At 43.2% G+C, this 72,089-nt stretch overlaps 2 non-coding genes across 2 annotated transcripts; one reads left to right on the top strand and one right to left on the bottom strand.

The window, feature by feature from the left end:
• The first annotated feature begins 43,333 nt into the window (after positions 1 to 43,333).
• On the top strand, positions 43,334 to 43,468 carry LOC114814092. The gene has a single exon (XR_003761834.1). It is a non-coding gene; the product is annotated as a small nucleolar RNA SNORA7 (small nucleolar RNA).
• Positions 43,469 to 44,317: 849 nt separating this feature from the next.
• Positions 44,318 to 44,455, bottom strand: LOC114813969. The gene has a single exon (XR_003761713.1). It is a non-coding gene; the product is annotated as a small nucleolar RNA SNORA7 (small nucleolar RNA).
• Between the last annotated feature and the right edge of the window lie 27,634 nt (positions 44,456 to 72,089).

Here is a 72,089-nt window from a genome sequence, read left to right on the forward strand (position 1 = left end):
GCAGGCAAGGGGCACAGCCAGAATTAGAACCTGTGTCTTTCTCCTCCCAGGTCCATGCTCTTCCCACTAGGCTGCATTGTTTCTCAGCTATCAGAACTACCTCTGTTCTGTTCTGTTCTGTTTGTTTAGTACTACCCTGGCCTGGCAACACATATTTCCCTCTCCCCTAGACTTTGTGCCCTGGATAGCCACTCCACTTGTAGAGTTGTTACAGCCTACTTTTAAGAATAATTATTATCATTATTAATAATAATGGTACTTGTTTAGTGCTTACGATATGCCAAGCACTGTTCTAAGCACTGGGGCAGATACAGGTTAATCAGGGTGAACAAAGTCCCTGTCCCACTTGGGCTCAAACTCTTATCCCCATTTTCCAGATGAGATAACTGAGGCACAGAGAAGTGAAATGACTTGCCCAAGGTCACAGCGCAGACTTGTGGCAGTGCTAGGATTCGAACCCGGGTCCTTCTGACTTCCAGATCCATGCTCTATCCACTAAGCCACGCTGCTTCTTAGACTCGGTAACTTTAGTGAAACAGAAACAGCCCAGTGAGCTGGAATCCCCACCTCTGGGCCAAGTCACGATGTTCCTGTTCTTTTTTTCTGAGAGCAGTTGGTATCTGAGGGGTCTTCATGTCACTTAGTTGCTAGGGCAGCTGGATGCCTGGCAGTTGGGTGACAGGAGCCCGCCCTGGGGAGAGTTATGGAGCTAAGGAATCACCCCAGCACACAGCTCAGCTCCACTTATGATGCCCAAGACACCTCCTCGCCTGCTAGCCGATCCACAGTGAAGCGGGTCCCTGGGGGAGAAAAACTGCAGGGCGGTCATACTCTTCAGTGAGAGAGATCTAGTGCAGCCTGCTCCGCTCAAAGCAGAGGGTGGAGCCACCTCACTCCCTCAAATGCCAATGGCCAAATGTTTCCTGCTGGAGAAAGCAAATTCCTACCATGGAGAAATCTAAGAGCTGGTTACAACCTATGGCACTTCATTTATTCATTCATTCATTCATTCAATCATATTTACTGAGCATTTAGTGTGTGCAGAGAACTGTACTAAGTGCTTGGGAGACTACAATATAACAATAAACAGAAACTTATTCTGTGGCTGGCATAAATGGCAAATCCAAGTCCAGAAACTACTCTATCAGCTTGTCACCACAACTTGAATGGGGGACAGCTATTAGTTTTGCAATTCACACTAAAGGTTGCACCTGTTCTATAAGAAAATAGTCAGAAGATCAAATAAACCCCAAATTAGCAGGATTACTCATCAGCGTCTACCGTCTGGGGAGATACTGAGGCATATCATAGTGTAACTCTGGAACCAGGTTCCAAAAGCTAAAAGCTAATCTGAATAGCGGGCCCGGTTTACATTCATCCGAATTACCTAAAACCCTAAAATCCAAAATCAGACTACCTACACCCACTCCCACTCCTGGACTCCACCAACTCTCGAGAACCCCTGCATTCTGTATTTCGTTCCCTTCTCTTTTCTGAATCCGTGCTTACCAAAGTCTCCAATGACCTCCTTTTGGCTGAGTCTAAACGGCTCCCACTCTTCTCTGACTGTATCTAATCTGATCATATTGTATCTACCCCAGTTGTCTCTCTTATGACTTGACACCTTATTATGGCAGGAGAGTTTGCGTACGTTGATGAACCTTAGAGCTATGCCATATAGCACTACCCGTAATGGAAAGATCTAAGCTGAAGCATCAGACAAAGTCGATTCACCTGTGCTGGGCAGCAGCGGCATGGGAAAGAGTCAAAGGCGGATGATCAGATGCTCAAACACTGATCAAAGGCAACGACAAAGACTAAAGTTTTTACTGTTGGATGAAGGCAATGGTAAACCACTTCCACATCTTTACCGAGAAAAATCTGCAGATACACATATCAGAACCACTTTATGACAAAAGATGGGATGTTCTGAAGAGAGGGTGTCCATGGAGTCGCTATGGGTCAGACATGACTTGACGGCATTTGAAGAAGACCCCACCTCTTGGCACATTAACCAGTGCTTAACGGGTACAGATCCAAGTGCGTAGGCAGTGCAGAAGGGAGAGGGAGTAGGGTTTAGGCAGGGAAGACATCTTGGAGGAGATGTGATATTAGTATCCATGAGAAGCAGCATGGCCTAGTGGAGAGAGCACTGGTCTGGGAGTCAGAAGGACCTAGGTTTTAATCCCAGTTCCACCATTTGTCTGCTGTATGACCTTAGGCATGTCATTTCACTTTTCTGTGCCTCAATTGCCTCATCTGTAAAACGGGGATTAAGACTGTGAGCCCCACGGGGACTGGGTTGTATCTACCCAGTGATTAGAACATTACTTGACACATAGTAAGCGCATGAGAAATGCCATCATTATTATCATTAGTAAAGGCTGTGAAGGTGGAGAGAGTGGTGGTCTGTTTTATATGAATACTGTATCTAGATCTTGACTTTATTGCTTAAACGTGTGTTTCTGCCTAGAAATCCCTCCCTGTTCAAATTCACCAGATGTCTCCACTTACCACCTACAAGCAGCGTGGCTCAGTAGAAAGAGCACGGGCTTGGAGTCAGAGGTCATGGGTTATAATCCGCCCCTTGTCAGCTGTGTGACTTAGAGCAAGTCACTTAACTTCTCTGTGCCTCAGTTACCTCATCTGTAAAATGGGGATTAAAACTGTGAGTCCCATGTGGAGCAACCGGATCACCTTGTATCCCCCTTAGTGCTTAGAACAGTGCTTTGCACATAGTAAGCGCTTAACAAATACCATCATTATTATTATTATTACAAAGTCCTCCTGAAAATCCATCTTCTCCAAAAGGATTCAGCTAATACCATGAACCTCTGGATGCATCACCCCACCAGTCACCCTTGACCTTTATATGTCAGTTTTTTAATCTATTTAATTTTTATCCAACTTTTGGAGAAGGTGGGGTGGGGGGGCTTCACCTCTGCTATTAGCTGTATCTATGTTTCTCCTCTTGTTCCCACTGTATTCGCACAATTTGTTTTTAATTCCCCCACTAGAGTATAAACTCCTTGTAGGTAGGTGTTGTACTGATTATGCCTATTATAGCCTCCTGAGCACCCAATACAGTGCTCTACACTCAATATGTACCCCATACTGACAAATTAATAGGTTGGGGGGTGAGAAGGGTCTTAAAAATGTACTTGTTTTAGAGTTTGAAATATTCTTATATTGATTAGTATTTGGGAGACTTATGTCCCTTTATCAGGCAGCGGCTCCTGGGAAAACAATGTCTCCACTTTATGCTTCTACCTTCTTGTAGATTCAATTCTTGTGGATTTCAATAGTGTTAAAGTTAAGTGAGAGCTAGGGTGAGGGTTGCTTCTATGGAGACAAATTAATTGAGCCCTGGGATCCCTGAGAAATAGTGTGACCTAGTGGAAAGAGGTTGGCCCTCAGAGTCCAGGAGATGTGGATTCTAATCCCAGTGCCACCACTTGCTGGCTGTGTGACCATGGGAAAGTCACTTAACTTCTCTGGTCCTCAGTATCCTCATGTGCAAAATAAGGATTTGATACCTGTTCTCCCTCCCCCTCAATCTGTGGGCCTCATTTGGGAATGGACTGTGTCTGACCTGATTATCTTTTCTCTTCTGCAGTGTTTAGCATAATACTTGGCACATAGTAAGTCCTGAACAGTTAAAACTAGAGAGATTTAGGACCGGAAGAAGTTGCATTTTCTCTTTTTCATTTTGATACATCTGCATGGTATTTTATGATAATAATAATAATTGTGGTATTTCATTTAATAGTAGTATTTATTGAGTGCTTACTATGTGCAGAGCACTGTACTAAGTGCTTGGAATGCACAATTTGGCAACAGATAGAGACAATCCCTGCCAAATGACGGGCTCACAGGTATTTGTTAAGTGCTTACTATGTACCAGACACTGCATTAAGCACTGAGGTAAATACAAGCAAAGCGGGTTGGACACAGTGTCTGTCCCACATGGGGACAGTCTTAATTCCCATTTTACAGATGAGGGAAGTAAAATGACTTGCCCAAGATCACACAGCAGAGAAGTGGCAGTGTCTGCATTAGAACCCTGGTCCTTCTGATTCCCAGGCCTGTGCTCTATCCACTAGGCCATGCTCTGTTTCATAATCCTCAGAGTCACCTCCCACCAATTTCTCCTTTCATCCGATCTGGCAGCGGGGCCTCTCAAGTCACATCCTTTGGTCCAGGGAAACAGGAATCACGTTTTGATCCCTCGTACCCAGGATTAGGGGAAATCCAGAGAAGGAGCACATGGTTGATTATGCACATAGTTGACTATGCACATGTGTGGTGAGATAGGAGGTGGTCCCACTTCCCCGGCCTTGCCTCAGCCGCTCGGGAATAATAATAATAATAATGTTGGTATTTGTTAAGCGCTTACTATGTGCAGAGCACTGTTCTAAGCACTGGGGTAGACATAGGGGAATCAGGTTGTCCCACGTGGGGCTCACAGTTAATCCCCATTTTACAGATGAGGTAACTGAGGCACAGAGAAGTGACGTGACTCGCCCACAGTCACACAGCTGACAAGTGGCAGAGCCGGGAGTCGAACTCATGACCTCTGACTCCGAAGCCCAGGCTCTTTTCCACTGAGCCACGCTGCTTCCCTCCTTGAGCCTCCGGCCTCAATCCCCTAAGAAACTGAGCAACAGGCCTGTGCCAAGGAGGCTGTGCCAGGGAGACTGTACCTCTTGGTTAGGATGGGGGAGCAGGAAGCAGCACAGCCAAGTGGAACAAGCACGGGCCTGGGAGTCAGAGGACCTGAGTTCTAATCCTGACTCCGCCACACGCCTGCTGGGTGACCTCAAGTCATTCTCTGTGCCTCAGTTCCCTCAACTGTAAAACTGGGGATTTCATACTTGTGATCCTTCCCGCATAGACTATGAGCCCCATGTGGGATCTGATAATTTTGTTTCTACCCCAGAGTTCAGTATGTTGGTTGGCACATAGTTATGCCCTTAACAAATACCACGATTATGATTAAGCTCAAAACTGATTCATTTGGAATGCAATCTCTGGGTTGAAAGTTTAGAAGCAGAAAAGCAGCACAGGGGGACTCACAGCAGGGATCTGGACAAGGAGAGAATAGTGTGTGTGTGTAGTGGGGAGGGTGGGGCAGGGAGGAGGGGTTGGGAGCCCAAACTGGAGAATTGCCTGGCATAGATTTTAGGCTTGAAAGAATAAGGAAACCTAACAAATTTCCAAGGTGAGGAAATCAAACAGCTTTTCAGATGTGTATATAGAAGAATATACATCACCGGGTTCTAAAGATTAAAGCAATAACATAGAGTTTGAATGTAAGTTAAATAGTGAGGAAGCTTTGAAAAGAGATGTCCGAGTGAAGCAGCATGGCCGAGTGGATAGAGCTCTGGTCTGGGAGCCAGAAGGACCTAGGTTCTAATCTCGGATAGGCCTCTTGTCTGCTGTGCAGCCTTGGACAAGTCACTTCACTTCTCTGTGCCTCAGTTATCTCATCTGTAAAATGGGGATTTAGACTGTGAGCCCTGTGTGGGACAGGGACGGTGTCCAACCCGATTTGCTTGTAGCCACCCCAGCGCTTGTACAGTGCCCAGCACATAGTAAGCGCTTAACAGATACCATAATAATTATTATCATATTCCCTGCCCACAAAGAGTTTGCAGTCTAGACGGGGAGACAGAAAACAGAATAAATTATGGATTTACACTTAAGTGCTGTGGAGTTGAGGGCGGGTGAATAAAGGGTACAAATCCAAGTGCAAGGGCAATATGGAAGGGAGACGGAGGAGGAGAGATGAGGGCTCAGTTTCCTTCTCTATAAAATGGGGCTAAGATAGAGTGTAAGTCTTTTGTGAGAAAGGCACCGATCTCATAACCTTATATCTACCCCATTGCTTAGCGCATAGTAAGCTCTTAATAGATGCCATAATTAATTGAAGAAAGACACTCACAATAGACTTTCCTCCAGGTAAGTTTTCTTTTACACTCTCATTCCTAAAACCTGAGAAGCATAAAATGAAACAAAGCAGCCAGTGAGAGCTGGATTCATGATAACAGAGCAGCTAAAATGGTGGTGGAGCTAAGGGGCCTCACTAAAAGAGAACACGTCTTGCCTACACTGAGACATAATTGAACAGGAGTGCTTGATCGTGTTGTTCTACATAGGGCCACTTGTTGAGCAACTGTAGAATATTTTGCTCATAATGAGACCTTATTTAGTTTGGTTGCAATAAGCTTCCCAGCTTCTAATTACGGTGTTTAGAAGACAATGGAGACGGCTTAAAATAATCAGAACCGCTAAAACGAGGAAGATTTCTGCGACCAATACAAAGAAAAATTTTGGCCCTCTGTGTATAGTGTACATTTAACCTGTCACCAAACACTGAGCATTTTACAGGTAAAATGTAAAGGGATGCATTCAAGAAACATCAAACAAGTGATAAGGTTTTTCATTTTGCATTTGAAGTGAGCTACTGAAGTTGAATACTAGTTTATAAATTAAAGTTTTACCCTATTGAAACCACTTGCAATTTGCTTCTAGGAGCGGGCAAGTCATTATGATGCAAAGCTAAGGTTCCTGGAACATAATGTGATTCAGTCTTGCTTTCTTGTTGCTACTGCCATGTCCAATTCAGCTGAAAATGAGAATTATAGTGAGAGCATTTCCTGGTCTTTGACCCTTCATGTAGGCTTTTTAAAAAGCACAGTTGATGCAGAACACTCCCTTCATTCTCCTATAGTTCAGTTTGGACATATTAGCGGGGTAGAAATACTTAACTGCATTGAGAAGTGTTTAAAAATATTTCTTCTCAGTTTCAAAACAGTGGGCACTTACCTTCAGATTTCTTTCCCAATCCCCGAAGGACCGGCCAACAAAGCTAGAGATATTTCAGGGGTAAAAGCAGTGGGAAATGAGAAGTAGCATGGCCTAGTGTAAAGAGCATGGACCTGAAAGTCAGAGGTCATGGGTTCTAAACTTGGCTCCTCCACTTGTCTGCTTGTGTGACCTTGGGCAAGTCACTTCTCTGTGCCTCAGTTACCTCATCTGTACAATGGGGATTGAGACTGTCCAACCCTATTTGCTTGTATATACCCCAGCACTTAGTACAGTGACGGGCACAGAGTAAGCGCTTAAATATCGTAATCCAACCCGATTTGCTTGTATCTATCCCTGCACTTAGTACAGTGACTGGCACAAAGTAAGTGCTTAACAAATACAATAATAATAATAATTATTATTATTGGCACATTATTGGCACTTAACAAATATAATAATAATAATAATAATAATAAATAGAGTCTCTGTGGTGCTGATGGCCCTCTGAACCCAGGGCAGACATACGTAGAGTTCACTGCGTACAGGAAAGCATCTCTGATCATTCTGGGTCAGCAGAGTGGCTGCCACTCTGCCATTCCCCATCTGCAATTTATTTTAATATTTATCTCCCCTCTAGACTATAAGTTCCTTAAGGGCAGGGAACATGTCTGCTAACTCTGTTGCAGTGTACAACCCCATATGCTTAGTTCAGTGCTCTGCACATAGTAACTACTCAATAAGTGCCACTGCTTGATAGTAAGCACTTAATAAATACAATTGATTGATTCCTCTACATCTGAAAAATGGGGATTGGATATCTGTGCACCCTCGTATTTAAACTGTGATTACCATGTGGGACCTGATTAGCTTGTATCTACCCTAGTGCTTAGTACAGTGCCTAGCACCTAATAAGGACTCAACAAATACTACAATTATTATTATTATTGATGATTGTCACCGACATATCCCCATGGAAGCATAGGTATTTCTAAAGATATGCTGCTTTATGATTGGGATAAATTTAAAGAAAAAATATATTTAAATCCACAAAGGGAAAGAGAACATTGACTTTTCTCTTCATGGGACTCAGCTTTCAGAGTGTATGTTTGTATGTGTGCGTGTGTGTAGCCTATTGGTTTCATTGGGGTTGGTGCCTAGGCAACTCAGGCAGTTTGGCCTTTGGAGCCTTGTTAATGGAAAGAGAAAAGGGTGCATCTTAAAAGTCCAGTAGCAAAAACACTCAGATACAATGGTGGCTCGGACACTGGACGTTGTTGGGCAGGGACTGTCTCTATCTGTTCCCGAATTGTACATTCCAAGCACTTAGTACAGTGCTCTGCACACAGTAAGCGCTCAATAAATACCATTGAGTGAATGAACTCAGGATCTTAATCTCAACCAGTGATGGAGGATGATAAATGCACTAGACATATCTCATATCATCCAACTGCTCACAATACAATACGCCGACCCCACAATACAACACTTACTGTGCACACGCCCACATTTCAATGTTTTTGTTGAAGGAGGGTGTGATTGGCTAAATATTCAGAAAGCCACTGAATGGATGCCTGTTTTAAGCCAGTATGCCAAACGATAATAATGATGATGATATTTACTACATGCCAGGCATTTAGCCTAAATTGCAGATTGAAGTTTCCATCTGCGGGGCAGCTTGTGACTCTCAAATCTTCTTTTGATGCAAGAACGAGCTTCATGGACCCTCGGATGAAATAACTGGGGTAAATCAAGAAGGCAAATTGAGCAAACGGGCATTCACAGAGAGGGCTGGAGCGGTCTGTGATTGGTGGAAATGATGACTGCCACCCAGAAAGAGGAACTGTAAAGTGAAGAAAAACACTCTCCCCTCAACATCCAGGTTGATGTGGTCTAGCTTGTTCACTGCTGTGCCTTCGTCAGTCAGTCAGTGGTATTTATTGAGTCCTTAGCTTGTTGTGGGCAGGGAATGTGTCTGTTATTATATGTACTCTCCCAAGCACTTAGAATAGTGCTCTGCCCACAGTAAGCAATCAATAAATACAATTGACTGACTGATTGTCGACAGAGCATTATACTTGGGAGAGTACAGTACAATAGAATTAGCAGATATGTTTCCTGCCCATAACAAGTTTACAGTCTAGAGATGAGTTTACAGTCTAGGGATTTGTTCAGTCCTCCATGGAATCCTGGTCCTGTCCCAAAGCAAATCCAGCTCCCACAAAAGAATCACCTAGATCTTAGTCTGTCTTCTCTAAAGGCCTGGAGGACGGCCAGCTATAACTTCAGCAATGGTAAACGGAGGCAAGAGAAGAGAAATCCACTCCTCCTGCTGAACAATGGTGTCTCTAGAAGCCTTCCCTGAATCGAAGCTCAAACAAAAAACTGGGCGCCTTGAAGCAATTGAGGAATTTATGTCTCCAGTTCAGGGGGTCAAGTTACAGGTCAATATAACCCACTATTCTGACACTTTTTTCCCCTCAGTTTCCTCTGTCACCACTTCTCTTTGTGCTGCTAAACAGAGAGACAAACTGAAGTCAAGAATAAGTCAAGAAGCTCTGAAGTGCGGGAGCACTAATGCTTAGAGAATTGCTAATTTCCCTCCTGTCCTCTGCTCCCTGCCCGCTCTGACACTACTCTGAGTAAAAGCAAAAAAGGAAAAAAACAAGTGGGACAGAAGCAAAACAAGCACCTGGGAGGAGGACAGAGCAGCTAGTGAAATAGAAGGGTGAGAGGTGCGTCAGAAAGAAAACAGGGGAAGGGAAAACTAAGAGAGGAGCCACATGTCAGAAAAAAAAAATAAAACAACAACAACAAAAAACAAAAAACAAGAGATGAGAGACATGAAGCAAGAAGAAAAGGAAGTGCATCAGTAATAGTGCTTTGCGGATAGCACTTTCCAGCCATTATTCAGGCAGTGCTTATCGTCATTCTTAATGAAGGTCGGGATAATTACCCGTGTTTACACATAAGGAAACAAGGCCACAGAGCAGATCTCAGCTTTCACTCTACAAATCAGTGGCAGCACTAATTAGCATACCCGTCCTAAGAGTGACACCTACACCCTTTTCTCTTCCCTCCAAAATGTAATGAATGGAGGAGAGAATAGATCTGGTTTAAAAAAGAAAAAAGGAAATCCAGGGTCCTTTCTTGAGGAGGGAAAGCGGAAAGAACACTTGACAACTCGGGGTGGTCTCGAGAAAAGAATCAAACTCTGGCCTACTCTTGCATAGATTAAAATCGTAAACATTTTTGGTGGGAGGAATGCACGACTGCTGGCTTTTGATGGCATCTGGGTTTTAATCGCGGCCAGATCACTTGCCTGCTGTGGTCTTAGACAAGCCAATTAACTTCCGTGGACTCAGTTTCCTCATCTGTAAAATGGGGATCTAATACCTTCTCTTCTCTCTTAGGCTGTGAGACTCATGCTGGGCAGTGACTGTGCCTAATCTGACCTGACTGAATGGTACCTAACCCAGCGTTCAACACAGAGCTTGGCATATAGTAAGTGTTTAACATGATGTGGGCAGGGAATGTATCTGTTTATTGTTGTATTGTACTCTCCCAAGCACTTAGTACAGTGTTCTGCCCACAGTAAGCCCTCAATAAATATGATGGAATGAATGAGTATGATTATTATTTTCTGAAGAGATTCTGCACCTGTCCCGCTCCCTCCAGCCATATTGCACTGCGGAGTCTAATCTTTGAGCCAGAAATCCAGAGAGTTACCTGGGATGCCAAGTGCATTTCACCACAGAAGGTTTTCTTAAATTATATAAATTGCTAAAGGATGGACCAGGCTGGGATATTTTAGAATGATGAAGAGCACAGAGACAACATCACTGCCTATGCATCTGTCCTGATTGCTTTCCCATGTGTAAAATGATAACAATAATAATCATGCTATTTATTGAGTGCTTCCAATGGGCCAAGCACTGTGCTAAGTGCCAGGGTGCATACAACCCAATCAGATCAGACAGAGTTGCTGCTCCAAATGGGGTTTCAGACTAAGAGGGAAGGCAAAAGGGTATCGAATTGCCATTTTGTAGATGAGGAAACTGTTGCGAAGTGAGGTGACTTACCCAAGGTCACACAGCAAGCTAAAGGAGAGACCATTGGTGCTCCCCTATGCACCCCTGTTAAGTAGCGGGCCTGCTTGGCATTTCAGCAGGTGGTCCTGAGACGTCTGATCTGCATCCATAACTACTTTCTAAACTTCGCAAGTTCCTAGAACTGCTAGTATCCTGAAGTTCCGCTCCTGCAGTCAGAGGCCTCTATTTTCCTTATCATACTTAAGGTCACATCTCCTCCCAAGAAGCCTTCCCCGATTAAGCCCTCTTCTCCCCGGCCTGCCCTTCCTTTCACACCATCTATGCACTTGGATATAAGACCTTTGGACATACAATGTCCACCTCTTCCCCAGCCCCACAGCACTTACGAATATATCTTTAAATTATATGTTACTTTTGTATTTATATTAATGTCTGGCTCCCCCTCTAGATTGTACACTCATTATGGGCAGGGAATGTGTCTGCTAATTCTGTTGTTCTGTACTCTCCCAAGTGCTTAGTATGGTGCTCTGCACATAGTAAGTGCTCAATAAGTACCATTGATTGATTGATGGAACTTTATATCATCCTTGTCTATGTTTTTATTGTTTCATCTTTCCTTATATATCTGTGACTGACATGCTCTTCTCTCCTTAAACTTAACTTGCAAGCCCCTTGGGACCAGGGATCATCCATAATTTTCATCTATATATTTTTTCCACACAGTCCAATGCTTTGCACATGCTTAATATCATTATTACTACCTTACTATCTCAGAGAGTTTTAATGTTGGTATTTGTTAAGCGCTTACTATGTGCCGAGCACTGTTCTAAGCGCTGGGGTAGACACAGGGGAATCAGGTTGTCCCACGTGAGGCTCACAGTCTTAATCCCCATTTTACAGATGAGGGAACTGAGGCCCAGAGAAGTTAAGTGACTTGCCCACAGTCACACAGCTGACAAGTGGCAGAGCTGGGATTCGAACTCATGAGCCCTGACTCCAAAGCCCGTGCTCTTTCCAATGAGCCACGCTGCTTCCCTATTGTTTATTGTTATTGTTTGTATTAGCAACAATACAAAAACTCTCTGCTTGAAAATCAAAGATTTGGAAAAGTAACATCTGTCCTTGGCTGCAAGAAGAGGAGAAACTAAGTCTCCAAGGCTATTTTTCAAATTCTCGAAAACGAATCTGGAAAGCTTTACTTAAAAAAAAGTAGGTGGAGCTGGAGAATGGAAACCTTACTTGATAGTGGTCCTCCAGGTTGGTCACTAGGTCACGATGCAGACGTTCACTCCAGTCAGGGAAAGAGGTGCTGTCTTTGCTCCCCCTTTCTGCTTCCACCATCCCCCCCTTTTACTCTTGTAAGCTCCTTGAGGGCAGGGATCATGTCTACTAATTTTTTTGCTCTCTCTCAAGTGCTTAATTCAGTGGTCTGCACACAGCAGGACCCGATCAACATTGCTTTGATTGATTCTCAGGGGGAGAAGCAGCGTGGCTCAGTGGAAAGAGCACGGGCTTTGGAGTCAGGGCTCATGAGTTCGAATCCCAGCTCTGCCACTTGTCAGCTGTGTGACTGTGGGCAAGTCACTTAACTTCTCTGGGCCTCAGTTCCCTCATCTGTAAAATGGGGATTAAGACTGTGAGCCCCACGTGGGACAACCTGATTCCCCTGTGTCTACCCCAGCGCTTAGAACAGTGCTCGGCACATAGTAAGCGCTTAACAAATACCAACATTATTAAGACTGCCAGCTGGTTAGTTGTCAGTAATCCACCCCAAAGGCAGACAGCTGGCAATTTCTGGATTGGGTCTACGCTAACAAACTGTTTGGGTGTTTCAGGTATTTCAAGCCTCCTAAAATACACTGTCTATGGATGGGAATTTTTTTTTCTGCAAATATCTGAGAAAATGAGAACTATGTATATTTGTCCTTCTCCGACCTTGGGAAGTGAAGCTTGGGTTCATTTACATTTAAATCTCTCCCAAGTTGAGACTGGACAGTTTGTCACCTGTACAACTTGGTGCAGTCTTGGTGATCTTCAAAAGGCTGACCAGCCTGAAGCCGGACTAAAACATCCTAAATAACCCCTTAAATCTATCAATAGAGAAGTAGCATTGGCCTAATGGCAAGAGCACAGGCTTGGGAGTCAGAGGTCATGGGTTCTAATCCCGGCTTTGCTGCTTGTCAGCTGTGTGACTTTGGGCAAGTCACTTCACTTCTCTGGGCTTCACTTACCTCATCTGTAAAATGGGGATTGAGATTGTGAGCCTGACATGGGACAACCTGATCACCTTGTATCTACCCCAGGGCTTAGAAGAGTGCTTGGCACATAGTAAGTGCTTAACAAATATCATAATTATTATTATCAGTGGTATTTACTGAGTGCTTAGGGGATGTGTAGAGCACTGCCTAAGTAGCTGGGAGAAAGTACAACAGAACTCTCAGCCCACAAGGAGTTTATAATCTAAAGGAGGAGGCAGACATTAAAATATATTACAGATAAGGATACATACACAAATCCTGTGGGGCTGGGGTGGAAATCTATCAATCACATTTATTGAACGCTTATAGTGTAAACTTGGGAGAATACAATATAACCTGTCCAAGTTCAGACGTCTTTTATCTCACAAATCTAGGCAACTGGGGAAGATGTCTTGGATGGCATTTTGAACAGTCTTGACATTCCAACTTTCCCAGTATCAGATATGCAATGTAAAGTTCAAGACAGTATAAGACATTGCATTTTCTCAATCTACGGTATGCATTGAGCACTTATTTTGTGCAGAGCACTATACTAAACACTTGGAGAGTACAACAGAGTTGACAGACACTTTTCCTCCCTATTGGGTGTTTATAGTCTAGAAGGGGAGACAGATATTAAAATAAATTACTGATATGTACCCAGGTGCTGTGGAACAGAGGGTGGAGAGTGAAAAAGGGTACAAATCCAAGGGCAAGGGTGATGCAGAAAGGAGACAGAGTAGGGGTTTAGTCGGAGTAGTCAAGTGCTTAAGGGTTGAACCCCTGAACCTAGAAAGGTATCAGTACTGGTAGCCTAACCTCCCCGGACATGAATGCGGGTAGTGTCTGATCCTGCCCGGTGCCTGAACTTCTGCTTCGTGACTTCATTTCTAATGGGGCCCAGTAACCTGTGAGAAATGAACTTCAATTGCTTTCTCTTTGGAGTGCTAAAAAGTTACTCTTGTGTCTGTGGAGGGCCCGGGGGCACCTCATGTCAAGGACCAACAGGTCAGTCTGACTGAAATAGCGGCGTTTGAAATGAACACTTGATACTGTATATAAATTGAATGATCAGCTGGGTGATTTTAGAACTACCTGGGTGGAATTTATGTGTCTTCTGGAAGAGATGATGGGTTCTAGGCCAGTGGGAGTACATCTGACACACAGTAGAGTAATCAGTGTGCTGTGGGAGGAGAGTTGGGCGGATGGGGGTGGGTAAGTAGCTTGCCCTTGACCTTATTCTCTTTCTCCTCTTGGCTCTTTTCCTTCTGCCTTTTCCCTCTGGTGTGGATGCCTGCGGTGTGCAGTGCAGTTGTCTGCACTGCTTTCAGGGGGGTTTGTGAGTTCTCTTTGTGTTGCGGTGAAAAGCTACTTGACATCCGGGACCACAGGGGATTGGAAGGGATGGAGACAGGGCCGGGACTCAATCTAGGACAGAGAGCTAATCGCAAATCGGTCAAACACTCTCTGTCAAAATGATCTGTTCTAAAATCTTGATGCTTTGTGGCTCTCTTGGCCCTGATTTCAGTCCATGTTTTCCTGGAGAGAGAGAATGGCTGAAAGGAGGCTGGCCTATGGTAAACACCTGTACTACTATTTTTTCCTGGCATTTGTTAAGTGTTTTGTATGTGCCAAGGTTACCAGGTTGGATGCAGTCCCTGTCCCAAATGGGGCTCACAGGCTTTATCCCCATTTTACAAATGAAGAAACTGAAGAGCAGAAAAGTTAAGCAACTTCCCAAAGTCACAAAGCAGACAAATGGAGGAGCAGGGATTAGAACCCAGGTCCTTCTGACTCCCAGGCCCGTGCTCGATCCATGCTGCTATTATTAAGGGGTGATGGGAGATACAGAATTCTCCCCCTCCTCACGCAATCATTCATTCGGTCATATTTATAGAGCACTTACTGTGTGCAGAGCACTGCACTAAGCACTTGGGAGAGTACAATACAACAATAAACAGACTCATTCCCTGTCCACATTGAGCTTACAGTCTGGGGGAGTGGGGGGAAAGATATTAATATAAATAAATAACAGATATGTACATAAGCACTCTGGGGCTAAGAGCTGGAAGAACAAAGGAAGCAAGGCAGGTCAACACAGAAGGGAGTGGGAGAAGAGGAAAGGGGAAGCTTAGTCAGGGAAGGCCTCTTGGAGGAGATATGCCTTCAATAAGGCTTTGAAATTGGGGAGTTATACATTTTCTGACAGATTGGAGGAGGGAAGGCATTCCAGGCCCTAGCTTACCCTTGCTTAAAGAGGATAAGGCTCAGTTCCAGGAAAGAACAGAGGACCACGGGAGGTGAAGGGTGAGAGGAAATGTCATATATTGTCAGACAACTTTACTTGTCAAGTCATTTAATACGTAAATAGACCAAATGAACATGACATAAATAGATATTGTGAGCCTCTCCAGGGCAGGTGGTACAGTAAATTTCCCTTCAGTCAAATAGCAGTTGTGGGGCTGCAGTGATCCAAATTCTAAGCATCTGTAAGGGAAGCAACAACAAAAAAGTGTAGAGAGAAGTCGAATTTCGTTCCAGCAAGTAGGGATTTTCAGGTGTAATATCAGCTAGAAGTAAGATCCGAAGGGTGAATTTCCAAAGGGGTTCCAATTTGTGTGCAAGTAACACTTGTGTTCTCTCCAATTTGCACAAGTAAACGGGCATTTGCTCACATAAAGCAGGTAGTTAAGCACATAATTACTTGATTTGCATGTGCTCAAAATACTTCATTACATTAGGAGATTTAGCACAAAGCCCGAAATCCTCTAGAAATTTGGCTTTCTGCATATTGTACTAATATTTGAGCGATCAGATCTAGGAATAAAAGCAATTTAATTCAGCACGTTTCTAGAGGGGGCAGTTTCATTAAAAAAAGATAAAAGGGAAATTTCTTTAAAAAGCCTTATTTTCTTGGTTTCCCTTTCCTCCTAACCCATTCCTGGTATCAATAGATAGAGGAAAAGAAGTTAAAATTTCCCATAATTAAGTCCACACTTTCCGTATATACACATATTCATTATCTTTTAGTAACTATCCATGTACTTTCATAAATCAGGTAAAAAATAATGACTTAAATGTAAAATAAGAGACAAGGGTCACCAGAGGCCTATATTCTCTCCTAATTATTACAAACTAAACTACAATGTCACAGTTTCGCTCCTATTCACTGTTACTCTGAACTACCTTCAGTGAATATGCTCACAGTAATACCAAGTATGTAAACATTTAGACACTTTATTTACTTGAGTTTTTCAAGCAGCCACGGATCAACGGTATGGCAAGCTTCAAAAGCAGCACTGTCTGTCTATTTGTTGACAGTGTGTTGCCGATGAAAGTGAAGTAATACAACTGACTTCTGTATTCCCACCACTTTATGACTCTAATTCTGAAGTTTACCTGCTGCGGAAACTGTCCCACTGATGGTATGCCCTAGGAGTGACTTCGCGGTTTTAGAAGAAAAAAAATCTCTTACTGTAAAGGCAAAACAGGATCAATAATTTCCTCAACCTTGAAAATCCTGAGGAAAAGGTAAAACAGTTTACCAATATCCAAGGAAAAGGATTACACCTTATTATTTTCTCTGTCAGGATACGTAAAGCTGATCTATGTCACAACTGCTTTCCCCAACTATAAGTAATGAATCCACAACACAGACAAATCTCACCCTCGAACATACCTTTCTTGGAGCAATTTTAACTTTTCCCATGTCCATTAGGCCTTACAACCTAATCTTGCTCTGCCAATTGCTCCCATGGTGAGATCATTAAGTAAATTATTTTAAGATCAAACACCCTGCAGTGACAATGGAGTCCCATGTAAGGTAAATGCTTCAAAGGCTCCCCTTTCAAATTATAGCTCTACATGCTATTCATCACCTCTCCTAGGGCTTGCCCCACCATTACTTGGCTTTTTGCTGCAGGCTAAGGTAGCACTACTAATTGGCCTTTGTAACAAAACTGACCTGTGGACAGGATAAAACTTGTTTGGGGCTTAGAGACAAAAATTATTCAAGGTTAAAAACACATGAATGCCCCAGCTACGTCACCAAAAAAAAAAAAGGAAAAAAAAGAAGAATGAATGTCTTCCCTTTGGTTCTTCATGTGAAAGAATGTGTTCATGTTGGGCCCGGGTGGAACAAAAGCTCCTTCAGGTAGCCAAACGAGTTCTGGGTATTTTCTCCTTTTCCCCTTCCTCCTCCTCTAATTTTTTTTTTTTTTTTGCTCAAGGACAAGTAGGTCTATCATTTGCTTTATTTCTTCTGAGCCCCTCTGAGTGAGACCCTTTGATCTCTAAAGAGAATGGCAGGGGGAAGAATTTAACTGCTCCTACAGGTGCAGGGAGTTTATTTGACAGGTTGTGGCTTTTATTTCTAGCACATTAGCTGTGTGCATACGAATGGCTTTTTGACAGATTCTAGCAGGTAAATCGGTTCCAAAATCTCCACACACACAAAAAAGGCCAGTCACACCTGCCAGGATGGCATACTTTGAAAACGCTTCCAAATTAAGGGCAGGTAAAGCGTAAGTTTATCTGCTGGGAATTAATTTTTACAACTTGGAAAGACGGTGAGGAGGAGGGAGAGAGGGTCTAATAAATAAACCATAAAAATGATCGCCCTCAGAACCTATTCTGACCGCCGGAAGAAGTTGGGGACCAGAGTGCAGTGAGTACAGTGTTTTTAAATATTGTTTACTTTACCTGGCGTCTTCCCCTCCCCCCTGCAGTGATGGTTATCTGGCTGAATTATCTTTTATGCTTACAGGCTCACGTGATCACAGCTATTTAAGTGGAAAGGCTGCGTTTCAGCTCTGAAAGCTTTTGTTTGGATTTCACTTAAGTGTAGTTAAAATGACTTGTGTAAGGAAGCTGCTGGGTTTTGTGAGGGTTCGCCACACCATTCTTTTGAAGCTCGATATTGTTTCAGTTGGCTGTCTTTGTACACCAACTTTTTTTTTTCCTGGAAAAGATATTTCACCTTGATCACAAATACCATTCCTGAATGTGGGAAGTGTCATCATGGTCAAACAAACGATTCCAGGTTAACCTGTTTTTATAAAAGTTGCAATTTTGTGCTGAAAATAATCCTCAGATATAGGGTATCATTAAAGTCAAAGGAAGGCATCGCTGCTGTTTCATGAACTGCTTCGTTTAACTGTCATTTCTGTTTCCAGGACCTCGATTTCTGTTATTTTTTTTCTTTAATGGTATTTGTTAAGCACTTACTATGTGCCAGGCACTGTCCTAAACGCTGGAGTAGATACAAGGTTGTCAGGTTGAACACAGTCCCTGCCTCACATGGGGCTCACAGTCTTAACCCCCATTTTAAGGATGAGGAAACTGAGGCACAAAGAAGTGAAGAGTCTCACCAAAGTTCACACAGCAGACAAGTGGCAGAGGAGAGATTCGAACCCAGGTCCCGTTACTTTCTTTCCACAGGAATCTTGGTGATGGTCTGCTTTAGACATTTCACTTTTGCAACCTGGTGCACACTGAACATATTACAGGTGATGATTGCCGCTGAAGAGGGTTACCACAACTTCACCTTCAAACCTTGTAAATTTGGGGTTTGAAAGAAGCTGATCCCTTGTGGGCGAATTGAGTCTGCGCAGAATATGTGCCAGGTTTCTGGTGGGAGACGGGTCTTGTTTGCAATCTCTATTTCTGAACTTGAGCCACCATGCTGCCACTCTGAAATACCATCCAATTATCCCGGTCATCCCTGTCTCACCCCAGTGCCAGCAATTCCAGGCACTGGGAAGGTGGGAAGATGGATTAGAGAGCCTTGAACAAGGGTCAGGACTCTCGAGTTGAAGTGGAGGTAACAGAGGACCCAGGAGGGCTGTCTAGTGACAGACAGGGCCTGACAGATGTGGAGTGGAAGAAGATTCTGACTCTTCAGCTCCCTTCTGGGTCTCCCTGAATTGCTCCTTTTCTTCTTCTCCACCTCAGCCCTTATGTACATATCTGTAATTTATTTATTCATATTGGTATCTGTCTCCCCCTCTAGACTGTAAGCTTGCTATGGGCAGGCAATCTGTCTATTATATTGTTAATAATGATGGCACTTGTTAAGCGCTTAACTATGTGCAAAGCACTGTTCTGAGCACTGGGGGGATACAAGGTCATCAGGTTGTCCCATGTAAGGCTCACAGTTTTAATCCCCATTGTACAGATGAGGTAACTGGGGCACAGAGAAGTTACCTGACTTGCCCAAAGCCACACAGCTGACAAGTGGCGGAGCTGGGATTAGAACCCGTGACCTCTGACTCCCGAGCCCGGGCTCTTTCCACTGAGCCACGCTGTACTCTCTCAAGCGCTTCGGACAGTGCTCTGTATAATAAATACGACTGACAGACTGACTGACATGGCACCAGTGGCTTGGCATGCTGGAGGGTAGGTTTACCAGAGGCTGCCCTCCCGTGGCCTAGAGGGAATTAGATTAGGCCTTTTAAATAGGTTTAAAACCTTAACTACTTAGGTAGCTCCTCACCCACCAACTTCTAAGATAAGCTTATTATGGGCAGGGACTATGTCCACTAATTCTGTTGTATTTTACTCTCCCAAGCACTTGGTACAGTGCTCAGCACATAGTGCCTGAGAAGCAGTGTGGCCTAGTGGAAAGGGCCTGAAAGTCAGAGGACGTTGGTTCTAACCCCAGCTCCACCACAGGTCTGCTGTGTGACCTTGGGCAAATCACTTCCCTTCTCTGCCTCTCGGTTAACTCACCTGGAAAATGGGGACTGAGACTGTGAGCCCCATGTGGGACAGGGACTGTGTCTGAGCTGATTTCCTTGGATCTGCCCCAGTGCTTAGAACAGTGCTTGGCACATAGTAAGCACTTAACTAGTACCACAATTATTACTGTTATTATAGTAAGCACTCAATAAATATCGTTGATTGACCCATTTATTGATTATATACACTTATCTTTATAGTCCATTCCTCCTCACTATGGGTACTTTAATTTACTATCTGGTTCCCCTGCTAGACTGTAAGATCCTTCAGGGCAGAGAATGTGTCTACCAGCTTTCCTGTATTGTACTCTCCCAAGCACTTGGTACAATGTTCTGCACAGAGTAAGCACTCAGTAAATATTACTGATTGAAATAGACTTAATGCTGAGTGCCCTATTTGTTCATGTACCCGATACACTGAGCCCTATTACTTTTCCATTAGGAAAGGCATTAGAAAAATTGAGAGGGATTACAGTTTTCATCTACCTATCTGTGAGGCTAATTTAATTAATCCCAGTACCTACCATCTGGTGGCTTATTATGGCAAAAACACTTTAAAAAAAAAACCTAAAATTGAGGGCCTCATTGGCTTTAAATCCATATAGTCTCACAGCAATCTGATACCTTCCCCACCACTGTCGCCTCTGGGAGGGAAAAATAGAGATCAAAACCCTGGATCAACCCTCAAAGTAATCCCAGGAAACAGGGTGAAATTGGGTTTATCTCTTGTTGATTTATTGAAAGGCTGGTGCTTGTTATTCATATCTACTCTCGCTCTCACTTAACTACCGAACATGTGTTAATTTTGTCTTCTTGTTGCCCGTTAGATTGTTAGCTACCTGGGGGCAGTGATCATCTCTGTCAGTTCTGTATATGTGCCTAATGCCAGTACACTATTCTGCCCACCGAGGGCATTTCGTAACTAGTGGAAGGGATGCTTTATCATGATAGTGATCAAATATTTAAGGCAAAAAATGCCACAAATACATGTCCAGTCTGATCCTTAGGGATGCTGTAGCACTGAAATTGGCTGCAGGTTCAAAAGGATGCTGCCATGGTGCCACAGGCTTGGAAATCACCCCTCTCTTGGGTCCTCCACAGCTCCTCTTGTAGACAAACCCATTAGTCATGTTTGGTTTGTCCAAATTTGAACTGCCGTCAAGTAGAGGCTTAATAATCTGCAACGCCATGCCACTTTTCAGAGATAAGCACCTTAAGCAATTCAGAAATATCAGATTCACATTAATTCTTAGTGGATTAGGAGACAAAGGTGGGCTAAAAAAAATAATGAAAGAGGAGTCTGCAGGCAGTTGGAGGGAGTATCATTCCAGTAGAGATCAGGGAAATTCGAGGGGTAGGGGCCTACTTGAAGCACTTGCCACGTCTAATGAGCCTCAGGCATTGCCGTGACTAAGGAGAGCACAGAGTTACTTACCACTGCCCTTCCCTGCATACATTCAGGGGCCCCTAGTTCCGATGAAGAGGGCTTCTTTCTGGAACCAGAACAATTCGCTCCCAAACACTCAATGGATCGCTTAAAGTGTTCTCCGCTGACACTATAATTGTGTTTGCTTAAAACTGGGAGAAAGGAGTCAGTCCATCATAGAAGACCTATAATATACACCGAGTGGGCGTACCGTGTCTTTTTTTTTTGAAGTTTGAAATCTTCACACTGTTTGGGTCTGTGTCACTTCCTCTTTATCTTTACGACTGACTCTTAGGAATATCCCTTGAGCATATTGTTATGCTGTAACCATGAACACTCCTGCATATGATTACTTACTTATAAAAATTTTCATTGTAGAGTTTATATGCCCTTGTTGGAAGTTCCTTGCTCTGCCAAAAATTTTATGGAGACACATGACTATAATGGTCTCATTTTCCAAAGAAAACACAATTCATCCTTTCTGATTTTCTTTATTCAGTGCAGCAGTTCTAGTTTTCTAACTAGTTAAAGGTGTCAAAAGGCTCTTACTGAAATTTGGATCATTTTTAAAAAGCACTTAAAAGCAGTATTCTTGTGTTTAAAAAAGATGCTCACATTAATTATCTGCCCTATCACTTCCAGTAGATAAAGACATGCTTACAGATGGCAGGCATTATGATTGATGGTTCTGACATAAATTTAATAACATAATTATGTACTACTCCAAAACTACTTTTGAAATATTAAAAGTTATAATAAAATTAGGCGATTTGGGTTCGTGCAGATATGATGCCTTGTCTTGGATCCTCTCAAAATTTCACTTAAAATGTTACTAAATTGATAACAGCATGGTACAATCATTTTATGAACATTGCATTTCTAGAAGAAGCAATTCTTTGCCTTGTGGGCAGAGAACATATCTTCCAACTCTGTTGTATTCTCCCAAGCACTTAATAACAGTGCTCTGCAAACAGTAAGAATTCAGTAAGTACCACTGATTGATTGATTGACTCAAGGTAAACAACATTCATCCTTTCCCCTTGCGTGGCTCAGTGGAAAGAGCTCGGGCTTGGGAGTCAGAGGTCATGGGTGCTAATCCCAGCTCTGCTGCTTGTCAGCTTAGTGACTGTGGGCAAGTCATTTCACTTCTCTGGGCCTCAGTTACCTCATCTGTAAAATGGGGATGAAGACTGTGAGCCCCACGTGGGACAATCTGATCACCTTGTATCCCCCCCAGGGCTTAGAACAGTGCTTTGCCCATAGTAAGCGCTTAAATGCCATGATTAATAATTTAGCATTTACTGGCACATGCTCTTGCTTCTTGCTTTAGGTAGTTGGAGTGTTCTCCCTTTTCTTATTCCTAACAAATCAATCAATGGCATTTATTGACCTCTTACTGGAGTGCCCACTCTGAAGCATCATGGTCTAGTGGAAAGAGTTCAGCAGTGAGAATCAGGAGACTTGGGTCTTAATCCTGGCATGTCACTTGTTCTAATCCTGCCATGCAACTTGCTTGCTATGTGATCTTGGACGAGTCACTTGACTTCTTTGGGCTTCCATTTCCCTATCTGCAAAATGGGGATTAAATACCTGTTCCTTTTTCCCCTTGTGAGCCCTGTTTGGATAGGGACTATGTCTGATCTGATTGTATTGTATCTATCCCAGGTTTAACCCAGTGTTTGACACATAATAAATATGGAAATAATTATTATTAGGACCAGTCCACTAACCAATTTCTCTATTAATCAATTTCCTTCCTTTAAAATGGGGCTAGCAAATGCTTCCTAGCTAGCTCATTAGGAAGACCTGATAATTAACAAAAAACTATGAAGGAATCATAGTTCCTTAGCAAAAATGAAAAGAGGTATAGCTGCTCAAATTCTAAAACTGATCTCTTCTTCCCTCCCAAATCCACATGACCAAACTTTCCCATTAGAGTCAACAAACACCTTCTTCCCTGTTCCCCAAGCCCATAACCTTCATCCCGGTTCTGCCACTTGTCAGCTGTGTGACTGTAGGCAAGTCACTTCATTTCTCTGTGCCTCAATTACCTCATCTGTAAAATGGGGATTAAGACCGTGACCCTCACGAGGGACAACCTGATTACCCTGTATCTCCCCCAGTGCTTAGAACAGTGCTCTGCACATAGTAAGCGCTTAACAAATACCAACATTATTATTATTATATCATTTTTGACTCCATAATATCTTTCAAATTTCACATTGAGTTAGCCACCAAATTCTCCCTGGTTCTCCTATACAATCTTTTCCAGATTTTGGGGGGAGCTAAATTAACTTGAGTAATGAAGGAGTGGACTACAACCCAATTTGATTGATAAACAAAAAAACAAAGTTTACTGTGCTATTATTGTTGTAATAAAAGGTAAAAAACTATTACAATGAACAGACTTGTTCACCCGAGTTTATGGATTTTTAGTCTTTTTAACCTAATGAACACTATGGAACGCTATCACTTATATTACTCTAGACTGCATGATGATGCTGCATATTGTTACCTCAATCCATTGGAGAGAGGTCCAAAATGTCATTTTTTTTGTTAGAGTAATGATCAAATATTGATATTTCTTGAGTTCCTACAAATGGCGACAACCTCCTTACATGCAACCTCGTCAATATCGTCTGATGTTCACATTAGGGATTTGGAAATCAATCTCGTTTTCCTGTTATTCTTTTATGATTAAATCAATTGGAGTTATTTACTCATAGCAGAAAATATGGGTGATTGCCCACCCTAAGGCTTAGGGAATTGCTTTCCCACCATGCCGTCCTGTAATGAGGAGTTACAGGTTCTCTTCAGGGATTGACATAAACTGGCTCATGCAGAACGACGATCTGAGATGCTGAAAGTGTTTATTATTATGGTCTACTAACGAGGTTTTGTGCCAGAGGGCATTCTCATCTCTTGGCATTCCATTAACACCAGTCAAGCTGGGAAGGGCTCACCTCTAGCCCCTCATTCATTCATTCACTTGTATTTCTGAGCACTTACTGTGTGCAGAGCACTGTACTAAGAGCTTGAGAGAGTACAATATAACAATAAACAGACCTGAGCAGGTAGGTGGATGTCACAGAAGCTAAATCCAGAAGAGCTATTGGTGTTTATTATTATTACTGTTAATAGTATTCATTCTAACATTAATATGAAAACCAGAGTGACCTAGTGGATAGAGAGCAAGGGTCTGGGAGTCAGAAGAACTGGAGTTTTAATTTATTTATTCATTCATTCAGCACTTACTGTGTGCAGAGCACTGTACTAAGCGCTTGGCATGTACAATTCGGCAACAGATAGACACAGTCCCAGCCAACAATGGGCTCACAGTCTAAGAGGGGGAGACAGCAAAACAAAACAAGTAGACAGGCATCAATACCATCAAAATAGATAAATAGATATATACACATCATTAATAAAATAGAGTAATAAATAGTATATACAAATATACACAAGTGCTGGGGGACAGGAAAGGGGTAGAGCAGAGGGAGGGAGTAAGGGCAATGGTGCAGGGAGGAGGGGCAGAGGGAAAGGGAGGGCTCAATCTGGGAAGGCCTCTTGGAGGTGGTAAGCTCTCAGTAGGGTTTTGAAGAGGGGAAGAGAGTTAGTTTGGCGGATGTGAGCATCCCAGCTAATCCGTAATCTAATCCCGGCTCCGCCACTTCTCTACTATGTGGCATATCACTCAACTTCTCTGGTCTCAGTTTCCTCATCTATAGAAAATGGATATTAAGACTGTGAGCTCCATGTCGAACAGGGACTATGTCCAACCCAATTTGCCTATATCCATCCTGGGATTTAGAACAGCGCCTGGCACAAAATAAGTGCTAAACAAATGCCACAATTATTACTAGTGGTAGTATTATTAGTACTGTTTTCTAAGTGCTGTGGTAGATACATGATAATCAGATTGGACACAATCCCACCTGGAACTCACAGTTTAAGAGGGAAGGATATCATTTTTTAAAATCTGCATTTTACAGTTGAGAAAACTGAGCCATGGAGAGATTAAATGACTTGCCTTGGACATACAACAGGCAAAATGGCAGAGTCAGAAGTAGAACACAAGTCTCCCGACTCCCATTCTTGCTCTCTTTCCTCTAGGCCGTGCTGTTTTTCACCACAAGTGCTTGGTGAGGGTTCTGCTGAGGGCTTATGTGAGGAGTCTGGGTAAGATGATGAAAACTGTCAGGGTAAGGCAATTGGACAAACTGGAGAGGAAGAAGCGAGCAACAGATATTATTAAGTATTGCTGACCTTTGGCATTTAGAGGTGAACCAACAATAGCTTGCCCAATATCAAATTCCAGGTTGCCAAATGGTGCCCAGCTAAAACCAAAGGTAGGCAGCTGGCAGAGGGGTTAGCAGAGGAACAGGGTGTCAGACAATGCACTTAGAAGCCTAAAGCAATATGACCCACTTCTAGCATTTTCTAGCTTAAGCGAATCATGACCAAGAGGGCCATTTGGTTTCCGATAAAGCCGTTCCTGCTCAAAGCAGTAGGGTTTGATCTCTTTCCTATCTGAGCGAATCCACATGAGATACTCTCCCAAGTGCTTAGAAAAGTGTTCTGCACACAGTAAGCACTCAAGAGATATGATTGATTAACTGATTGATTAGAAAACCTCGTATTGGTAAAACACAAGCTTCTCTTCCTCTGTTTTTCCTTGTCCTGCACAATGATCTTACTTTAGCTCCTCTGGTCCAAAATCCTTTCATCTCAGGGGAAAACATGCAAAAAAAACCCAACCAACAACCCTAACCCAGCCCCAAAATGGGGTTTATTCAACCTACTGCCACTACAACATTTTGGGGCCACCTATGCACATCTTCTAAGCACCTGGATACTCACCCCAACCTCTCTCCCTGACAGCACTTATGTATGTATCTTTTTAATCAGTTACTTCTTACTATCTGAAACTTCTTTAAGCCTCCTCTTCCCCGGCTAGAATGTAGGCTCTTTGACAGTAGGGGGTCATGTCTACTATGACTATTGCATTTAGTACAGTGCTCTGTATAGAGCAAGCACTCAATAAATACTATTGATTGATTTAAATATTGAGTATCACATTGAGTAGAATAGTATTTGCAACAAGAAATATGTTTTAAAGATAACTTTGGCTCGGAGTAGGTGTTGAGGTGGGAATGGTACCTGGTGTAGAGGAGAGAGGGAGAAAACATGGGTTTTCCTCCACCCTGCTACCTGAGTCTGTACTATTTCTATTCACATCTACAGAAAGAAAGGAGTAGAAATATTTAGCACCCAGTGGGTGTGATGTATCTTCTAAGCTAAGCATATGGCAAATTCTAAACAAACTGGTGGCACGTTCCCTTCCCACAGGGAGCATACATAAAAGCACAAACATAAAAGTATTTATGAGCAGTAATCAAAACATGTAAATGAATGATTTGAAGATCCAGCAGCTGATGGGAAATCCCTAGGAGACTGACACTCTCTTCTACACTCTGCATGAATAAAGATAATTCCTGTTCTCTGGATGAGTTTTTAATTGGCCGGCCCCATCGCGGTTTTCCAAACCACCTCTTGGTCTCCTAAACTTCCAAGAAGCTCTGGTCAAAGAGAGGACACTCCTCAACCAGCCAACAGATAATTTACTGGCTGAGCACCTGCTGTATACAGAGCACTGTGCTGAGTACTTGGGAGAGGACAATAGAGGGAACCTGACTGCTTCAGGCCAGCCTACAGCTGATATCCATCAAAAGTCTGTTGTGGGCAGGGAATGTGTCTGCTCATTGTTACACTGTACTCTTCCAAGTGCTTTGTAGAGTGCTCTGCACACTATCAGTGCTCAATAATTATGAATGAATGAACAGTCTTCAATCATTATCTGTATTTATTGAGCACCTACTGTGTGCAGAGCACTGTACTAAGCACTTGGGTGAGTACAGTATAATACTATAACAGGCACAATCCCTGCCCATAGCGAGCTTACAGTCTAAAGGGAGTCTTTGAGACTTTGCTTCGCTAGGCTTTTAAGATGCTTGTTCTGCCCTCCCCTTTTCCCCCATGCCCCAGGTTCAGTTCACCAGACAGCAGGCAACTGGGTGTCCTCAGTCATCCGTGCTTTATACAGGCACTCTGCGGTGAATAATAATTATTATTATTATTACTATGGTATTTGTTAAGCACTTACTATGTGCAAAGATCCGTTCTAAGCGCTGTGAATTTATGTGGCAATAGACTTGCCTCCATTCTCCCATCCCCTTCTGCGTCACCCTTGCACTTTGGTTTGCTTCTTTTTTTCACTCCTCCCTCAGCCCCACAGCACTTACATACATATCCTTAATTTATTTATATCAACATCTGTCTCCCTCTCTTGACTGTAAGCCTGTTGTGGGCAGGGAATGTGTCTACCAACTCTATTGTACTGTACTCTCCCAAGTGCTTAGTACAGTGCTCTGCATACAGTAAGTGCTCAGTGAATATGATTGATTGACTGGTTGACAATTCTAATAAGCTATGTTCCAGGACCTCAATTTGAGTGATCCTGCCCTGACATTTGGGGCTGATGTTGGCTCAGTGTGGATAATGATGATAACAATAATAATAATAATTGTTAAGCACTTACTATAGGCCATGCATTGTATTAAGCGCTGTGTTGGACACAATCCCTGTCCCACATGGGGCTCATAGTCTTAATCCCCATTTGAAAGATGAGGTAAATGAGGCACAGAGAAGTTAAGTGACTTACCTAAGGTCACCAAGCAGACAAGTGTCAAAGGAAGGATTAGAACCCAGGTCCTTCTGACTCCCATACCCGGGCAGTATCCATTAGGCCACACTGCTTGCCTGGATGACACTACATGACACTATGACATCACCCCTCCCAGAGGCCCTCTGGTTATGCCCTCTGGGAAAGCCATCCAGAGAGCAAGGCAGCCCTTTCCCCTCAGCAGCCAGGTGCTAAATCCAGTGCTTAGAACAGTGCTTGGGACATAATAGGCGCTTAACAAATACCATTATTATTAAATTCCTAGCTGAACCAAGCATGTTGGCTCTCCGGTTTGAGGTCTGGATATCAGGTCCCTTTTCCTTCATCCTTCAGTGGCTGGCTCAGAACCAGAAGTTTGCATTTTGTTTACTTTTGGAAAAATAATAATAATAATGTTGGTATTTGTTAAGCGCTTACTATGTGCAGAGCACTGTTCTAAGCACTGGGGTAGATACAGGGGAATGAGGTTGTCCCACACGAGGCTCACAGTCTTCATCCCCATTTTACAGATGAGGGAACTGAGGCACAGAGAAGTGAAGTGACTTGCCCACAGTCATACAGCTGACAAGTGGCAGATGCTGTGGCACAACCTGGTCTAATCTACTTAGAAGTCATAATGAGAATGGAGACTCCAATCCTCAAAATGATAATAATAATACTGATGGTACTTGGTAAGCACTTACTGTGTGTCAAGCACTGTTCTAAGCACTGGGGTAGATACAAGTTAATCATGTTTGACACAGTCCCTATCCCACATAGGGCTCACAGTCTTAATCTCCATTTTACAGATGAGGTAACTGAGGCCCAGAGAAGTTAAGTGACTTGCCCAAGGTCACACAGGAGACATGTGGAAGATTCAGGATTAGAACCCAGGTCTTTCTGACACAGTGCCCGTCCCACATGGCGCAGACAAAGGTGAAGGAAGAACAGGTATTAAATCAAGAGATCAGGTGACCAGATTGGGATCATTTCAGAATTGTGCTCAATCCCCAAGTGAGTTAGATCTGTCAAAATAGACAGCCTGTCGAAGTGGCCCATATAGCTGATTTTTTTTTTCCATAAATAGTATTGGTTAGCACTTACTAGCGTCCAGGGACAGTACTAAGCATTGGGGTAGATACAAGGTAATCAGGCTGGACACAGTCCATGTCCTACTTGGGGCTCATAGTCTAAGTAGGAGGGAGAACAATTTTGAATCCCCATTTTGCAGTTGAAGTAACTGAGGCACAGAGAAGTTAAGTGAGTTGTCCGAAGTCCCACAGCAGACAAGTGGCAGAGCTCGGATTAGAACCCAGGTCCTCTGACTTCCAGACCTGTGCTCTTTCTACAGAGCCACGCTGCTTCTCCAGTTGTTCAAAATTGGAAGAAAAATCATTCAAAAGAATGTGCGTGTACTAATAGTTCAGGGTTTCTAAAGTAGCTTATCTAAAAACAGTTTTTAATTCATTGAAGATATCATCTGTTCTTTAGTCCTAAATATTAATGCAGCTCACTTCCACGGGAACACAACGATTAATATGTTTTTGAACTTAAATAGTTTTAAAAGCCTTTTTTGGAGGGGTGGGGGCGTGGGGGCAGGTGGATGAACAGCTCCACAAATAGGGTTCTGGTTGCTTTATTTTTTCCCCAATTGAAGTTTTGTTTTGACATGTCAAAATGGTTTTGTTTTATGATTTCAAATATAGCTGAAGAGAAAATTAAGCTACAAAAGGTAACACGTTGCTTTCATGTGCAGTTCTGCCATTCTCATTTCTTTACTAATGAGAAACGGGAAATCCACGAAGAATTTTCTAACCAGAGCCATAAACATCATAGGTCATAGGACACAGTTACCAGGGATTTGTTGAATCATACATTATTCTATACGTTATTTACTCATAGTTGCATCAACAGATGATTTATAGCATTTGCAGTAATCATCACTGTTAATTCTTGAAAATACAGCCTTTGACTTTATAGATCTGTCAAATGCTACACAACGGATTGTGCTCATGGAACAGTTTTGTTGAAGTTCAATATCTCCATTCATTTTAATTAAGAAAAAGAATCAATCCCTAATGGGACCTGAACGGTATGAATATTTATTTGGCCCAGAAGGAAAGGGATTGGGATTTAGACTACCCTGAATGGTTTCACCAGGGACAAAGTTTGCTTGTGTCTCTGAATATTTTCAACAGGAGCAAGGGAGGTTTTGGAAGCACGGTGGAAATTTTTTTCCTATCCAAAAAGGTGGTGCTCTGGGGCTTGGACCTGGGGCATGCCAAGTTTCAGTCAAAAGTATATTTTATGGCAGAGTTTTTAGCCTCTAAAAACAGGGGTGTGTAATGGAAACCCTGACAGGCACTTAATTATATCGATGCGACAGAGTGCCGCTAGAGTAAAAAGCTAGGAGCCAGTTCATAAAACTTCTACGGCTAAACCAGAAAGGCACCTGAAAGATAACCAATTAGAAAAAAAATCCTCGTATCCTGGATGCGTTGGGCAAACAGTTGGGAGGGAGAGGGCCTGGAGACTGCCTATCTGAAAAAAAAGGCTTCAGGCCTCTAATTCAAGAAGAAAAGTTGGGAGGGGAGAAGGTGGACACCTCACTGATCTTCGACAGGGCAGTAGATCCAATGGAATCTTAAAATCGGTACCAGCATGAGCTCAGAGTCAATGAAATGATTCTAGAACAGGAAGACTGGAGATTTAAAACCTGTGCTGATAGCTGATTGTCAGGAGCACTTTGAATAGAGTAAAGTCTGTTAATTGAGGTTACCAGGGGACCAGTTAGGAGGGAATTGCAGTAATTCAGCAAGGAGGTAATAAGGGCCTGTGAAAGTGTCAAAATATATGAAGGTAATAGATAGAGAACCCAATATAAAAGTCTTTATAAGTTAGGCGTCAGGTAAGAGGATATCCTGCTAACTTAGAGATCCGGGTCTCAGTTGACATGAGGCAAAGGAAGACTTGATGGCCAGGTTCTAAATTGGAGACCTGCACATGACCATATTAAAACAACGTACATGATTGATCACTCAGGGCCTTTTACTCTTCTAGGTGTTGACAAATAGTGGAAAGTGACTTTGTGAAGAATAAACTCCATTAGCTAGTTCTACTCTTCTCCAGAAAAATGACAGGCCTGATTGGCCAAAACCAACCTGGCACACTCTTCCAATAACTGGGACCAAGAAGCCTATCTAAATCATGTGAAGGGAGAACCAGATTGGTTTAGAGGTTGCAGCCAGAGGACAGAATGGAAGTGAAGGCCACACTGACACAGAATGTGGGGAGAACTATCCAGTGGCAGTAGTAATAGCATTTATTAAGCTCTTACATTGTGCAGAGCACTGTACTATACATTGGGAAAGAAAACACAGGTGGGAATTAGGGTCCCCGGCCCTCAAAGAGCTCCGAACCTGGGCTTGGCAGAAATTGCTGTAAGGTCATATTCAATTTCAGTGAATATTTTCATAGAGACCATGGACGAAGGAATCAACAAGCTGCTTGTTCAATTAATGGAGGACACCAAGTTTGGCCATGCTGATAATGACTTGGAGAATTGATTCAGAATTGAAAATGACTTTGTAGGGGGTCAAAAATCAATGTTTTACAGGCCTTGGTACCAGAAAAAAGTTTAAGTGATCTCAGTGGAAAAAAGAAGGCTGAGGAGTGGCACTGAATCAGTCTTCAAGGATGAAAAAGATGTTGATCAACGGTTCCCCAGGACACCCAGTTCTCAGTGGAGATGGGGGAATGGATGAAGAAGTTATGGGATTTTGTAGTGAAATGACTAGGATGACAGCCAGGGACACATTGATCTTCCCAGGGATTTTTGAGGCACTAGTTGGGGCTTCTGGAAGCGGCTATGGAAACCCCTTCTCTGGAGACCTCAGGATTTGCATAACAAAATGGGAGAGTTGGAAGAAAGGAGACAAATTCGACTGGCTCCCTGCCCCTTCCAGGCCTGATACAGAAATCTGCCGAGACTCGGGGTTTGAACTGAAGATAACTAGGCCCACAAGACCACAATCAAAGTGCCTGAAAAATGAACGACTCAGTGAGGGATCTAGTGATGCAATCATCTGCCCCATTTGAAGATGAGGGTGTTTTGCTTTCATTTCCCTAAAGTTGCTTCATGAAGGCAGTCTGGAGTTAATACCATCCAGGCCTCTCTCCTCTTATCATTCCAGCTAACATTATTACCCTTTGATTATCTCAACCTCTTTCCAGGTGACCTTTTCTTTGCCCTTTATGAGCAGCCTGGATTGGTGGGGAGAAGCTCCCTTCCACTTTGATAGTTGCTTTTTTGGAGAGGGAATTGGGCAGAATGGACATTCCAATAAAAAGCAGTTTTCCAGAGTCCCCATAGAGAGCTTTCTGCTTTCACCCCTCATTACCTTCATCAAATCGTGTGCCTGCACTAGGCTGTTTGGCAGGGTGGGGAAGGAAGTGGGAAGAGGTGGCTTTAGTCCCAGCCCCTTCCTCCGCTGCAAATCCCTCAGAATATCCACTGATCCTTCCTGCCAAAAAAACCTTCAGATTGTCTCTCTCCTCTCTCTCTCTCTCTCTCTCTCTCTCTCTCTCTCTCTGCCGACTGCTCATCTACTGGGATAGGCTGGATCCAGCCACAGCCCCAAACAAGTAAAGGCAACCACCTCAGATCTGATTTAATGCTCCTTTGCGTAAGAGCACACAGCTACCCCAGCTCAAACCTAATCACTCTTCCATCCCAGCCTTCGCAGGCTCTGCCGTACAATTGGCAACGGAATGGAGTCGGGAAATGTCAGCGTTGGGGCGAGAGCAGCCTTGATTTGCTAATAAAGACAATACCTTCCCCTGAAGGCTGTTTCCAGCTGCAGCCCCGTGAAGCACCCACGGTGAGCATGTATCACACAGAACTGTCAGTCAGTCTTGGAGCCAGAAAATTGTTGTTTCGAATGTTACAGTACAGGAAAATCGCCTCTCTGCACTTGCTGCCAAAAAAATGACAGCTTAATTTATGCCACACTGAAGCTACATTACCGAGCCATTCAGCCTGGCAGTTAAGTACACCCCAGGCTCCCGTCTTCTCGTGCAAGTACTCTGCGGAGAAATACCCAGGGGCTGTAATGAGGATGACTGGTGGTGGTATTGGCCGCGTCGGTGGCACTAAATTCAGGTGAAATGGGATCAGCAAGAAAATACACACCGCCCGACCGGGGCACAGATTGGGCCCTCGCAAATATTGAGCAAATACCGAGCAAAGCGGGTCGTGTGAAGTACGCAGGTGGTGATTTCTTCCCGATAACCCCTGGCTTTTACATTCCAGGGAGGGTCCTGGGCTATTCTGTGTCTCTTTGGAAAAGATATCACTATCCTCGCTTCAAGCCTTCAGCACTTGGCAGTGTTTACACTTTCTGAAATTAAAAAACCCGACAGCATGAAACCGCAGCCTGGTGTCAGTACTTTTCATCAAGATGCACCCTGGGACAATAAACATGCCCAGGGAGGTCATTTAAAGACGCAGATGCTCATTATCTCGAGTGGGTGCTAAAATTATTATTGTAATTCTTTTCGCAACAGAAGCTTAATCTGATTGACACCAAAACAATACCACATTTTGGCCCAGAGATAATAGGAAAGTTAGAGAGCAGTTCAAGGTGTCCGGTTCTCACAGACTCACGGTGCATAAACGTAAAATCTCCAGGGAATCTTCACCAGAAATCCCCAATTTTAGAGCTTCCAACAGAACAAGAGTCATTTCCATTTACACGAGCACCTCAGATTAAAAATAAAATCCTCCCCAAGTCAGTTTTCCGTCATCTTGCAGCATCAGAAGGAAAAGGCCCATCTTAGACGTTTCTAGCATTTTGTCATTAATGCTTTGTTTTTAAGATTGCCTTTCTACAGGTTTCGAGTTAATTAGGTTTAAAGGGAGTCTCAGAGGGGCTTTATAAATCCTTTACAAAATGACTATAAGACAACAGTTGCAAGTCATTAACTGGTCCGATGTAAGTGGCTGGAGGGGCTTATCTGGGTTGTGTAAGCCATTCATAATAGAACGTGCAACCTTCAAAAGCCAGGAAATGCATTTGCAGGGGTTGTTGATGTGCTATAAATCATTCTCAATAAAACTCCTTGCAGAGATAAATGATACATCTCTATTTAAAAATCCATTATCCAAAATAAATATTCAACCTTAAAATAAAGGCAGTGCATTTGCAGGACTGGCTCTTTTCAGTCCTAATGGTTAAATGATTTGTAATGTGGGGACGATGCCGGGCCTCCTCGAGGCCAAGACAACCCGTCGCGGGGGAGCCCGGGCTGCCTGCCAGGACCCAGGACTGAGGAGTCGTTCGAGGCGGAGGGTTTGGGAGGGTTGGGGGGAGAAATAAGGAGCCGGGGGTGGTGCGTCTTAATATGACCAAGATAAGCGCACAGTGGATTCTTAGGGAATTTCCCCATATCACCCCTATCTCTGGGCAGTGGTGTAGGAAAAATCCCCAGGAACAGAAGATCATGGACCTCCCATTCTTGGACCAGACCAACAGTCTATTCAAAATAAAATTATTTCCCCCACCACAGCCACTGAAAGCATGGAAGAATCACGTGCCGGGTTTCCTCCTTGACAGTGACGACCAAGTTCTCAAAATGGGTGTTCAAGAAGCAACGGGAGAAGTCGTGTGGCCTAGTGGAAAGGGCATAGGCTTGGGAGTCGGACACTCTGGGTTCTAATCGCAGTTTTGCCACTTGTCTGCTGTGGAACCTTGGGCAAGTCACCTAACTTCTCTGGACCTCAGTTCCTTCATCTGCAAAATGGGGATTCAATATGTGTTCTTCTTCCTAATTAGCCTGTGAGTCCCCTGGGGGACCTGATTATCTTTTATCTACCCCAGGGCTTAGTTCAGTGATTGGTACATAGTAAGCACTTTAATATTTATAATAATAATAATTATTATTATTGCTAATGACAATAATAACATGGCCTAGTGGAAAGAGCAGGGGCTGGGAGTGAGTAGACCCAGATTCTAAATCCTGGTTCCGCCACTTGCCTGCTCTGTGATCTCGGACAAATCATTTAACTTCTCTGTGACTCAATTTGCTCATTTGTTCTGCTCTTCCTCCCGCTTAGACTTTGAGCCCAAGGTGGGACAGGGACTGTTTCTGATTTTACTGTATTACATCTATCTCCTCATAGTAAGCACTGTGGCACATAGTAACCAGTTACCTACCACAGCTATTATTACTGTTATTAGTGACAGTCACCCTGGTGTTTGGGGAGGTACGGTCTGACTGCACATGGCTATTTTAAAAGGACTGGGCAGGGCTTAATGTGTGCTGGGATTTTTCACAACTGAACCTCAAGATTGTCCACTGTTGACTGGCACTTGGCAACTGCTCATCCCACCAATATTGCCTCCAAAGTGAAAGTGTGACTGGGGTCGGCGGGAGCATATGTATAAGAGAGAGAAAGACAAGCAAGTAGAGATTCAGAGAGACAGACAGACAGGAAGAAGACAAAGAGAGTGAGAGTTCCATGTGGGTCAGAGACTGTGTCTGATCTAATTACATTCTATCTACCCCAGCACTTAGTACAGTGTTTGGCACATAGGAAATACTTAAATAGGTACCATTATTACTGTTAGACTACAGCAGGCAGAGAAATTCAAAAAGAGAGATAGACAGCCCCACATGGGACAGGGTCTGGGCCTGATTTTTTTTTAAGATATTTGTTAAGTGCTTACTATATCACAGGCACTGTATTAAGTGCTGGGTTTGATACAAGATAATGGGTTGAACCCAGTCCCTGTACCAGCCAGGGTTCACAGTTTTAATCCCCATTTTACAGATGAGGTAACTGAGGCACAGAGAGGCACAGAGAAGTTAAGTTGCAGGTCCAAGGTTACCCAACAGACAAGTGGGATTAAAACCTAGGTCCTCTAACTCCGAGGTCTGTGCTCTTTCCACTAGACCATGCTCCTTTGGTTGATCTGGTTGTACTGTATCTACCCCAGGACCTGGCACATAGTAAATGCTTAAAAAGTACCACTATTATTATTAGAGTTAGGCAGGGAGAGAGTTCCAAAGAGAAAGAGAGCCCGATGTGGGACAGGGACTGTGTCCAACCTGATTTGCTTGTATCAATCCCAGCGCTTAGTACCTGGCTCATAGTAAGCACTTAACAAATACTACAGTTTCATAGTAAGCACTTAAAAAGTACCATTATTTTCATGAGACAGAAAAGAAGAGAGATTCAGAGACAGAGAGAAAGCAGCAGGCAGGGTTACAAGGAGAAACATAGACGCAGAGACTTAAAAATGCATAAACAAGAGAAAGGCCCAGGAAGACACACAAAGGGAAACAGATGCAGAGAGAGACACAGACCTAAAGAAAGATATTCATGGCCACAAAGAGACAGGCAGAATAAGGTGACCAGTCTTTGGGGAACTGAAAATGGTCTGGAGGACAGCAATGAAAAGGCAGGAAAGACAGAGAAATAAAGACAAAGACAGAGAGAAAGGAGCTCTCGGAGCTCAGAATGGGATGAGGGACAAAGCGGGTGGAAGGTGATGAGGGGCAGGAAAGGGGGAGGGGACAAGGGCCATGTGCGGGTCTGCATGCTTGCACACACACACACACACACACACGGAGCCCACACCACTGGCATCTTGTTATTGAGACTCCCACAGCTCCCTGGGATGGCTGCTAATAAGACCAACCAGGCCCCGTCAGAGGGTTCCCCACTCACGCTCAACATGGGAAGGCCTTGGGGTGGGGACGGGAGAAAGGTAACAGTAGTGGGGACACAGCCCAGGGACCAAAATGCTATGGTCCAGGGGGTGGTGGCGATTAGAGGCTGATGCCCATCGTCGCCACCATCCAGCTGCCCCCAACCGACCCTCCCAAGCTGAATGAATGAGTTCTGAGTGCTATCTGCCAGCATTTCCATCAGCTGAGCAAAAACTGGACACACGTCTACCTCCACACACGACTCTGTCCATACTGCACAGTTGGCCGGTGGCCATGTCTCGTAATATTGATGATGAGAATTTGCGAACTGCATATCTAAATGATTTAATTGCACATATAAATAATTTAATTGCAGATTAGATAAATCTAATGTAGACATTCCCAATCACATAATTATTCAAAAGACGATCATAATTTGGTCTCCATTTGTCAAATAATGTTACGGCATTTTAATTTACATTTTCAGGCGATTCAATTAACCAAGTTCTAGTGATGGAGACAGAAACAGATTGCACCTTTTACTGATATGATTTCTTTCCCCTCTACAGTCTTTGTTTCCCTGTATTTTTGCATTGAAGGATGAGGGATATCTGCAGATGCTAACTTAAGGAAATGACTCGAATCTGATTTACAGTTTGCCAGGAAACACAGAGAGGTAAAAGGAAGGATCGGGACATTCCATCCCATTTTTACGAAACTGCTCTTTGGCATTCAAGCCGGGGCAAGCAAGGGTTCTATCTATCTCCATTCGTCTTGGACACAGAACTTGCTAACAATCCATTACCACTGAGGCACTACCCAGTAATAGATAGCTTAAAGAACAGACACAGTGAACTATTTTTAATCAGTCCTTTAGTGTTCAAGGCAATTAATACATGACTCCTATAAGATCTTCATTTTTTCATCAGTGATGCATTTAATTCCATTTCTCCTTATATTCATTTTCAGTTTTCAAAACACCTCAATTAAATTATTCTACTGGAGATCACTGACATTTTTATTTCATTTTGAAGGGAAAATTTGAATACATTTTCAAGGGCCTGTTGGATTAGTTTATATTAATATAACCAATTACTTGGTGAGTATGTCATTCTCAGCTTTTCAAGATTTGAAGGCTCTGTTTTAATAACGGAAAATGTATCAAGAAGCAAGGGCAGTTTCTGTAAAAAATGATCTATAGGGTACTCTGATCCGTGTCTTCCTTACTTCCACTTATTTGCTTACTCCTTCCTGAAAACCAATGAAAATTTTCCCTGCGGGAAGATGGTGACATCGAGGCCTTTTGGTCTCTCCCTGATTTGTTCCAATAGAGACCAGGTTAATGAAATACGGGCAATATCAGCTCCTGAGTTGTTTAACTTACATAATGTTATGTGATCTTTGATTAGTACAACCCCACAGTACTCGTGTTTGCTATTCAGTGTAGAACTAGAAGGCTGTAGAACTTGCTTGGTGATGTGATTTGTTTTAATTCTGGGCCCAAAAATTTATTTAAAACAGGATATGAGGTAGAAGCTTAATCCATCGGTTTGTAAAAAATGCCAGAGAAGAGGGTCCTGAGACTTGCTATAGTCATTCATTCAATCATATTTATTGAGCACTTACTCTGTGCAGAGCACTATACTAAGCACTTGGGAAGTATAATTCAGAAACAAATAGAGACAATCCCTGACCACAGTGGGCTCACGGTCTAGAAGAGGGGAGACAGACATCAAAACAAGTAAACAGGTATCAGTAGCATCATTATAAATAAATCGTTAATAAATAATTTATAAATAAATCATAAGCACATCATTGATAAAAATAAATATAATTGTACCTATAAATATGTACACATATACACAAATGCTGTTGGGGCGGAGCGGGGTAGAGCAAAGGGAGTAAATTGGGGTGATGGGAAGGGGAGGGAAAGCAGAAGAAAAAGGGGGTTCAGTCTGGAAAGCCCTCCTGGAGGACCTGAGTTTTCAGTATTGCTTTGAAGGGGGGAAGTTTGCTAGTTTGGCAGATTTGAGGAGGGAGGGCATTCCAGGCCAGAGGCAGGACGTGGGCCAGGGGTTGATGGCAGAATGGGCAAATCCAGGGAAGGACAACTGAATGGTCCCATGATATTTTAAGAGAAATTTAATTTTCCAGTAGCGAAACTGGGCATAAAAATTTGTCTCGCAATCAGATCTAAAATGATTTAAACTGAATTGTTTAAGCTTCACTAAAGCACCCCTGACATAGAGATCCAAGATGCAATTTTATAAAAAGAGCAATTTCACAATAAATTTCTAAAAATCACCAAGTCTGAAGAAGTACACAATGGGAAAGACTATGATTATTATTGTACCCACTATGGAGTTAACATTTTTTTGCTAGTCCATAAGTAGCTACATAATTTCTGCTTAAAAGTGAAAATGATCATTCAAATTCGTAACTGTTGCACCCATTAAAAAAAAAAACCCAAAACAAAAAAACCCTCCAGATAATATTTATGGTTTTGTAAAGCTACCCTTTTTAACTTCTTAAAGATGCAATGCTAAAGTGCTTCTAATTATAGTAAAATAGGAGGGTTTTCATCTAAGTAGGAAGACGGCTGTCTCCAATACCTGACCCCTTTAAATACAAAAAAAAGAATGCTGTGAGCAATATGTTTAAGTAATGCCTGCTTTGTATTGACTAACTCTTCCACTGAGGGGGTCTTTTGATCACCATTTAAGAGAAAATGGCTGTAGGCCAGCAGTAGCAGCCAAAGACAAACCTCTTAAGACTTTGTTTTGTCAAGGAATTCAAATACCTAGCCAAAGGGCATCATAAATATATTTGATCCCTCTTGGGAAGAAAGATAGGGAAGGGAGGGAGGATGGACTGACCTACTGGAGCTCAAAACCCAACTTTAGCTCAAAACCAGATTTAGTTCAAAACCCAACTGAGCTGAAATCTAATCTAACACTTCAGATGAAGTTGGCCTGGAGGGTAAGCCCAAAGTAAATGGCAGAAAATACTGTCTTGTGACACACGCATCAATCCTTCTTGCACTAAGCCACGGGCAGGCAAACCAGGAAACTGAGTCACTTGCATTTGAGTTTACTGCAGGAAGGGAGGGAGGAGAGATGGCAAAAGCCTTTTATATCTGAGGCAGATTTTAATAACACTGTGGATGCCAAGTCCCACAGAAGAGGTGGTTTCTAATCATCCCTCCTGAGAAGAAGGTTATTGGGAATTTGGGGTTTATGTTAAATATATATATAGTGTCACCATTCATATTCAAAGAAGATGCCACTGATTGTGAAACTCACCCATGACTGAGCCCTATAGACATAAAAAGCTGTTACTTGTTGTGATGGCATGTTTGATGCTAGCAGAATTTGGGGCTGTTTTCACTTTTGCCTCCTTATCTTGCAATACTTATGAAGCCCCTATCCCTTTCTTTATTACCTCATACCACGCTGTATGTAGTATCCTTGGCTACTGACTACAATCCTGATAGCAGCAGAAGTGGTGAAAAGGTCTTCTGTCCTCGGCCTGGATGCTCAATAAATACCAATGATTAATTGATCGACTGGTTGGCCTTTACATAAATTCATCACTGGACCCAATGCCAGTGTCTTGAATGGGAAAGATTCTCCCATTTCTCATCAGCCACCAGCAACGTGCCAGAGTCATGACGAGGCTCAGTTGTGATGCTTCCCGCCCATCACTGAATCTATCTGACAACCAGGAGCTGAATTTGTTCCCGTCCTCAACTTTCAGTCTCCCTGAGAAATCCTCATTTTACTCCATCCCAGATGGATTCACCTGCATCTCCATCCTCTTCCCTCTGAAAACAGCAAGTTTTCCTTGATTAATCTCTCATCTCCCCACCTTATTCCCCCACACCCACTTCCACTTCAGCATTTCTGCATCACTTGAGCTCTTGGGTACTCACCCCCAACCCTCCCCATTGTAGTATTTTGTTTATTATTGTTAACATTATTGTGTCGAGTTGTTTCCGATTCATAGCGATTTCATGGATATACTTTCTCCAGAACGTCCTGTCCTCTGCCATAATCTGCAATCTTTCTAATGATACTTTCTTTTTCGGCATTATAGTCTCTATCTAGCTGCTGGTCTGCGTCTTTTAGGTTTTCCCTGGCCTTTTCCTAGCATTAGTGTCTTCTCCAGAGAATCAGTCCTCCTGATTACATGTCCAAAATAGGTTAATCTAAGTCGAGTCATTTGGCCTTCCAAAGACCACTTTGGTTTAATTTGCTCCAAAATCCATTTATTTGTTTTTTGGGCAATACATGGAATTCACAAAAACCTTCTCCAGCACCACATTTCAAAAGAATCAATGTTCTTTCTATCCTGTTTTTTCACTCTCCAGCTTTCAGACCCATTCATTGTCACTGGAAACACCATAGAGTTGACAATTTGTATTTCTGTGGCAATTGTTACAGTATTTTGTACCTATCTTTAAACTGTGTTGCTTCCCTCCACTTGTAATTTATTTTAGTGTAAGTCTCCCACACTAGTTTGTAAGGCCCTTAAGGGCAAAGATCAGATCTATTAACTCTATTGTACTCTCATAAGGCCTTAGTATAGCGCTCAATATATACTACTGATTGATCACAAATATGCAACTAGCAGATATTCCTGCGGGCGAAGGAGAGTCGCCCTTCACTAGCCAACAAAGGATATTGCTCTAGATCCCGTTTTTTAAGGTACTCCAGTCACAGGTCTAATTAGTATGGCATTTATTAAATGCTAACGAGTTAATCAGATCAAACACTGTCTCTGACCCAGATAGGGCTCACAGTCTAAGAGGAAAGGGAAGCAGGTATCTCTTCCCCATTTTATAGATGAGGAAACCAAGGCCCAGAGAGGTTAAGTGACTTGTCCAAGGTCACACAGCAGATTAGTGGCAGAGTCAGGACTAGAACTCAGGTTTCCTGACTTCCAGACATAGGTACTTCCCCCTAGACCATGCTGCTTCTCAATATGCTGCTCTAGCTGAGCTACACTGTGGATGAGTAAAGATATTTGATCAGAAGGTAAGAGCAACACTTAGATCATCTTCTCAGTCACTGCCTCTTGCCACACAACTCCCCCCTTCCTGTTGCACACACAAAGAGCTGAACACAGAAATGTGAAGTCAAGGGATGGGGAGACTGACAGAGCTCAAGGACTCATATATGTGCTCTAGCTAAAAGAATCAATTCCGAGCATTTCTGAAATGGAAAACCTATAAATTGACCTATGATTATGCAGCTCAGGAGGAAGGGACCTGCTGACCCTGAAGTCAAGGAATCTTTGAAGAACAGAGCCTCACGCTTTGGCAGGTAACATGGACAGGGAAGCTAGTCACGTGGGCTACAAGGAGGGTGGGTAGCACAACACTACCCTCACCAAAAAGCACTTGCAGTTTGCAGTCATTCCAAATTCTGCCTCATTCTTTCATCCCAAGTTGATTCATGTTTATGTTAGAACTGTTGAAAAATTATCCCTTCTAAAGAAAGCATGTGGGTAAAAACCATTGCAGTGGCTCAAGCAATTACATTTTTCAATCCTTGTATTTACTGAACACTTAGTGTGTGCAGAGCACTGTACTAAATACTTGAGAGAGTACAGTATAACAGAGCTGGTAGATACGTTTCTGGCCCACAACGAGTCTATGGCCTAGAGGGGGAAATAAATACTAAAATAAATAAAGTGCAGATATGTACATAAGTGCTGAGGGGCTAAGGGTGGGGTGAAAAAAGGGTGCAAATCCAAGTGCAAGAGTGATGCAGGGGGAAAGGCTGTTGTTGTTGGCCAAGTAAGCATTTTGAGAAGGAAAATGAGACTCATAGCTCTTATTATTTAAAGCTGAAATTCAGTGTGTTGCCTATTTAGGAGTGTCTGAACCCCAAAATAAATTGAGAGTTCTGGAGTTAAGTCACAGAAGTGACCAAGGGATATAGTTGAAAGAACATTAGATAAATTCATGGATCTTCCCCAAACCTCTCGATCCCTCAAGGCCCCCTCCCCTCCAGCCCCCCAACAACAATGAATAGGCAGCTTCCAACAATGCTTGATTACACTTATCATAATGAAGTTTCGGCTGCAGATTTCCTTTAGCTACCTTACGGTGTGCCTCCCTGATCCATTGTTCTACCTACATCTCAGAGAAACTGCGCATCAGATGAAAATGCCATTTGGATAAGGTCAAATATCAATTTAATAATCTAAAGAATTTATAGTTCTTTGAAGGTTTCTTTGCAATGTAAGGTGCATATTTTTTCACATCCAGTACGAACCAAAGAAAACCAGAGGCTTCTTTGCCTAATCCAGAGAAATTAGCTTAACTCTATTTCGTTGTAATTTTACTGTCAGTTACTCTCCTTACCTTCCCAACTTGACCCTTATCAATTTATGAAGCCTTGATGTCCTTTCACAATTAAGCACGTAGTCTTAGGGCTTCATTTTGTATCCCCTAAGCTTTTTACATCCCCTTCCCTTCCGAACTTGTTACAAAATCTCTCATTCTTTCCTTCCCAACCCCTAAAACAACATCCTTCCACCTATTTCTTATTGAGACAGATCATCTTTTCGGTATTGAACTTTTGTCTTTACTTCGTTACAGTTTTTTTTTTCTTTTCCAGACCCTAAACTAGGCTCCCCTCTCAGAGTTGCACCTGGAGAGTTTCCAGTACTCTACCAGTCTCGGCTAAGGGAGGGAGAGTCAAGCAGAGGTCTATCCATTCCATTCCTAGCTTGGGTAGTGGCTAGAGACTGGAAGACAAGCCAAAACTCACCCATGCAGGGCAGCAGCGGCATGGGAGAATCAAGTTGACTGCGTGGAAGGAGGCAATGGTAACCACTTCCGTATCTGTACCAAGAAAACTCTATGGATCTGCTCCCAGAACAATTGCAGATGAAGAGCAGGGCGTTCTGGGAGAGTTGTGTCTATGGTGTCGCTATGGGTCGGAGACAAATGGACAGCGTAAGACAAGACAAGACACTAGGCTACTTCCCTTTAAGATTTCTGTTATGGTGCTATCTTCCTTCCCTTCTCAAACCACTCCATCAGCCCCCTTGACTTCTCTGTCAAGTTCCCGGGCCCTCAAGATTCTGTCACCCTGCTACCGCCCCTTCCTGCTTCTTGCTAACTCTGCATTTCACGGTCCCATCTTTTGTCCATCTCTCTTGTTCCTTCCTCCTAGTCTCACCTCCATGAATTCTTCCATGTCATTTCCAATGTTTGGAACAAGCAAACTGCTTCTTTCTCCCACTTTCCTCAAAGAAACCCATTCCTCCTTCACAAGCCCCTTTGTGAACATGGTGATGACTGGAGACTGCAGAGTGTAACCATGAACATGGAGGACATAGTCTGGCAATGCTGCTTTAGAATGCATTGTCCATCCTTCTGTCTTTATGTTGTCTCGTCTGCTGCTTTTGAGTCATCTCCGTCCCATAGCGATGCCATGGACACATCTCTCCCAGAACACCCCACTTCCCACTGCAATCGTTCTGGTAGTGTATCCATAGAGTTTTCTTGGTAAAAATACGGAAGTGGTTTACCACTGCCTCCTTCCACGCAGTCAGAGTCTACACCCTTGACTCTCTCCCATGCTGCTGCTCCCCAGCGCAGGGGAGTTTTGAATTGTAGCAGATGGCCTTCCACTCTCTAGCCACTGCCCAAGCTAGGAATGGAATGGATAGACCTCTGCTTGATTCTCCCTCCCGTAGTCGAGACTAGTAGAGTACTGGAAACCCTCCAGGTGAGAACCTGAGGGGGCTTTATGTTGTAATCACCACCTTTTACCTTGTTTCAACTTTACTGTATTGTACTCACCCAAGTAATAATATTTATGGTACTTGTGAAGTGCTTACTATGTGCCAAGCACTGGTCTAGGCGCTGGGGTAGATACAAGTTAATCAGTGTTTAGTACACTGCCCTGCACACAGTCAACACTCAATAAATACCATTAAACTAAAGAAGCCATATGAAAGAAACAGCTATGGCACCACCATCTAGCACACTATAGATGTTCAATCTCATTACAAGGATAAATGGGGGAAGCAGTGTGGCTCAGTGGAAAGAGCCTGGGCTTCGGAGTCAGAGGTCATGGGTTCGACTTCCGGCTCTGCCACTTGTCAGCTGTGTGACTGTGGGCAAGTCACTTCACTTCTCTGTGCTTGTGACCTCATCTGTAAAATGGGGATTAACTGTGAGCCTCACGTGGGAAAACCTGATTACCCTGTATCTACCCCAGCGCTTAGAACAGTGCTCTGCATATAGTAAGCGCTTAACAAATACCAACATTATTATTATTATTATTAAATGAGTAAAAAATAAAATTGATGTGCATTATTAGATACTATGGCACTTTTATTGTGGTAAAAGAGGGCACTAGGACACTTTTTCTTTACTTGCTGAGGGATTTCTACCACAGCAAGTTCCCAGTTACAATACACACTTAGATTGAAGGCGAAGTTGTCAGAATCCACAAATATGCCTGGCTTTGATTAGGATTTTTCTTCCTGGGGCTTTAATGTTAGCATACTATAGCTTTTCAAACTCATAGTCCATCCACTGGCTGTAGTTTGGTGTTAGTGTAATCGAAACGTGTTAGTCACATGAATATTTGTGAAACATACAGATGACAGCTTTGCTCTGCACATCGGGGATGAACTGTCTCTTCAAATGAATGACATCGATGTAATCTCTCCGAATTCGGCCAACTATAAGTCATGTCAGATATCTTCTCCCAACTTTACAAGACTGTAGGACCCTAATCAATCTCACAGTCATGTTTTTAATCCAGAATGTTTAACCTTGCCCATTTACAATGTCATGTCTCCAACATCGCATAGCAAACCAGATTCATTTTCTTTCTTAGAAACTGTCCTTAATAATTCCTGTACTTGCTGACTCATAAACACTATTATTGTCAGGAAAGTGTACTAGTTCCTTCAAATTACTTTCACATGTAGACGATTCTCGACACTGTGTCGGAGCGGTGGAAATCTAAGACAAGAGTTCCGAGCCAATAGATCTCCATTGTTCTTTCTATTAAATATACTCCTCGCCATTCCGGTCAGAATTTAGAAAGACAATTTAATTTTCTAGATTGGTAATTATAGGACATCTAACGGAGATTTCTCTAAAGTCCCCTTTGTACAATAACAGCGTAAGGCATTCAAAGGCATTAACATGTCACATGTCAGCTTGATAAAGCTCCCCTTCATAATTAACTAATTAATTTTAAATAACTTGTTTGAGCTGAGAAGAGGTTTAAAAATGGCCAAAAGTGCCAAACAGGGTACCGCTGGGGACTACTGGGTCTCTTCGCTGACTAAACGTCCTAAATCAATCAGGGTTCGCCGAGGATGATCGATGAATGAAACGATCCGACAAGGATCCCACAGATAGTATCCCCTCTTACCATTCTGCAGGCTAAAGAATGCTCTACCGAGGTAGGTGCTAAAGGGAAGGAGGCTAATGAGAAAAAGAGTGATTGTGACAAGCAATTATGTCACCTATGTGAACGGCTTAATTTTCTAAATTAGCCACTTTGATAATTATGACATCTCATTTGTCTTTTAATTCCATGAGCTCTGAAGTTTACCTTTGATTTTTTCCAATCAGATAAGAGGCTTTGATAAGCCAAGGGTCTATTATGTGCCTGAAAAAACTCTGATTTCAGGATGATTGTGCCTGTTCCTGGCTTGAGCGGGAGCAAATGGGCCTCTTGACAAGAGCTCTCTAAACCGGCCCTCCCTCCCGGCCGCTGTTTGGGAGAAAAAGAGTTTGCTAAAGCAAATTAATAGGGTAGACCTGGATTGCAAGATGAGGGGGAAGGGAGGAAAAGAAAATGTTTAGCCTACTTAAGAGAGAGGGCAAACAAACTGTTTTCAAGTACTTTTAAAACCCCTTCAGCAGCAGCAGTTTGCATACAAACAATTAGCATGCTAATTACAAATGATTTCTATCTACTCATTAGGGCGCTTACACGACTCCGCAAGACATATAGCCTTTTCTTATTTCGCAGTGTGAGGTTGATAAAATGAAGGTTCATTCGATTAAAATCAGGAAACAAATTCTCTTGAAGGGTACTTCTTCGATTAAATGTTTCATTGCTTATTTTAGTATCTAAGCCTAGGGCCCTGTTGTTGGCGGGGGGGGGGGGGAGGGCAGAGGGGGGAAGAACACCTTCTGGGAACCAAGAGACCTGGGTTCTCATCCCTATTCTGCCTGCTAGGATGCAGCCATCAGTGCTGAAAGTTACGGATTGGAGAATCACCCAGGTGTTTCTCAAGGTGGACAGCTCCCAGCAGGAACCCTAAGAAAACAAAAATCAAAAAAGCTGACTAATTTGGGCTTGAAATCATCATCAGCATCATGGTATTTGTTAAGTGCTTACTATGTGCCAGGTATTTTTCTAAACGCTGGGGCAGATACAAGCAAATCAGGTTGGGCACAGCCCCTGCCCCATATAGGCCTCACAATCTCAATCCCCATTTTGCACATGAGGTAACTGAGGCCTAGAGAAGCAAAGTGACTTGCCCAAGTTCACACAGCAGACAACCAGCAGAGCTGGGATTAGAACCCATGACCTTCTGACTCCCAGGCCTGTGCTCTATCCACTACGCCATAGTGCTCCAGCACTTGGAACGGTGTTTGACACCCAGTAAATGCTTAACAAATGCCATAATAATAATAACGACGACAATAATAATGTCAAATATTCATTCATTCAATAGTATTTATTGAGCGCTTACTATGTGCAGAGCACTGTACTAAGCGCTTGGGATGAACAAGTCGGCAACAGATAGAGACAGTCCCTGCCGTTTGACGGGCTTACAGTCTAATCGGGGGAGACGGACAGACGAGAACGATGGCACTAAACAGCGTCAAGGGGAAGAACATCTCGTAAAAACCGATGGCAACTAAATAGAATCAAGGCGATGTACAATTCATTAACAAAATAAATAGGGTAACGAAAATATATACAGTTGAGCGGACGAGTACAGTGCCGTGGGGATGGGAAGGGAGAGGTGGAGGAGCAGAGGGAAAAGGGGAAAAAGAGGGTTTAGCTGCGGAGAGGTAAAGGGGGGGTGGCAGAGGGAGTAGAGGGAGAAGAGGAGCTCAGTCTGGGAAGGCCTCTTGGAGGAGGTGATTTTTAAGTAAGGTTTTGAAGAGGGAAAGAGAATCAGTTTGGCGGAGGTGAGGAGGGAAAGCGTTCCAGGACCGCGGGAGGACGTGACCCAGGGGTCGACGGCGGGACGGGCGAGACCGAGGGACGGCGAGGAGGTGGGCGGCAGAGGAGCGGAGCGTGCGGGGTGGGCGGTAGAAAGAGAGAAGGGAGGAGAGGTAGGAAGGGGCAAGGTGATGGAGAGCCTTGAAGCCTAGAGTGAGGAGTTTTTGTTTGGAGCGGAGGTCGATAGGCAACCACTGGAGTTGTTTAAGAAGGGGAGTGACCTGCCCAGATCGTTTCTGCAGGAAGATGAGCCGGGCAGCGGAGTGAAGAATAGACCGGAGCGGGGCGAGAGAGGAGGAAGGGAGGTCAGAGAGAAACCATGTATACCATGTAACCACCGTAGGCTATACCACTATGATACAGTAATGCCACCGTGCTGTGTCATTTTAGCCCTAAATAACTGCGTTCTGCATGTAAACAGTACTTACGTGCTCTCTGCCCTTTGTTGCACCCCTGCCGGCCTACACCCTCGTGTCACTCTTCGCCCCAGGATTGGGGGTAGGGATGAAGCGGGGGAAGGGGCATGACCAGCAGGGATGAGAAAGCACGAAAAAGCTGGGCAAGCCATGGGCACATTAACCAATTCCTCCAGGTAGGTTCTCCTTCTTTCATTCATTCATTCAATAGTATTTATTGAGCGCTTACTATGTGCAGGGCACTGTACTAAGCGCTTGGAATGTACAGTTCGGTAACAGATAGAGACAATCCCTGCCCATTGACAGCCTTACAGTCTAATCGACGGGCTTACAGTCTAATCGAAATAGAATCAAGAGCACTGTACTAAGCGCTGGAATGTACAATTCAGCAACAGATAGAGACAATCCCTGTCCATTGACGGGTATTTAAGCGCTTACTATGTGCAGAGCACTGTTCTAAGCACTGGGATAGATACAGGGTAATCAGGTTGTCCCATGTGAGGCTCACAGTCTTCATCCCCATTTTACAGTTGAGGTAACTGAGGCCCAGAGAAGTGAAGTGACTTGCCCACAGTCACAGAGCTGACAAGTGACAGAGCCGGGATTCAAACCCATGACCTCTGACTCCCAAGCCAGGGCTCTTTCCACTGAGCCATGCTGAGACTCAGCACTGAGGCTTGTCTAAGGTTCCCCCTCTAGACTGTAAGCTCGCTGTGGACAGGAAATGTGTCTACAGCATGGCTCAGAGAAGCAGCATGGCTCAGTGGAAAGAGCACGGGCTTAGGAGTCAGAGGCCATGGGTTCTAATCCCGGCTCCGCCACTTGTCAGCTGTGTGATTTTGGGCAAGTCACCACTTCTCGACGCCTCTGTTACCCCATCTGTAAAATGGGGATTAAGACTGTGAGCCTCATGTGGGACAACCTAATTACCTTGTATCTCCCCCAGCGCTTAGAACAGTGCTCGGCACATAGTAAGCGCTTAACAAATACCAACATTATTATTACTATTGTTAAACTGTACTCTCCCAAGCGCGTGGTACAGTGCTCTGCACACAGTAAGTACTCAATAAATACGATTGACTGACCAACAGACTCCATCATTTAAGCCTGGAATCTTTTTTTCCTTTGGTTGATGGGAAAACAATGATCCACAGAAGGCCTGTTCTCATTGGTGGGCTGGAACTGTTATCATGATCTAGGTTAAGGTAGTTTTATCTGGCTCCAGCGGGCTCGGTCAAGCTTTGTTGAGCTCAAATGAGTCTGGGACAGTAAAGGGCCAACTTAGACTGACCCAGGGAAGTGCCAAATCTAGGAATTCTGCTTCTGGGCAGGCCTGAGGGAGGGTGTAGGGATGAGTGACTATTCATGTTTATACGCATGCTTTAATTTATTTATATACTTATCTATATCAATCAACAAAATTTCTTAAGTTCTGTATCCCCTCATAGATTGAACACTTTGGATCTTTAATATTTCCTATTCTAATCAATATACTAGTTTAGAAAAGCATAAAAATAGAAGTGAGAAGCAGAGAGGTCTAGTGGAAAGAACACAGGCCTGGGAGTCAGAGGACTTGGGTTCTGGCTCTGCCACTTATCTGCTGTGTGACCTTGGGCAAGTCACTCAACTTCTCTGGGCCTCAGTTACCTCATCTGTAAAATGGGAATTAGGATTAAGACCGTGAGCCCCATGTGGGACAAGGACTGTGTCCAACCCTATTAACTTTTATCTACCCCGGTGCTTAGAACGGTACCTGGAACAAAACAAGCACTTAAAAACAACCAAAAAAGTGCCCATTCTGTGCAGTACGCTGTGCTAAGCCCTTGGAAGCATGCAACAAGTTTAGTAGACGTGATCCCCGTTCTGAAGGAGTTTATAATCTAGAGGGGGAGACAGACATATATGTACTTTACTTAGTGATTTGGCAGTTTCATCGGGATAGGTCTGTGCAGCTTCCTGCTTTATCCTGGCACATCCTCTGGCTTTCACTATCTACACAGAATTTCTGTCTACCCCCGTAGACTGTGAGCTACTGGAGGACAAGAAAGGTGTGTCTTGCTTTTGTCGTTGTCTCCTCAGTTTGGTAATGTCTGGAACTCAGTAGGTACTTGATAGATGGCACCGATCGACTGAGTGGGTGGGTAGAGATGGGTGCAGGCCAGGCCCACTCTGATCAGCAGTGGCTGAGGGGCTGGGTGGGGGAGACTGGTTTCATAGTTAGCAGGCAGCTTATATCCTCACTGACCCAGGGCCCTAAGCATATAGTATTTTTAACAACAATAAAATGATTATTATATAAACAGGGAAAAAGGATTCTATATCCTCTGTTCATGACATTAAGTACTTGAGTGCTAGACTATAAATTCTGCTAGGTTGTAAACTCCTTGAGGGCGAGATCAGATCCCGTCTTCTAACTCTATTGTGCTCTCCCAAGTGCTCTGCACACAGTAGATGCTCTACAACGGATTGACTGAACACCCAAAGACCTGCACCCCACCTTCTGCTCCGCAAAAGAATGGACAATGTTACTGGAGATTGGTGACAATAATTCTATTGTAGACAAATTTTTTCACTATGATTTTTACCCTTAGTTCTCTCTCTCTCTCTCTCTCTCTCTTTTACTGAGTTCCACTTTATTTTTTTTCCTCTGGCCACTCTTATTAAAATAAATAAAAGCAAAAAAGTGTTTTGTATCATGTGCTCCTGAGGTGAGACAGAGAAGCCGACTAATCATTTACTTAGCTCACTGTGTCCATATATTTTCTAAGGCCCAATTGGAAGATCATAAATTAAAAAGCTTACTAATCATATAAATTTCCGCCCCTCAAAAGAATTCTGCCACTCTAATCCGAGGCCTCGTAGATCAAGAGGAGAAGACAATGTGCTCACCCTGGGAATGACCTGGACAGCCTCAATCCCCAGGATAGGCTCTGAGCAACCCAGGATCACCCCGTCCGTGGAAAGGGAAAAACCCCTGCTCCACTCCCCACCGAAAGAGGGGCACTGAGCCCCACACCCAAGCCTGGGTCAGAGCTCATGGCACACTGGATAGAGCATGGGCCTGGGAGTCAGAAGGTCATGAATTCTAATTCTGACTCTGCCACTAGTCTGCTGTGTGACCTTGGATGAGTCACTCACTACTCTGGGCCTCAGTTACCTCATCTGTAAAATGGGGATTGAGACTGTGAGCCCCTCATGGGACAGGGACTGTGTGCAACTTAATTTGGTTGTACACACCCCAGTACCTGGCACATAGTAAGCGCTTAATAAATACCATCATTATTATTAGCTCACCCCCTTCTTCTCACAGTGAAACCAAAATCTTAAGGGCCCAATATGGCCCCATATAGGTTTTCATCTTCCCTACTAAACTTTTCCTAGACGTGTCATCATGGATCTCAACCATTCTCACCATGAGGAACCTGGAGTAATTTTGCACAACAATGTTTTTCTGTCAAAACAATTTCACAGAAACATTTCTTCTCCTCCCTTACACCCACCAGCCTGCTCTAATGTCTGGTCACCTCTCTGCTGGATTACTACCTCAACTTCTTGGTTGGACTTTCTGTCCTCAGTTGCTCTCTTCTCTTCGATTTTTCCTTCATTCGGCTGCATGAACCTCTTGAGGGCAGGGACTGAGTCTACTAAATTTATTATATGCTCTCCTAAGCTCTTAGTACCATTCTCCCCCTAATGACTTCTTCCCCTCTAGACTACAAGCTCTTGTGGGTAGGAATGTACCTATCAACTCTGTTACATTTTTGTACTGCACTCTCTCAAGTGCTTAGTACAGTGCCCTGAACACAGTAAGTGCTCAATAAATATGATTCATTGATGCCACTGATACTCTGCACGGAATAAGCACTCAATAGACTGTAAGCTCGATGTGGGCAATGAATGTGTCTGTTTAGTGATGTACTGTACTCTCCCAAGAGCTTAGTACAATGCTCTGCACACAGTAAGTGCTCAATAAACATGACTGAATGAATGAATTGATTGGAAGGCTCGTCTGTTCACGTTATCACTCCCCTTCTCAAAAATTGTCTAATGGCTCTTTCATGCCAATCCCTTAAAATAAAAGCTCCTTACTGTTGGCTTCAAGGCTCTCTATTAACTGCTCTTTTGGCAAATTTGTCTTCTCTGGCTAATCTCCTTACGGTTTTCACACTCCCTCAGAGTGTTCTCCCACTATGTCCCAAGAACCTGGAATGATCCAAATATTATTCATGCTGTAATGCTGTGCTAAGAGCTTTACTGAATTCAACAAAAAAGGTATTCTTCCTGCTCTCGAACAGGGTGATAACAGGGTGATATAATAGACAAATATAGAAGAAAGCATTTTTCTGGAGAGCGAAAGGAGGGAGTGAAGAGAATGGACCAGAGGACCCCGGAGAACCCACCGGCGAATTGCCACTACCATGGGCAGTCGTTCATACCAGGCGCCCATGCTGCCATTAGGAATTACTCCAGAAAGATCAAAACCAGACATCAGTTGGGCCACCACTGAATTCAGGCAAGGGGTGGTGCAGGAAGATAGTTCAGTAAAACAATATCACAGAGGTGAGCAGGGGAGACAAAGCTAGATGGTCCTTTCCTTGAAGAACTTATGTACAGCACTTAGGTAAATATCTTTAAATTCTATATCTTAAATCATTTATTTTTTCATATGAATGTCTGTCTCCCCCTCTGTAAACTTGTTATGGGCAGAGAACACATATACTAATTCTATTGCACTGCACTTTCTCAAGCATTTAGTACAGTGCTCTGCACATTCTAAGTGCTCAATAAATATGATTGATTGACTGATTGGAATTGCTCCCTAGACAAGCTTCCATAATTCCCAATGAGCTGAGTGAGGTGAGTCCAGATTCTGGGAAGTGATGGGGCCAAATATGTGGTCAACACATACAAATCCCTCTCAAATTCAAGCTTCCAAAGCTGTACGCCTCTTGCAAAGCCCCCCACTCCAAAGTTATAAATAGGACAGAGTGTGGCCTCGTGGAAAGAGGCAGGGACCGGGAATCAAGCAACCTGGAGTTTAGCCTCAATTCCCCCACTTGGCCTACTGTGTGACCGTGGGCAAGTTGCTTAATTTCTTTGTGCCTTAGTTTCCTCATCTGTTAAATAAGAATGATAATACCTTTTCTCCCTTCCTGTGTCCTATACGATTACCTTGTACTGTTTTATTGGACTTTCCCAAGCGCTTAATGCAGTGCTCTGAATACAGTAAGTGCTTAATAAATACGGTGGAATGAATGAATCTATTCCACTACTCAACCCAGTAGTTGCACTCAATAAGTGCTCGGTAAACACCACTATCATCGTCATTATTATTACATGCCCTTAAAGTATGGGATAATTCAGCTCTTTGCTCCTTTAAATTCAGCTGTGAGAAACTATTCACCACCTTCTACACTCCCTACTGGAATCTGCTTTTAAGGGACCAGAAGGAATTGAAAAAGAGAGATAAAAGCAAGAGAGCGAATTATTGAAAGAAAGGTCAGAAAAAACTTTGGTTTTCTCAGTTGCTGAACGTTGGTTTTATTACTTTTATGGAAACTAGCAACCCTTTAGGCATGCTGATAACTTTGTTTTTTTCCTATGGTTGTAGGTGCTCTTGGTACCTAATAAAATAGGAATCTGTGTGGTGAACAGAAAGATCATTATGCACATTTTTTCTGCAGCCAAAACAGATGTGCTAGTACAGCGAAAAGTCTCTTGGATTCCTAAATCAACTGCTTAGTGTCTGCAAGGTGCCTGAGCTCTGCCTGTGTCTACAGTGCTTGGCACATAGTAAGCGCTTAATAGCATAATTATTATTACCAACTCTTTTGTATTGTAGTCTCCCAAGCACTTAGTACAGTGTTTTGTACACAGTGTGCACTCAATAAATACAACCGATTGATCGATTGCTCCAAAGCGCCCCTCGGATGGCTTGTAAAGCTCTGGGAATTCCAAGATATTGGAACAGTAATACAGACTATTGACTATTGTCATCTCTTCTAGACTGTAAGCCAGATGTGGGCAGGGTTTGTCTCTATTGCTGAATTGTACTTTCCAAGCACTTAGTACGGTGTTCTGCACACAGTAAGCGCTCAATAAGTATGATTGAATGAATGAATGAATTCCTTGCCTTTAAATTTCTGTCTTATGCCTCAATTACTTTGATGGGAAAGTACATAAGCCAAGGGGAAGAACTTTTCCAGTACTCACTTTCTTTGGCTTTATACTCCATTGACATTGGAAGCCCGGTCTCTCATTTTTTTTTTAAAAAAAGGGAAGTATTACCCGATTTCCATGGATCCTTAAATAATCCCATTCAAATCAAAGTATACAATATATGGAAAAGGAGGATGACACAATTTTAATGAAAGGAGGCTATTTTGAAGGATTCAGAAGGAGAGTAATGAATATTAGTGGGGACAGTCTGATCACCGGTGAGTGTCAGATGCCCTAACCATTTCCGTGAGCTGGAAAGACAGTGACAACGATCGACTGCCACCCACTTAGGAAAACTGTCAAGTAGGGGGAAAAGCCTCTCTCAGGGTGACACCTGGAAAATTTCCAGCACTCTACCTTTCTTGACTATGGGAGGGAGAGTCAAGCAGAGACATACCTATTCCATTTCTAAGTTTGGGCAGTGGCTAGCAAGTGGCAGGCCATCTGCTACAAGTCAAAACTCACCTGTGCCGGGCAGCAGCGGCAAGGGAGAGAGTCGAGGGAGGATACACAAGTTTACTGTGCAGAAGAAGGCAGTGGTAAACCAGTTCTGTATTTTTACCAAGAAAACTCTACGGATCCACTACCGTAACTATTGTAGATGGAGTGTGGGGCATTCTGGGCAGCGTGGCTCAGTGGAAAGAGCCCAGGCTTGGGAGTCAGAGGTCATGGGTTCAAATCCCGGCTCTGCCACTTGTCAGCTGTGTGACTGTGGGCAAGTCACTTTATTTCTCTGTGCCTCAGTTACCTCATCTGTAAAATGGGGATTAAGACTGGGAGCCCCACACGGGATAACCTGATTACTCTGTATCTCCCCCAGCGCTTAGAACAGTGCTCTGCACATAGTAAGCGCTTAACAAATACCAACATTATTATGTGTCCATGGAGTCTCTATGGTTTGGAGACGACTCGACAGCGTAAGACAAGACAGTTCTCCTGGTGCCAACCTTAATCTTTGACTGTACGCACAGCACCTTGGGATCCTACCCAAGGATCCAAGGGGATCACTCATTCTCTCAGGCTCAGAGATACTAACAGGTGCAATGAAACAGTTCCTTATTGACTGGTGACCTCATGTCTGAAAGGGTGTATATCGCTTCCCAGGTTGCATAGTTTTCTATCAAGCCACATGTTTGGAAAGGGTGAATATAGCTTCCCAAGTTGTATAGTTTTCTATCAAGCTGCAGAATTTGGCTCAGCCTCTTTGATTTCATCAATCGGGATGGAGGGTAATGTGACCGGACATCCCGCATTATGTGAGATGGGTTTTGAGATTTCATCCCATGAATTGCAAAGCCTCTGGGGTCCCATAGGATAGAAGAAGACCAGGCAATGGGAGGCAGGGGAGGGTGCAGCAGCCAAGAAGGAGAAGCCAAATGGCAGCAAGGGAAACCGCAAGCAGCAGCCGGAGAAATAGGAGCCAGGGAAGGAACCATCTCCTCCAGGAAGCCTCCCTGCCTACCCTCTCCTTTCCCCACTCTATTTTCCCTCCCTTCTGCATAACCTATGAACTTACATCTGTTCGCCCTACAACACTTATGTACATATCTATTGCTTCCTCCTGCTTGCAATTTATGTTATTAATAATGTTAATAATGTTGGCATTTGTTAAGCGCTTACTATGTGCAGAGCACTGTTCTAAGCGCTGAGGTAGACACAGGGGAATCAGGTTGTCCCACGTGGGGCTCACAGTCTTAATCCCCATTTTACAGATGAGGTAACTGAGGCACAGAGAAGTTAAGTGACTTGCCCACAGTCACAAGGCTGACAAGTGGCAGAGCTGGGATTCGAACCCATGACCTCTGACTCCAAAGCCCGGGCTCTTTCCACTGAGCCACGCTGCTTCTCGTTATCTGTATCTATTATCTGTTTATTTATCTGTTTATCTATTATCTGTATCTATTATCCATATCTCATTATCTATTATCTGTAGCACCCCTCTTGATTGTAAGCTCGACGAAGGCAGGGATCATTTCTACCTACTCTGTCAAACTCTAGCAGGTGCTTAGTATTTTGCTCAGCATGCAGTAAACACTATTAAATACCATTAATTGATCCCACTCTCAGTAGAAATATTTCGTACTATGCATGCCGATGTACATGTCGAAACACTGAGTGACCTTGGACTTTTTAAACTGAATTAACATCAATTCATTTGGGAAAGGTTAAGTGACTGGAACACCATGTTCTCAGTGACTCGGGCAGTTCCGCACACCATTTTCTCGACTCTCCTCTCAAATAAGGAATACCTTTAACATATACATAACTACCATTGTATATGGAAAAAAAAGTGTGTGCAACCAAGCTCGCTTAATCAGTGATCATTTTACTGAGCTGAAGTTTTGAGGAATGGGCATTACCCCATCATCGAATTAAAACGCACCAGTGACTTGATCACTGGAAATGTTTTAATAAAAATGAATTCCATTAGCTGATTCTCACTGCCCATGATTATTAGTTTCTAAAAAATTCTATAGTTGCCAGAGATTTTGAATGGGAAACCTTTCAATATTTAGATTCCTATCTTTGCAAATATCCCACAGAGAGGAAATTGAAATCTCCAACAGAGAAAGGTGGGCAAGGATGAATCCGATGGTTGAGCTAACCCCTCTAGACTGTAAGCTCATTATGGACAGGGAACGATAGCCGTTTAATCCATTCTTTTTCTAGCTCATTAGGCACTTAATGCTCTGAGAATGTGAAGGTTGTACTCTTGAAAATCCCCACATTAAGGAAAACTTGTGCACAACCATTTCTTCCAACACCGTATGGCATTGTATCTAGGAACAACACTTGGGGATTCGCGTGGCTCACTGGAAAGAGCATGGGCTTTGGAGTCAGAGGTCATGGGTTCGAACCCCGGCTCTACCACTTGTCAGCTGTGTGACTTTGGGCAAGTCACTTAACTTCTCGGTGCCTCAGTTACCTCATCTGTAAAATGGGGATTAAGACTGTGACCCCCACGTGGGACAACCTGATTCCCCTGTGTCTACCCCAGCGCTTAGAACAGTGCTCGGCACATAGTAAGCGCTTAACAAATACCAACATTATTATTCCTCCTTCACTATCAACATTCTACCCATAACACGTAGTGCAAATGGTCGCTATGAAAGCACTAATTCCAGCTGTCCAGGGCCTTCTTCAATCTCTATATTACTGTCTGTCCTTCTGAAAAGTGCTCAGAAGAGTATTTATGTTTTTTGCATGCAACTAAATAAGATGGCTGGAAGTGCTTAGGTGCTAGGGCAATTAGCCCTATGAAAAAGGTGTGGTTAGTGATATTTTTTCTAATTTTCAATGGCATTTGTTAGGCGTTTACTATGTGCTGGGCACTTTGCTTAGCAAGGGGGTAGATACAAGCTAATCAGGTTAGACACAGTCTACGTCACACGTGGGGCTCACAGCCTAAAACCCTATTTAACAGATGAGATAACTGAGACACAGAGAAGCTAAGACTCATCCAAGATCACAAAGAAAACAAGTGGTAGAGCCAGATTAAAACCCAGGTCCTTTGATTGCTAGGCCTGTGCTCTTTCCACTAGGCAACCCTGCTTCTCATGTTGAATAGTGTTGAATAAAACTAACGGAAAGTAGTCAGCAGGACGTTTTGCAGAACACAATTCTCTACGTACATTTAACAGACAATTAAAGTTCTCAACAGTAACTTTTCCCTCATCATATCGCCAATCCATAGTGGATGAACGAGTGAGGGACAAAAACAATACTCAGTGGAAACTTTTCTCAAAGGCTACAAGTTCCACAGTCACATTTTTCAATGAACACAAAGGGAATTCGCTACAAATTGGTACTGTAAACAAAGCAGGTTAAAGTCAAGTTGACAGGTTGTTGTTTTTTTAACCCTTGGACATAAACCTGCATCCCTGTGTGCATTTCCTGATTTGTTCAAGACTCTAGAGCAGCCTGGGAATGAATCAATCGGAGTCCATTCAATTAGCAGCTGCTGTGTGAGAAGACCACTTTCTGAGCTGTTCCCTCTCACCTCGATGACATCCTATCTTAACTCTGACCTCTGCCTGGAGTCATGGCAGGGGAGGAGAGGAGGTAGAGGGAGAAGGAAGGGAAGTGGGAGGCAGAGGGGCCCAAAGAGAGACAGCGAGGAAGGAAGGGAGGACAGAGAGAAGGAAGAAGGAAAAAAGGAAGAGGGATAGAGAAGGGATGGAGAAAGGGGAGAGGGAGGGAGAGTAAAGAGGGAGTACTGAAGGATAGAAAAATCTCAAATTAGGGGCTGCCAATAGAAAGAAACACTCTGAAAACAGAGAAGACAGGATGGGCTCTGAGGAAGACCTAGCAGTTCAGGAGTGAAATGATTACCTTTTTCTGCCTGGTTTGTCCCTTGCACATTTATTTGATTCACAAAGGTGGGCTCTGTACCACAGAGATGTGTACCCAAACACCATGCTTCTAGGTAAACAATCATCTCATAGAGCTAACAGAGTCAGTCACCAATAAAATCGCTTCTTCAAGGCGGCACCTGAGGCAGCCCCTCCTCCCCGTGGTTGATGGTGTCCCCCGGCTTGGTCCCCTTGGCCCCGGGCCCTCCTCTGGGGCTGGAGGCCACCTGGCCGAAGCTCAGTGAGGTTAGAGTGCAGAGTGAGGGCAACCGAGGAGGAGCCAGAAGCGAAGAGAGGAAAACTAAGCCAGATCCAAACGCCTACCAGATATACAGGCTATGCTCTAACCACGGATTAGAAATTTACAAAGAAACTTCCTGAGATACACAGGGTTCTGAGCACTGTTAGCTCCTGTGGGCAGGGATCAGGTCTCCCAAGGCTACTGAACTCTCCCAAGCACTTAATACAGTGCTCTGTACAAGGTACACACTCAATAAATGCCATTGATTGATTGATTAGTACTCACATGTCATCCAGCAAAGACTCCTTACCACTTTCTAAGGCTCTCCACCTTAATTATTAGCTTATCATACCAGTGATCTCCAGGCTATTTTAAATTGGTCCCAACCCTAATAGTTAATGATAATGATGTATTTGTTAAATGCTTACTTTGTGCCAAGAACTGTACTAATCGCTGGGGTAGACACAGGATAACCTAGACTGTAAGCTCTTTGTGGGCAGGGAATGTGTCTGGTATATTGCTACATTATACTCTCCCAAGCACTTAGTACAGTGCTCTGCATACAGTAAGTGCTCAATAAATATGATTGATTGATTGACCATGTCTTACACAGTCTCCATCCCACATGGGACTCATAATGTAAGCAGAAGGGAGGACAGGTATTAAATTCCCATTTCACAGATGAAGAAAGGGACATGGGGGAATTTAAGTGACTTGACCAAGGTCACACAGCAGGCAAGTGGCGGAGTCAGAATTAGAATCCAGATCCTCTGACTCCTAGGCCCATGCTCTTTCCACTAGACCACACTACTTTCAGTTTTTTCCTGCAGAGAGCACCTTGGAAATTAAACTCTTGCATTGTTGGCCTGGCTTTGCCCTCTACTGAAGTAAACCACTGGCTCAATTTCTTTGCCTGGATCTATTACAATAGGGAAATAAAAATAAATTTGCAACGGCAGTCCTCTTGGAAAGAGCCATTTTCTAGTCAATCTTAGCAGATTCGCTGCTGCTTACTTCTTTTAGATTTCCATAAATCACAGAAGTGGCAACATGGCAGTGCTGGCTGTTTCCACCCACAAAAGGGCTTCTCCTGTTTCTTTGGGGTCCAGAGGAGAAGACTTTCATCTAGTCAAGTGATAGGAAACAAAAGCTGCTTCTTTTGTCTAACTCTCTTCCAGAAAAAGAAAACAATCTGTCATGTTGAACCTGACACCACCAAGGCGAAGGATCCATTCAACGTCGAAAAGTCTCTTTCCTCATTCTGTGCTGAGGTTTATCAGGTATCTTGTCATTGAGCCACCCATGTACGCTAAGGCTAGAGAAATAGCATCAACGGGACAGCTTTCAACCAAGATGTGCTCCCACTAACCAGGGTGGCTGATGCTCAGAGATAACTGCGGGTCTCCATGCATATTGGGTCTCTAAGCCTCACCCTGTTAAATTAAAAATTGAAAGGGCCCTTTGAGTAGTCAGTCTGACTTTTCTATGGGTCCCATATCTGCCATCAGGAAACAAAATTCACTCCTTGACTAATTCTGAAAGGGACTAAATCACCCATTCCACTTTGTTTGGAATTGCAGGTCCCAGATCGCAATGGATCTGAACACAGTATCCAACATGTGAAGTACGTGGCACCCTGATCTCCTCAGAAAATCATCTTTCACAGTTTGCACATGTGATGCCGCTAAGCTAAAAGTCCATTTTATTAGCACCCACACTTCCTACGTGCCACTGGGCTCCAGACGTTTTGGGTTTTTTTTACCATGTTCCTTCAACCAAATTCTATTGGTTGAGTATGATTTTTCTTCGATACAACAAAGACCCCTAAAGTGTCTTGGATGGGTTTTAGGTAAGCAAGATTTTAAAGATTTATTATTTGATCATAAGCTCATAAATAAACTTATTGAAACTTGTAAGCTTGTCTCATTATGGGCCAGGGATCTGTCTGCTAATTCTGTTGTATTGTAATAAAAATAACAATGTTGGTATTTGTTAAACACTTACTATGTGCAGAACACTGTTCTAAGCGCTGGGGCAGATACAGGGTAATCAGATTGTCCCACATGAGGCTCCCAGTCTTAATCCCCATTTTACATTTTACAGATGTAACTGAGGCACAGAGAAGTGAAGTGACCTGCCCACAGTCACACAGCTGACAAGTGGCAGAGCCGGGATTCAAACCCATGACCTCTGACTCCCAAGCCCGGGCTCTTAAGCGCTTAGTACAGTGCTCTGCACATAGTAAGTGCTCAATGAATACGATTGATTGATTTATATTGCCACACACCATACTCTATTTAGGAGGAATACTGGCAGTGATACTTACTGAATGCTCAGCATCTTGTTTCACGTCAGAAATGGACAGGAGAGAAGACAACTCAAAATTAATTCTAATTAATTAATGGTTTTTGTGAAGCATTAACTATGTGTCAAGCACTGTACTAAGCGCTGGGCTACATATAAGCTAATAAGGTTGATACCATCCCTATCCCAGATGGGGCTCACAGTCTTAATCCCCATTTTATAGATGAAGTAACTGAGGCTCAGAGAAGTTAAGCGACTTGCTCAAACTTGCACAGCTTAAGCGGCAGAACCAGGATTAGTACCCACATCCTCTGACTCCCAGGCCCCTGCTCTTTCCGCTAAGCCACGCTGCTTCCCAAAAGAGGATGGTTCGGTATAAAGCTGGACAGCGGTCACCCTGGCCTTCACTGTGGCTACCACATTATTAAAGGGGCATTTTAAAAAACACAGCTTTTCATATTGACCACACGCTACTGGGCTCTATGGGTTACGATTCCTGCCATTTTTGCCCAACTGTTTCAGGAAGTACTGCTAATCCCACCAAGAGTTTGTGCTCTCGCCCAATAGTTACCCCACTAAGTCAATAATCCAAAAACGATTATTGCAGACATCACCCGACAATCCTTCCTATTCTGCAGAATACAAAATGGAAGCACCGGAATCGCCAGCTGTCCGATATTTAACGGGAGATTCTCTTTCTTCCCCCCCTCCTTTTTTTTTATAGTTCACCTACCATACTCATGTGCAATTGAATGTGTCTCCTCTAGGCTGTGCTTGCCAACTCCATCTCTAGTAATTATTCTGTTTTGGTCCATCGCAATGTACCTGCCAACAATCTGAGATGTGCAGGTGGTGGCTGCAAAACACTCTCTCTCCATCTCCCTCCCTCTGTCTCTCTCTCCCATTTCTCTCTCTCTCTTTCTGTCTCCTTCCATCTCTCTTTCTCTCTCTCTCTCTCTGTGTCTCTCCCTTCCATCTTTCTCCCTCTCTCCCTCTGTCTCCCCCTTCCATCTCTCTTTCTCTGCCTGCCAAGTCTCTCTCCCTCTAACTTCCAATTCTCTCTCTCCCTCTAACTTCTATTTCTCCTGTTTCTCCCTTCCATTCTCTCTCTCTCTCCTCTATTTGCATGCACCCTGTGGTGGCCACCAAATGTGACGGCTCTGACACTGTTCACAATGAAGACAATGACTCGGGCCAAGACTATACAAGTGCCTGGTCTATTTACTGTCAGATGATTTCGGCATTCTCTTTCCCTTCTTTCTGTCACGGAGCAGAGTAGATGAGGAAACGGCAAGAAGCTTCAGACTCCGAACTTAAATACACCCAGACAAAGGGAGAATACAGCAGCGTTGAAATATTTTCCTCCTTCACTCCACAGATTGATGCCCCGATATTCCCAGCGAGCAATTAAATATAATATAATTTAGGGCTTTTAAAATTCACCGGTGACTTTTTGACTCATAAGAGGGTAAGTTCCCCCCATATTAGTCAACATGATGTATTAACGGAAAATATATATTTCAGCAAGAGTTCAAGCGGAAAGCTGGTTTTCATTCTTTTCCTTGTCCACAGAAAATAATTCATGAATAGAAAGAAGTTCAAATTAGTTTCTTAACACTGCTTTCAAAAAAAACCCTTCTGAGGTGAAAGTTTCTCGACTGACCTGAGTTCAAAGTAATTAAAAAAAAAAATTCATTTGAGACCACCGAATAACTTTTTTTTTCACTATTTTCAAATCACAAATATAACTCATTCTCACTCTAAGAAAGGATTCCAAATTCTTTCTAAGGAAACCCAAAGGTAGCCGAAGCTATAAAGCCCGATCTTGGCTAGCCTACTCCTCCCCAAAGAATAAAAATGAAGCCAAATTTGAAGAAACGCTGTTGAAGCTCTTATCGTCATAAATGTCAGAATTACAAGTCTGAACGGGCAATTATTACATTTTAATCTAAAACTGGAGATGCTTCGGCCAAAACGATCTCGGTTTTAAACCATCTCAGTCCCAGGATGGCAAGAATGCAATTTTTTCTGGGTTTACCATCTGAAAAGATTTATGGATCTTATTTTATTTTCATAAACAAGTTTCCTGGTGTCTTCTCAAACCCAGGCTAGTTCTAAATTACTCTCATCAGTTCTTTGTTCCTTGTTCTTCCGTCTTTCTCTCAGACACTGCTCCTTTCACCATAAAAATGGCTTCACATTTAGTCACCCCCATATCATCTTTCCATCCCCGTTTTCTTCCCACCAATAATTACTGTATGCCTAACCCTCCGCTAGAAGGTAAGCTTCCTGAGAGCAAGGATTTTGTATTTGTAACTACTGGAGTCTCCCAAGTACTTAGCATAGTGTTCTGCACACAGTAGGCATTTAGTAAATGTGGCTGATTGATTGATTCCCTCTCTTTTTGACTCTAGTTCCTAGTCCTTTTTCCTGGCTTCTAATTGTCGCTTTCCCTCAAACTGCTGGGTGACCCTGGGCAAGTTACTTAACCTCTCTGTGTCTCAGTTCCACCTCTTAGATTGTGCCAGAGACTGTGATCTTATTATTTTATAACTACTTCAGTTCTGAGCACAGTGCTAGACATAGCAAGCACTTATGAAATGCCACAAGTATTACTATAATTAGTAGTAATATATTCTTAGGTCCTTTTTTTTAATGGTATTGGCTAAACAATACATTCCAAGCACTTAGTACAGTGCTCTGCACATAGTAAGTGCTCAATAAATACTACTGAATGAATGAACAATAATAATAATTACGGTATTTGTTAAACACTTACTATGTACCAGGCACTGTACTAAGTGCTGGGTGGATACAACAGATTGGGTCACAGTCCTTGTCCCACGTAGGGCTCACGGTCTCACTCCCCATTTTATAGATGAGGTAACTGAGGCACAGAGAAGTTAAGTGAGTTGCCCCAGGTCACACAGCAGACAAGTGGCAGACCCAGAACTCATGACTTTCTATCTCCCAGGCCCATGATCAATCCATAAGGCTACACTGCTTCTCATGACCCCAGAATCTTTGGGGAGGCTTGTGGTATCCCCGGGGTCAGAGGTCCAGGGTTCTAAGCTCTGCTGATGGATCACTGCAAAAATCTGTTAAAAAGCCACTTACCTGTTTGATTGCCCAACTGAAAAAATGGGCATAAAATCATCCAGTAGCTACATCCTCAGGGAGACTTTGAGAGGCTTAATAGCATTGTTATTTGGGTCTTAAAAGTGTAAATTGACAAATCTCCACCTTCAATAACTAAGCTACCAAGAAAGCTGATGGCACTAAACCTTCACCACAAGCATCGTCAACATAGTGAAGTCTCCTCAAGGACTTGACGCAAGACCCCAACTCACTCTGTTTGTGGACCTTTACTGTGGCCTGAGAAAAGAACACAGACCTGATAGTCCGAGGACCTGGGTTCTAATCCTGGTTCTGCCACCTGTCTGCTGTGTGACCTTGGGCAAGGCACTTCACTTCTCTGGGCCTTATTTTCCTCATCTGTAAAATGGGGATTCAATACCTGGTCTCCCTCTTCCTTAGACTGTGAGCCCCGTGTGGGACAGAGATTGTGTCTGACCTATGTCCACCCCTGTGCTTAGTAAAATTCTCCCTCAGGTTTTCACTGTCCATAAATAGCTTTTGCCCATCTCCCCCAGGAAAATGAAAGCTCCTTGAAGATAAGAAAGATGTTGCTTTCTATTGTGGTCCTCTCTCCTAGGAACTTAGTATGGTGCCCAGGGTTCAGTAGATTACTCAATAAATATCACTGATTGATTGTATCCCTGGGCATATTATAACTTTTGGTCCAGAGGTACCTGCTATAATGGTCACAGTTGTGATAGTAAATGTTTGCTAGGTAATGAGAAGCAAGAATCTGATTCTGCAACTTCAGAATTTTTTTGATTTCTGCATCATATAATACATATCTATATAATCACTCTGTGACACAAAATATACTAGATGTGTTTGTAGGCAAGAAAATAAGAATGGCATATCCTGAATTTTTTGTGCTTCATTTGATTGATTTTACCCTTTCGCACTCAGTTACGCTGCTTAGTACATCAGGATACAAATGAGACACGGGATTCTACTTCAAACCCTGTATTTGCAATCAACACTAAGATTTTGAAAATTATTTCTTCAAAGCTAAACCTTTCCTTTTTTGTTTTTCGAAAAGATGTTTTACGTTTGTTGGGAAAGACTCAAGGAAGCAGACTGTTTCTGAATCAACCCACTTGCATACAGACAAGTTTAAAGTCAAAAGAACTCGGCTTCAAATCTCTCAAGATTTGAGAAGCAGCATGGCTTAATGGAAAGAGCACGGGCTTGGGAGTGAGAGGTCATGGCTTCTAATCCCTGCTCTGCCACTTGTCAGCTGTGTGACCTTGGGCAAGTCACTTAACTTCTCTGTGCCTCAGTTACCTCACCTGTGAAATGGGGATGAAGACTGTGAGCCGCACATGGGACAACCAGGTTACTTTGTATCTACCCCAGCACTTAGAACACTGCTTGGCACATAGGAAAGCGCTTAACAAATACCAACATTTTTATTATTAATAATAACCTTTTCAAGCCACCTTACATAAAAAGCAGCGTAGCTTAGTGGAAAGAGCCCGGGCTTTGGAGTCAGAGGTCATGGGTTCGAATCCCAGCTCTGCCACTTGTCAGCTGTGTGACTGTGGGCAAGTCACGACTTCTCGGTGCCTCAGTCACCTCATCTGTAAAATGGGGATTAACTGTGAGCCTCATGTGGGACAACCTGATTACCCTGTATCTACCCCAGTGCTTTGCACATAGTAAGTGCTTAACAGATACCAACATTATTATTAATATAAAAATCTATTCCCTGCACTCCTCCACCCGCTCTCTTCATTCCTCCCAAGCCAAACTAGCTGTATCTCACTCTTGACTCTCATGCCTCCATCCCCTTGCTCAGGCTGTTCCCTATCTTAGAACTCCCTCCCACTCTATATCCCTCAGGCCACCCCTCTCCCATATTCAAAACCCTTGTGAAATCCCTCCTCCTCCTCCCACCAAGTTTCCCTGAACAATTTTCAGTGCCTCACATCATGTAAACCTATCAATCTAATCACCATCAATCAATCTTAGTTATCTAACCACACTCAGCCTCAGCACAGACACACATATACAAAAATATGTTGATACAACTGTATATTCAATTATTGGTTTTGGTTACTATGTTGTAAATATTGTTTTGGAAATACTCTGTAAATGCATGTCTCTCCCATGAGAAGGTATGCTCTTTGTGGTCAGGGAATTAACTTGGCAGACCCACTTGGAGAAGCAGCATGGCCTAGTGGGAAGAGCACCAGCCAGGGAGTCAGAAGGATCTGGGTTCTAATCCCAGTTCTGCCACGTGTCTGCTGTGTGACCTTGGGCAAGTCACTTAACTTCTCAGTGCCTCAGTTACTTCATCTGTAAAATGGGGATTAAGATTGTGAGTCCTCTGTGGGACAGGGTCTGCATTCAACCTAATTTGCTTGTGTCCACCCCAGCACTTAGTGCCTGGCACATAGTAAGCACATAACAAATGCCACAGTTATTATTATTATTATTAGTGTTAGAACCAGTCTTTCGTAGCTTCCATTACATTGTTATGCTTTTTTTCTGTTCATTTATAGATTGACACCACTATGTGCTAGTTCATTCATTCATTCAATAGTATTTATGGAGTGCTTACTATGGGCAGAGCACTGTACTAAGCGCTTGGAATGAACAAGTCGGCAACAGATAGAGACGGTCCCTGCCCTTTGACGGGCTCACAGTCTAATCGGGGGAGACGGACAGACGAGAACAATGGCAATAAATAGAGTCAAGGGGAAGAACATCTCGTAAAAACAATGACAACTAAATAGAATCAAGGCGATGTACATTTCATTAACAAAATAAATAGGGTAATGAAAATATATACAGTTGAATTTGCAGGATTAGAAACACAAACTATCTGTACCGCAAATAAAAACTCAAACCCTCTTTATTCTAAGTAGATGAAGCACTAAAAGACTCACAACTTCTACGGTAATTCTACTGCATACACTCACTAGGTGTTCTCAACACCCATTGAAGACACTATAAAATAGCATGGCTTAATAATAATAATAATGTTGGTATTTGTTAAGCGCTTACTATGTGCCGAGCACCGTTCTAAGCGCTGGGGTAGACATAGGGGAATCAGGTTGTCCCACGTGGGGCTCACAGTCTTAATCCCCATTTTACAGATGAGGGAACTGAGGCCCAGAGAAGTTAAGTGACTTGCCCACAGTCACGCAGCCGACAAGTGGCAGAGCTGGGATTCGAACTCATGAGCCCTGACTCCAAAGCCCGTGCTCTTTCCACTGAGCCACGCTGCTTCTCACTGAGCCACGCTGCTTCTCGAAATAATGTTGGTATTTGTTAAGCGCTTACTATGTGCAGAGCACTGTTCTAAGCGCTGGGGTATACAAGGTAATCAGGTTGTCCCACATGAGGCTCACAATCTCCATCCCCCTTTTACAGATGGGGGTAACTGAGGCACAGAGAAGTTGTGACTTGCCCACAGTCACACAGCTGACAAGTGGCAGAGCTGGGATTCGAACCCATGACCTCTGACTCCCAAGCCCGGGCTCTTTCCACTGAGCCACGCTGGGAGTCAGAAGAGCTTCAGTTCTAATCCCAGCTCTGCCTCTTGTCTGCTGTGTGACCTTGGGCAAGTCACTTAACTTCTATGTGCCTCAGTGCCCTCATCTGTAAAATGGGGATTAAGAGTGTGAGTCCCATGTAGGACAGGGACTGTGCCCAACCTGATTATCTTGTATCTGCCCCAGTACTTACAGCAGTGACTGGCATATAGTAAGTGCTTAACAAATGTCACTTAGATATAATCATTTATTGATGGTTGCCGTGAAATCCGCTTCCCTGGAGGTTTTTAGCCAGAGAATAGAACAGCACAGCCCAGTGGAAAGGGCACAGACCTGGGAGTCATAGGATGCAAATTCAAATCCGTGCTTCAGCCGCTTGTCGGCTATGTGACCTTGGGCAAGTCCCTGCACTTCTCTGTGCCTCATTTTCCTCATTTGCAAAAATGGGGACTCAATACCCGTTCTCTCCAATTTAGAAGGTGAGCACCAACAAAATTTTCTTCAAAGCCTAAATAGAGGTAATATTCTTATAGCTATTATTATGGTATCCGTTATGTGCTTACTAGGTGCAGAGTACTGTTCTATGTGCTGGGGTAGATACAAGTTTATCATGTTGGACACAGTCCTCATCCCACATGGTTCTCACAGTTTAACTTGGAGGGAGAACAGGCATTGAATCCCCATTTTGTAGGTGAGGAGACTGAGGCACAAAGAAGTTAGGTGACCCAGGGTCACAGGGTCACACAGCAAACAGTTGGCAGAACCAAGATTAGAAACTAGGTCCTCTGACTCTCTGGCCCTTGCTCTTTCCACTAGTCCATGTTGTAACTAAAAGAGAGTCTGTGTGGATTAATCAATTGAATTTACTGAGCACTTACTGTGTGTAGAGCACTCTACCAAGCACTTGGAAGAGTACAATAACAATATAACAGACACGTTCCGTTATACTGTTTACTGTTACTGGTTACTGTTCCTTCGAGCCCGTTATTTGATTTCTTTTAGATCTTTGCCATCTGCTAATTTGCCTCGGGTTAAACAAAATTTTTTAAAGAAGAAAATCTACTTTGGGAAAAACACAATCACCTGGATTGCTTGATTCCACGGTGAACATTCTCTCTTGGGAACAGAATGATTTTATTTTGACATTTAAAAACTTAATTTATTCAAAACTTTCAGATAAAATACATCAAAAAGAATTCTTCCCAAGGCAGGCACATTTTCTGAAGGTAATTGTTTGATTTAAATTCTCTCCCAAATTGTTCTGCATGAAATGTAAAATGTCCCATTTGTACCATTTGCAAAGAAATGTGTGCAAGCAATACACCACTAAGTGGCAAGGTCCTTCTTAAAATACGAATTCCAGAGGGTCATGGTGGGGTTATTTAAGGCTCTGGTCCAGAGCTAAGGAAAGAAATATCACTTACAACCTAAAAAACCACAAGCTGTAGCTTAACCCTTTCCCAAGTAGCTGCATATTCAAATTCTTCCAAGGACTGCAGGGTAGTGCTCTTTATAGAATGGGTTCAAAGCGAGACGAACTAATTCCAGTGACCTTAGCTTGGACTGTTACATTTTAAAAATTGTAAATGTAACTTGATTAATGGAAGGGAACGTTTTTGCATTTAATTTGCTTTTTCTAAAAGAGAAGGGAGGGAGGGAAGGAAGGAGAGAGGAACAAGGATACAAGGATGCATCTATTGATGTGTTCATGAAACTCCAAAGAAATGGAAACACTTTCATAGTTCCAAAAGCAGATGCAATGTTGGAGTCTGCCTACATGTAGCCAGAAGATTGTGGTCTAGAATTCTGTCCCCTAAACCAATCCTGGAATGGTGACATCAATGGAGATGAGGATGACTGTTCTGCCTCACTACAGGAAGGCTATTTTTGAAAAGAGAAGCAGCATTGAATAGTGGATAGAGCACTGGCCTGGGAGTCAGAAGGATCTGGGTTCTAGGGTTGTCTGCTGTGTGACCTTGGGCAAGTCACTTAACTTCTCTGTGCCTCAGTTACCTCATCTGCATAATACTGTACAGCACAATGCTGTGCAGATGGTAAATATAATTGATTGATTGCTTGATCTACAAAATGGGGACCAACACCGTGAGCCCCATGTGGGACATGGTCTATGTTCAACCCAATTAGCTTTTATCTACCCCAGCACTTAGAAGAGTGCCAGGTAAATAGTAATTGCTTAACAAATGCCATAAAAAATATTTTTTTTCCAAGTCTTTTTGGAAAGGCTGACTTTCTTTGGATAACATTAAGAATGGCAATATCTTGCAATCAAGGATTGAAAACTAATCCCCCATTTCCCTCAGTTACTGCTATCTAGTTTGTTTAATTACTTTGAAAGCATCTAGTATTTTAACAAATACCACAATTATTATTGTTATGACTATCAATTCCTGCACACCAGTTCTGCTAGAAAGTATGCTTCAGCTATGTGTTTTGGGTAGGACATGACAGTATAATTAGGGAAAAGTCATCCAACTCACCTCAACACAAATACAGCACAACCCAATGTGAGAAGAAAGTTGATATATGCGTGTGGGCCAGAAACGGTGACTAGAATTAGATGAGTGTTTCCCTAATGTGGAATTTGGCAAAAACACCACCTCACATTATAGGACAAAGGGGTGCATTTCTTTGATAAATGTCTCCCGACTGCTTAGCAATGTGTTCTGCATATCTGAGTAAATGCTCCTCCACTTATCTGCTGTGTGACCTTGGGCAAGTCACTTAACCTCTCTGGGCCTCAGTTACCTCATCTGAAAAATGGAGATATTGGATAGGGACTGTGTCCAACTTGATAACCTGTATCAACCCCAGCACTTAGAACAGTACTAGGCACACAGTAAGTACCTGACACATACCTTTTTTATTATTATTCTCATTATCATTATTATAATCTGAGCCTCTTGTGGAAAAGGGACTGTGTACAACCTATCTAACCCCAACCCACATATGCTGCTGTAGGTACTTAATAAATGCCACAGTTATGGTTGCTGTCTTCCCTGCTGTCATGCCTTGACAGTTGTTTTCTCTTCGAACTTGTATCAGTTCTCTCCTCCCGGATTGGATCATTCATTCAATCATATTTATTGAGCGCTTACTTTGTGCAGAGCACTGTACTAAGTGCTTGGAATGTACAATGCTGAGCCCCCTCAAGGGGGACAGGGTCCCTGTCTAATTCTTACCTGTGTATTCTCTCCCAGTGCTTAGTACAGTGCACTGCACACAGTAAGCAATTAATCAATATTACTACCATTACTGAATGATGGAGACCCTATCCCAGTGAGTGAGGACTAGGAATACGGCAACCTCCAGTATTCATTACAGTGTTCTGCACCCAATAAGTGCTCAATAAATACTGCTGACTGGATGACTGACTCATCTGTGAGCCTGGAAGTGGCTGATTATGAGTGAGCGAAATGCTGCTTTTTAATTTTTAATTTTTTGTCCCGTTGAAGAAGCAAAGAGAAGACTTTTTCAGGGGCCAGGCAGAGCCCCCAAGATGGATCTAAGGAATAGTCAGTGCAGCAAAGAAGTCCAGCTCGAGGCACTTTCATAGAGGTCACATGTGCTTCCATCATAATGATGGCATTTTTTAAGCACTTACTATGTGCCAAGCACCGTAGATTCTGTATCAATCAGTGGTATTTATTGAATGCTTATTGTTTGCAGAGCACTGAACTCATTTATTCATTTACTGAGGACTTACTACGTACAGCGCACTGTACTAAGCGCTTGGGAGAGTAAATACAACAAAATTAGCAGACACGTTCCCTGCCCATAATGAATTTACAGGGAGAGCACAATACAGTTGGGCTGGGAGACACACTCACTGCCCTCAAGGAGCTATATTAACACATATGACATATGTGACGTTGCAGTGGCTAAGCTGTTCATACATTCACAAATATATATATTTCTGTTCCAAACGCTCCCCGAACAAGCACTAGCCAGTGAGTCCATGAACATAGCCGCTAGTTAAGTGCC

Source organism: Ornithorhynchus anatinus, chromosome 8 (assembly GCF_004115215.2).
Source record: "Ornithorhynchus anatinus isolate Pmale09 chromosome 8, mOrnAna1.pri.v4, whole genome shotgun sequence".
Taxonomy (NCBI): domain Eukaryota; kingdom Metazoa; phylum Chordata; class Mammalia; order Monotremata; family Ornithorhynchidae; genus Ornithorhynchus; species Ornithorhynchus anatinus.